This window comes from Manacus candei, unplaced genomic scaffold, assembly GCF_025592945.1.
Source record: "Manacus candei isolate 608988 ecotype Guabito, Panama unplaced genomic scaffold, ASM2559294v1 h1tg000137l, whole genome shotgun sequence".
NCBI classification, from domain to species: Eukaryota; Metazoa; Chordata; class Aves; order Passeriformes; family Pipridae; genus Manacus; species Manacus candei.
In genome coordinates, this window is record NW_026138185.1 from 863,684 (window position 1) to 935,772 (window position 72,089).

The following is a 72,089-nucleotide window of genomic DNA, read 5'->3' on the forward strand; positions in this document are numbered from 1 at the left end:
GGATGCAAGCTCACAGAGGAGAATGTGATGTCATAGGAGAGCTGTGATGTCACAGGAAGGATCTGATGTCACAGGAGAACTGTGATGTCATAGGAGAGCTGTTATGTCACAGAGGAGGATGTGATGTCACAGAGGAGGATGTGATGTCACAGAGGGGCTGTTATGTCACAGGGGAGAATGTGATGTCACAGGAGATCTGTGATATTACTGAGGAGGATGCAAACTCTCAAAGGAGAATATGATGTCATAGGAGACATAGGAGACATAGGAGAATGTGATGTCACAGAGGAGGATGTGAAATCACAGAGGAGGATGTGATGTCGCAGTAAGCATATGATGTCACCGGGCGGGATGTGATGTCACAGAGGAGGATGTGATGTCATAGGGGAGCTGTGATGTCATAGGAGAACTGTGATGTCACAGAGGAGGATGTGATGTCACAGAGGAGGATGTGATGTCACAGAGGAGAATGTGATGTCACAGGAGATCTGTGATTACACAGAGGAGGATGTGACGTCACTGGTTTCTGTGATGTCAAAGGGCGGGTTGTGATGTCACAGAGGAGGACGCAAGCTCACGGTGGAGAATGTGATGGGATAGGAGACCTGTGATGTCACAGAGGAGGATGTGATGTCACAGAGGAGGATGTGATGTCACAGGTTGCTGTGATGTCACAGTGCGGGATGTGATGTCACAGAGGAGGATGCAAGCTCACAGAGGAGAATGTGATGTCATAGGAGACCTGTGATGTCACAGAGGAGGATGTGAATTCACAGAGGAGGATGTGATGTCGCCGTAAGCATATGATGTCACCGATGAGGATGCAAGCTCACAGAGGATAATGTGATGTCATAGGAGTCCTGTGATGTCACAGAGGAGGATGTGAATTCACAGAGGAGGATGTGATGTCGCAGTAAGCATGTGATGTCACCGATGAGGATGTGATGTCGTAGGGGAGCTGTGATGTCCCAGAGGAGAATGTGATGTCCCAGAGGAAGATTAAATGTCAGGGAGGAGGCTATGGTGTCACAGGGGAACTGTGATTACATAGGTGAGCTGTGATGTCACGAAGGAGGATGTGATTTCATTGGAGAGTTGCGGGGTCGCAGGGGGAATGTGATGTCTCCGCGGAGGATGTGATGCCATGGGAGAGGTGTTATGTCACAGAGGAGGATGTGATGTCACAGGAAACATGCAATGTCCCAGAGGAGAATGTGATGTCCCAGAGGAAGATTAAATGTCAGAGAGGAGGCTATGATGTCATAGGGGAACTGTGATTACATAGGTGAGCTGTGATGTCACGAAGGAGGATGTGATGTCATAGGAGAGACGCGATGTCTCATGGAGGATGTGATGTCACAGAGGAGGATGTGATGTCACAGAGGATGATTTGATGTCATAAGAGACATGCGATTTCACAGAGGGGAAATGATGTCACAGAGGAGGATATGATGTCAAAGGGAACTGTGAAGTCACAGTTGAGGATGTGATGTCGCAGAGGAGGATGTGATGTCGCAGTAAGCATGTGATGTCACAGAGGAGGATGTGATGTCACAGAAGAGGATGTGATGTCACAGGAGAACTGTTATGTCACAGTGGAGGATGTGATGTCACAGAGGAGGATGTGATGTCACAGAGGAGGATGTGATGTCACAGGAGAGCTGTGATGTCACAGAGGCGGATGTGATGTCACAGGTTACTGTGATGTCAAAGGGCGGGATGTGATGTCACAGAGGAGGATGCAGGCTCACAGAGGAGAATGTGATGTCATAGGAGACCTGTGATGTCACAGAGGAGGATGTGAATTCACAGAGGAGGATGTGAAATCACAGAGAAGGATGTGATGTCGCAGTAAGCATGTGATGTCACGGAGGAGGATGTGATGTCACAGAGGAGGATGTGATGTCACAGGAAACATGCAATGTCCCAGAGGAGAATGTGATGTCCCAGAGGAAGATTAAATGTCAGGGAGGAGGCTATGGTGTCACAGGGGAACTGTGACTACATAGGTGAGCCGTGATGTCACGAAGGAGGATGTGATTTCATTGGAGAGTTGCGGGGTCGCAGGTGGAATGTGATGTCACCGCGGAGGATGTGATGCCACGGGAGAGCTGTTATGTCACAGAGGAGGATGTGACGTCGCAGAGGTAGATGTGATGTCACAGGGGAGAATGTGATGTCACAGGAGATCTGTGATGTCACAGAAGATGATTTGATGTCATAAGAGACATGCGAAGTCACAGAGGGGATATGATGTCACAGGGGAGGATGTGATGTCCTTGGGTTCAAGTGATGTCACAGACGAGGATGTGATGCCACAGAGGAGGATGTGATGGCACAGAGGAGGATGTGATGTCACAGAGGGTCTGTTATGTCACAGGGGAGAATGTGACGTCACAGGAGATCTGTGATGACAGAGGATGATTTGATGTCAAAAGAGACCTGCGATGTCACAGAGGGGATATGATGTCATAGGGTAGGATGTGATGTCAAAGGGAACTGTGAAGTCAGAGGGGGATGTGATGTCACAGAGGAGGATGTGATGTCACAGAGGAGGATGTGATGTCCTTGGGTTCAAGTGATGTCACAGACGAGGATGTGATGCCACAGAGGAGGATGTGATGGCACAGAGGAGGATGTGATGTCACAGGAGAGCTGTGATGTCACAGAGGAGGATGTGATGTCATAAGAGACATGCGAAGTCACAGAGGGGATATGATGTCACAGAGGAGGATGTGATGTCAAAGGGAACTGTGAAATCACAGAGGAGGATGTGATGTCGCAGAGGAGGGTGTGATGTCGCAGTAAGCATGTGATGTCACAGAGGAGGATGCGATGCCATAGGAGATCTGTGATGTCATAGAAGAGCTCTGACGTCACAGGGAGGATGTGATGTCACAGAGGAGGGTGTGATGTCATAGGGGAACTGTGATGTCATAGGAGAGCTGTGATGTCATAGGAGAGCTGTGATGCATTAGGAGAGCTGTGATATCACAGAGGAGGATGTGATGTCACAGAGGAGGATGTGATGTCACAGAGGGTCTGTTATGTCACAGGGGAGAATGTGACATCACAGGAGATCTGTGATGACATAGGATGATTTGATGTCAAAAGAGACCTGCGATGTCACAGAGGGGATATGATGTCATAGGGTAGGATGTGATGTCAAAGGGAACTATGAAGTCAGAGGGGGATGTGATGTCACAGAGGAGGATGTGATGTCAGAGAGGAGGATGTGATGTCACAGAGGGGCTGTTATGTCACAGAGGAGAATGTGATGTCACAGGAGATCTGTGATATTACTGAGGAGGATGCAAGCTCACAGAGGAGAATATGATGTCATAGGAGACATAGGAGACATAGGAGAATGTGATGTCACAGAGGAGGATGTGAAATCACAGAGGAGGATGTGATGTCGCAGTAAGCATGTGATGTCACCGGGCGGGATGTGATGTCACAGAGGAGGATGTGATGTCATAGGGGAGCAGTGATGCCATAGGAGAACTGTGATGTCACAGAGGAGGATGTGATGTCACAGAGGAGGATGTGATGTCACAGGAGAGCTGTGATGTCAGAGGGGAGGATGTGATGTCATAGAGGGGCTGTTATGTCACAGAGGAGAATGTGATGTCACAGGAGATCTGTGATTACACAGAGGAGGATGTGACGTCACTGGTTTCTGTGATGTCACAGGGCGGGATGTGATTTCACAGAGGAGGATGCAAGCTCACGGTGGAGAATGTGATGGGATAGGAGACCTGTGATGTCACAGAGGAGGATGTGAAATCACAGAGGAGGATGTGATGTCACAGAGGAGTATGTGATGTCACAGTTCGCTGTGATGCCACAGGGACGATGTGATGTCACAGAGGAGGATGCAAGCTCACAGAGGAGAATGTGATGTCATAGGAGAGCTGTGATGGCACAGGAAGGATGTGATGTCACAGGAGAACTGTGATGTCATAGGAGAGCTGTTATGTCACAGAGGAGGATGTGATGTCACAGAGGAGGATGTGATGTCACAGAGGGGCTGTTATGTCACAGGGGAGAATGTGATGTCACAGGAGATCTGTGATATTACTGAGGAGGATGCAAGCTCACAGAGAAGACTATAATGTCATAGGAGACCTAGGAGACATAGGAGCATGTGATGTCACAGAGGAGGATGTGCAATCACAGAGGAGGATGTGATGTCGCAGTAAGCATGTGATGTCACCGGGCGGGATGTGATGTCACAGGGGAGGATGTGATGTCATAGGGGAGCTGTGATGTCACAGGAGAACTGTGATGTCATAGGAGAGTTGTTATGTCACAGGGGAGAATGTGATGTCACAGGAGATCTGTGATGTCACAGAGGATGATTTGATGTCATAAGAGACATGCGATGTCACAGAGGGGGATATGATGGCATCGAGTAGGATGTGATGTCACAGGGAACTGTGAAGTCACAGAGGAGGTTGTGATATTATAGGAGATTTGTGATGTCATAGAAGCGCTCTGACGTCACTGGGAGGATGTGATGTCACAGAGGAGGATGTGATGTCACAGGAGAGCTGTGATGTCAGAGGGGAGGATGTGATGTCATAGAGGGGCTGTTATGTCACAGAGGAGAATGTGATGTCACAGGAGATCTGTGATTACACAGAGGAGGATGTGACGTCACTGGTTTCTGTAATGTCACAGGGCGGGATGTGATGTCACAGAGGAGGATGCAAGCTCACAGAGGATAATGTGATGTCATAGGAGACCTGTGATGTCACAGGAAGGATGTGATGTCACAGGAGAACTGTGATGTCATAGGAGAGCTGTTATGTCACAGAGGAGGATGTGATGTAACAGAGGAGGATGTGATGTCACAGAGGGGCTGTTATGTCACAGGGGAGAATGTGATGTCACAGGAGATCTGTGATATTACTGAGGAGGATGCAAGCTCACAGAGAAGAATATGATGTCATAGGAGACATAGGAGACATAGGAGAATGTGATGTCACAGAGGAGGATGTGAAATCACAGAGGAGGATGTGATGTCGCAGTAAGCATGTGATGTCACCGGGCGGGATGTGATGTCACAGAGGAGGATGTGATGTCATAGGGGAGCAGTGATGTCATAGGAGAACTGTGATGTCACAGAGGAGGATGTGATGTCACAGAGGAGGATGTGATGTCACAGAGGTGGATGTGATGTCACGGAGGGACTGTGATGGCACAGGGGAGAATGTGATGTCACAGGAGATCTGTGATGTCACAGAGGATGATTTGATGTCGTAAGAGACATGCGATGTCACAGAGGGGGATATGATGGCATCGAGTAGGATGTGATGTCAAAGGGAACTGTGAAGCCAGAGAGGGGGATGTGATGTCACAGAGGAGGATGTGATGTCACAGAGGAGGATGTGATCTCGCAGGAGAGCTATGTCCCAGGGGAGGATGTGATGTCACAGAGGAGCTGTTATGTCACAAGGGAGAATGTGATGTCACAGGAGATCTGTGATGTCACAGAGGAGGATGTGTTGTCACAGGGAGGGTGTGATGTCACAGAGGAGGATATGATGTCACAGAGGAGGATGTGATGTCAAAGGGAACTGTGAAGTCACAGAGGAGGATGTGATGTCACAGAAGAGGATGTGATGTCATAGGGGAGCTGTGATTTCATAGAAGAGCGGTGATGTCACAGAGGAGGATGTGATGTCGCAGAGCAGGATGTGATGGCACAGGAGAGTTGTTATGACACAGAGGAGGATGTGATGTCACAGAGGTGGATGTGATGTCACAGAGGGACTGTGATGTCACAGGGGAGAATGTGATGTCACAGGAGATCTGTGATGTCTCAGAGGATGATTTGATGTCATAAGAGACATGCGATGTCACAGAGGGGATATGATGTCACAGAGGAGGATTTGATGTCAAAGGGAACTGTGAAGTCACGGAGTAGGATGTGATGTCGCAGAGGAGGATGTGATGTCACAGGGAACTGTGAAGTCACAGGGGAGGGTGTGATATTATAGGAGATTTGTGATGTCATAGAAGCGCTCTGACGTCACTGGGAGGATGTGATGTCACAGAGGAGGATGTGATGTCACAGGAGAGCTGTGATGTCAGAGGGGAGGATGTGATGTCATAGAGGGGCTGTTATGTCACAGAGGAGAATGTGATGTCACAGGAGATCTGTGATTACACAGAGGAGGATGTGACGTCACTGGTTTCTGTGATATCACAGGGCGGGATGTGATGTCACAGACGCGGATGCAAGCTCACGGTGGAGAATGTGATGGGATAGGAGACCTGTGATGTCACAGAGGTGGATGTGAAATCACAGAGAAGGGTGTGATGTCGCAGTAAGCATGTGATGTCACAGAGGAGGATGTGATGTCACAGAGGAGGATGTGATGTCACAGAGGAGGATGTGATGTCACAGGTTGCTGTGATATCACTGGGATGGATGTGATGTCACAGAGGAGGATGCAAACTCACAGAGGAGAATGTGATGTCATAGGAGACCTGTGATGTCACAGAGGAGGATGTGTTCTCACAGAGGAGGATGTGATGTCACAGAGGAGGATGTGATCTCATAGGGGAGCTGTGGTGTCATAGGAGAGCTGTGTTGTCACAAAGGAGGCTGAGATGTCACAAAGGAGGATGTGATGTCATAGGAGACATATGATGTCACAGAGGGGGATGTGATATCACAGATGTGGGTCTGCTTTCACAGGAAGCATGTGATGCCACAGGAAGAATGTGTTGTCACAGAGGAGGCTGTGATGTCACAGAGGAGGATGTGATGTCACAGGAGATCTGTGATGTCAGAGAGGAGGATGTGCTGTCACAGGAAACATGCAATGTCCCAGAGGAGAATGTGATGTCCCAGAAAGAAGATTAAATGTCAGAGGGGAGGCTATGATGTCACAGGGGAGCTGTGATTTCATAGGTAAACTGTGATGTCACGAAGGAGGAGGTTATGTCATTGGAGAGACGCTGGGTCGCAGGGGGAATGTGATGTCACCGCGGAGGATGTGATGCCACGGGAGAGCTGTTATGTCACAAAAGAGGATGTGATGTCACAGAGGTAGATGTGATGTCACAGGGGAGAATGTGATGTCACAGGAGATCTGTGATGTCACAGAGGATGATTTGATGTCATAAGAGACATGTGAAGTCAAAGAGGGGATATGATGTCACAGAGGAGGGTGTGATGTCAAAGGGAACTGTGAAGTCACAGAGGAGGATGCGATGTCGCAGAGGAGGGTGTGATGTTATAGGAGATCTGTGATGTCATAGAAGAGCTCGGACGTCACAGGGAGGATGTGATGTCACAGAGGAGGATGTGATGTCACAGGAGAACTGTGATATCATAGGAGAGCTGTTATGTCACAGAGGAGGATGTGATGTCACAGAGGAGGATGTGATGTCACTGGAGATCTGTGATGACAGAGGATGATTTGATGTCATAAGTTACTTGCGATGTCACAGAGGGTATATGATATCATAGGGTAGGATGTGATGTCAAAGGGAACTATGAAGTCAGAGGGGGATGTGATGTCACAGAGGAGGATGTGATGTCACAGGGGAGGATGTGATGTCCTAGGGTTCAAGTGATGTCACAGAGGAGGGTGTGATGCCACAGAGGATGATGTGATGTCACAGAGGAGGATGTGATGCCCCAGAGGAGGATGTGATGTCACAGAGGAGGATGTGATGTCACAGAGGGGCTGTTATGTCATAGGGGAGCTGTGATGTCATAGGAGACCTGTGATGTCACAGAGGAGGATGTGATGTCACAGAGGAGGATGTGCTGTCACAGAGGAGGATGTGATGTCACAGGGGAGCTGTGATGTCATAGAAGAGCGGTGATGTCACAGAGGAGGATGTGATGTCGCAGAGGAGGATGTGATGGCACAGGAGAGTTGTTATGTCACAGAGGAGGATGTTATGTCACAGAGGTGGATGTGATGTCACAGAGGGACTGTGATGTCACAGGGGAGAATGTGATGTCACAGGGGAGAATGTGATGTCTCAGAGGATGATTTGATGTCCTAAGAGACATGCGATGTCACAGAGGGGCTATGATGTCACAGAGGAGGATTTGGTGTCAAAGAGAACTGTGAAGTCACGGAGGAGGATGTGATGTCGCAGAGGAGGATGTGATGTCACAGGGAACTGTGAAGTCATAGAGGAGGGTGTGATATTATAGGAGGTTTGTGATGTCATAGAAGCGCTCTGACGTCACTGGGAGGATGTGATGTCACAGAGGAGGGTGTGATGTCACAGGAGAGCTGTGATGTCAGAGGGGAGGATGTGATGTCATAGAGGGGCTGTTATGTCACAGAGGAGAATGTGATGTCACAGGAGATCTGTGATTACACAGAGGAGGATGTGACGTCACTGGTTTCTGTGATGTCACAGGGCGGGATGTGATTTCACAGAGGAGGATGCAAGCTCACGGTGGAGAATGTGATGGGATAGGAGACCTGTGATGTCACAGAGGAGGATGTGAAATCACAGAGAAGGATGTGATGTCGCAGTAAGCATGTGATGTCACAGAGGAGGATGTGATGTCACAGAGGAGTATGTGATGTCACAGTTCGCTGTGATGCCACAGGGACGATGTGATGTCACAGAGGAGGATGCAAGCTCACAGAGGAGAATATGATGTCATAGGAGAACTGTGATGTCACAGGAAGGATGTGATGTCACAGGAGAACTGTGATGTCATAGGAGAGCTGTTATGTCACAGAGGAGGATGTGATGTCACAGAGGAGGATGTGATGTCACATAGGGGCTGTTATGTCACAGGGGAGAATGTGATGTCACAGGAGATCTGTGATATTACTGAGGAGGATGCAAGCTCACAGAGAATACTATAATGTCATAGGAGACCTAGGAGACATAGGAGAATGTGATGTCACAGAGGAGGATGTGAAATCACAGAGGAGGATGTGATGTCGCAGTAAGCATGTGATGTCACCGGGCGGGATGTGATGTCACAGGGGAGGATGTGATGTCATAGGGGAGTTGTGATGTCATAGGAGAACTGTGATGTCACAGAGGAGGATGTGATGTCATAGAGGGACTGTTATGTCATAGGGGAGCTGTGATGTCATAGGAGACCTGTGATGTCACAGAGGAGGATGTGATGTCACAGAGGAGGATGTGCTGTCACAGAGGAGGATGTGATGTCACAGGGGAGCTGTGATGTCATAGAAGAGCGGTGATGTCACAGAGGAGGATGTGATGTCGCAGAGGAGGATGTGATGGCACAGGAGAGTTGTTATGTCACAGAGGAGGATGTGATGTCACAGAGGTGGATGTGATGTCACAGAGGGACTGTGATGTCACAGGGGAGAATGTGATGTCACAGGGGAGAATGTGATGTCTCAGAGGATGATTTGATGTCATAAGAGACATGCGATGTCACAGAGGGGCTATGATGTCACAGAGGAGGATTTGATGTCTAAGGGAACTGTGAAGTCACAGAGGAGGATGTGATGTCGCAGAGGAGGATGTGATGTCACAGGGAACTGTGAAGTCATAGAGGAGGGTGTGATATTATAGGAGGTTTGTGATGTCATAGAAGCGCTCTGACGTCACTGGGAGGATGTGATGTCACAGAGGAGGATGTGATGTCACAGGAGAGCTGTGATGTCAGAGGGGAGGATGTGATGTCATAGAGGGGCTGTTATGTCACAGAGGAGAATGTGATGTCACAGGAGATCTGTGATTACACAGAGGAGGATGTGACGTCACTGGTTTCTGTGATGTCAAAGAGCGGGATGTGATTTCACAGAGGAGGATGCAAGCTCACGGTGGAGAATGTGATGGAATAGGAGACCTGTGATGTCACAGAGGAGGATGTGAAATCACAGAGAAGGATGTGATGTCGCAGTAAGCATGTGATGTCACAGAGGAGGATGTGATGTCACAGAGGAGGATGTGATGTCACAGAGGAGTATGTGATGTCACAGTTCGCTGTGATGCCACAGGGACGATGTGATGTCACAGAGGAGGATGCAAGCTCACAGAGGAGAATGTGATGTCATAGGAGAACTGTGATGTCACAGGAAGGATGTGATGTCACAGGAGAACTGTGATGTCATAGGAGAGCTGTTATGTCACAGAGGAGGATTTGATGTCACAGAGGAGGATGTGATGTCACAGAGGGGCTGTTATGTCACAGGGGAGAATGTGATGTCACAGGAGATCTGTGATATTACTGAGGAGGATGCAAGCTCACAGAGAATACTATAATGTCATAGGAGACCTAGGAGACATAGGAGAATGTGATGTCACAGAGGAGGATGTGAAATCACAGAGGAGGATGTGATGTCGCAGTAAGCATGTGATGTCACCGGGCGGGATGTGATGTCACAGGGGAGGATGTGATGTCATAGGGGAGTAGTGATGTCATAGGAGAACTGTGATGTCACAGAGGAGGATGTGATGTCACAGAGGAGGATGTGATGTCACAGAGGTGGATGTGATGTCACGGAGGGACTGTGATGACACAGGGGAGAATGTGATGTCACAGGAGATCTGTGATGTCACAGAGGATGATTTGATGTCATAAGAGACATGCGATGTCACAGAGGGGGATATGATGGCATCGAGTAGGATGTGATGTCACAGGGAACTGTGAAGTCACAGAGGAGGGTGTGATATTATAGGAGATTTGTGATGTCATAGAAGCGCTCTGACGTCACTGGGAGGATGTGATGTCACAGAGGAGGATGTGATGTCACAGAGGAGGATGTGATGTCACAGAGGGGCTGTTATGTCACAGAGGAGAATGTGATGTCACAGGAGATCTGTGATATTACTGAGGAGGATGCAAGCTCACAGAGGAGAATATGATGTCATAGGAGACATAGGAGACATAGGAGAATGTGATGTCACAGATGAGGATGTGAAATCACAGAGGAGGATGTGATGTCGCAGTAAGCATGTGATGTCACCGGGCGGGATGTGATGTCACAGAGGAGGATGTGATGTCATAGGGGAGCAGTGATGTCATAGGAGAACTGTGATGTCACAGAGGAGGATGTGATGTCACAGAGGAGGATGTGATGTCACAGAGGTGGATGTGATGTCACGGAGGGACTGTGATGACACAGGGGAGAATGTGATGTCACAGGAGATCTGTGATGTCACAGAGGATGATTTGATGTCATAAGAGACATGCGATGTCACAGAGGGGGATATGATGGCATCGAGTAGGATGTGATGTCAAAGGGAACTGTGAAGCCAGAGAGGGGGATGTGATGTCACAGAGGAGGATGTGATGTCACAGAGGAGGATGTGATCTCGCAGGAGAGCTATGTCCCAGGGGAGGATGTGATGTCACAGAGGAGCTGTTATGTCACAAGGGAGAATGTGATGTCACAGGAGATCTGTGATGTCACAGAGGAGGATGTGTTGTCACAGGGAGGATGTGATGTCACAGAGGAGGATATGATGTCACAGAGGAGGATGTGATGTCAAAGGGAACTGTGAAGTCACAGAGGAGGATGTGATGTCGCAGAAGAGGATGTGATGTCATAGGGTAGCTGTGATGTCATAGAAGAGCGGTGATGTCACAGAGGAGGATGTGATGTCGCAGAGCAGGATGTGATGGCACAGGAGAGTTGTTATGACACAGAGGAGGATGTGATGTCACAGAGGTGGATGTGATGTCACAGAGGGACTGTGATGTCACAGGGGAGAATGTGATGTCACAGGGGATCTGTGATGTCTCAGAGGATGATTTGATGTCGTAAGAGACATTCCATGTCACAGAGGGGATATGATGTCACAGAGGAGGATTTGATGTCAAAGGGAACTGTGAAGTCACGGAGGAGGATGTGATGTCGCAGAGGAGGATGTGATGTCACAGGGAACTGTGAAGTCACAGAGGAGGGTGTGATATTATAGGAGATTTGTGATGTCATAGAAGCGCTCTGACGTCAATGGGAGGATGTGATGTCACAGAGGAGGATGTGATGTCACAGGAGAGCTGTGATGTCAGAGGGGAGGATGTGATGTCATAGAGGGGCTGTTATGTCACAGAGGAGAATGTGATGTCACAGGAGATCTGTGATTACACAGAGGAGGATGTGACGTCACTGGTTTCTGTGATATCACAGGGCGGGATGTGATGTCACAGAGGAGGATGTGATGTCATAGGGGAGCTGTGATGTCATAGGAGACCTGTGATGTCACGGAGGAGGATGTGATGTCACAGAGGGGGATGTGATGTCACAGGAGACCTGTTATGTCACTGAGGAGGATGTGATGTCAATGAGGTGGTTGTGATGTCACAGAGGAACTGTCATGACACAGGGGAGAATGTGATGTCACAGGAGATCTGTGATGTCCCAGAGGATGGTTTGATGTTATAAGAGACATGCGATGTCACAGAGGGGATATGATATCAGGGCGTAGGATGCGATGTCAAAGGGAACTGTGAAGCCACAGAGGGGGATGTGATGTCACAGGGGAGGATGTGATATCACAGAGGAGGATGTGATGTCACAGTAAGCATGTGATATCACCGGGCGGGATGTGATGTCACAGAGGAGGATGTGATGTCACAGGGGAGCTGTGATGTCCCAGGGGAGGATGTGATGTCACAGAGGAGCTGTTATGTCACAGAGGAGAATGTGATGTCACAGGAGATCTGTGATGTTAGAGAGGAGGATGTGATGTCACAGAGGAGGATATGATGTCGCAGAGGAGGATGTGAAGTCACAGGAAGCATGTGATGTCACAGGGAGGATGTGATGTCGCAGGAGAACTGTGATGTCATAGGAGAGCGGTGATGTCACAGAGGGGATGTGATGTCACAGAGGTGGATGTGGATGCGATGTCACAGAGGTGGATGTGATGTCATAGAAGACGTGCGATGTCACAGAGGGGATGTGATTACACAGCGGAGGATGCGATGTCACAGGGAGGATATGGTGTAATAGGAGACATGTGATGACACAGAGCAGGATGTGACATCACTGGGAGTTTTGATGTCACAGGGGAGGATGTGATGTTACAGAGGACGATGTGATGTCACATGGGAGCTGTGAAGTAACGGGAAATATGTGATACCACAGATGAGGATATGATGTCTCATGTCGCTGTGAAGTCACAGGGCGGGATGAGATGTCACAGAGGAGGATGCAAGCTCACAGAGGAGAATCTGATGTCATCGGAGACCTGTGAATGTCACAGAGGAGGATGTGATATCACAGAGGAGGATGTGATGTCGCAGTAAGCATGTGATATCACCGGGCGGGATGTGATGTCCCAGAAGAGGATGTGATGTCATAGGGGAGCTGTGATTTCACAGGAGAGCTGGGATGTCACAGAGGAGGATGTGATGTCACAGAGGAGGATGTGATGTCACAGAGGAGGATGTGATGTCCTAGGAGACCTGTGATGTCACAGAGGAGGATGTGATGTCACAGTAAGCATGTGATATCACCGGGCGGGATGTGATGTCACAGAGGAGGATGTGATGTCACAGGGGAGCTGTGATGTCCTAGAAGAGCGGTGATGTCAGAGAGGAGGATGTGATTTCGCAGAGGAGGATGTGATGGCACAGGAGAGTTGTTATGTCACAGAGGAGGATGTGATGTCACAGAGGTGGATGTGATGTCACAGAGGGACTGTGATGTCACAGGGGAGAATGTGATGTCACAGGGGAGAATGTGATGTCTCAGAGGATGATTTGATGTCATAAGAGACATGCGATGTCACAGAGGGGCTATGATGTCACAGAGGAGGATTTGATGTCAAAGGGAACTGTGAAGTCACGGAGGAGGATGTGATGTCGCAGAGGAGGATGTGATGTCACAGGGAACTGTGAAGTCATAGAGGAGGGTGTGATATTATAGGAGGTTTGTGATGTCATAGAAGCGCTCTGACGTCACTGGGAGGATGAGATGTCACAGAGGAGGATGTGATGTCACAGGAGAGCTGTGATGTCAGATGGGAGGATGTGATGTCATAGAGGGGCTGTTATGTCACAGAGGAGAATGTGATGTCACAGGAGATCTGTGATTACACAGAAGAGGATGTGACGTCACTGGTTTCTGTGATGTCACAGGGCGGGATGTGATGTCACAGAGGAGGATGCAAGCTCACGGTGGAGAATGTGATGGGATAGGAGACCTGTGATGTCACAGAGGAGGATGTGAAATCACAGAGAAGGATGTGATGTCACAGTAGGCATGTGATGTCCCAGAGGAGGATGTGATGTCACAGAGGAGGATGTGATCTCACAGAGGAGTATGTGATGTCACAGTTCGCTGTGATGCCACAGGGAGGATGTGATGTCACAGAGGAGGATGCAAGCTCACAGAGGAGAATGTGATGTCATAGGAGAGCTGTGATGTCACAGGAAGGATGTGATGTCACAGGAGAACTGTGATGTCATAGGAGAGCTGTTATGTCACAGAGGAGGATGTGATGTCACAGAGGAGGATGTGATGTCACAGAGGGGCTGTTATGTCACAGGGGAGAATGTGATGTCACAGGAGATCTGTGATATTACTGAGGAGGATGCAAGCTCACAGAGGAGAATATGATGTCATAGGAGACATAGGAGACATAGGAGAATGTGATGTCACAGAGGAGGATGTGAAATCACAGAGGAGGATGTGATGTCGCAGTAAGCATGTGATGTCACCGGGCGGGATGTGATGTCACAGAGGAGGATGTGATGTCATAGGGGAGCTGTGATGTCCTAGGAGAACTGTGATGTCACAGAGGAGGATGTGATGTCACAGAGGAGGATGTGATGTCACAGAGGTGGATGTGATGTCACGGAGGGACTGTGATGACACAGGGGAGAATGTGATGTCACAGGAGATCTGTGATGTCACAGAGGATGATTTGATGTCATAAGAGACATGCGATGTCACAGAGGGGGATATGATGGCATCGAGTAGGATGTGATGTCAAAGGGAACTGTGAAGCCAGAGAGGGGGATGTGATGTCACAGAGGAGGATGTGATGTCACAGAGGAGGATGTGATCTCGCAGGAGAGCTATGTCCCAGGGGAGGATGTGATGTCACAGAGGAGCTGTTATGTCACAAGGGAGAATGTGATGTCACAGGAGATCTGTGATGTCACAGAGGAGGATGTGATGTCACAGGGAGGATGTGATGTCACAGAGGAGGGTATGATGTCACAGAGGAGGATGTGATGTCAAAGGGAACTGTGAAGTCACAGAGGAGGATGTGATGTCGCAGAGGAGGATGTGATGTCACAGGGAACTGTGATGTCACAGAGGAGGGTGTGATATTATAGGAGATTTGTGATGTCATAGAAGCGCTCTGACGTCACTGGGAGGATGTCATGTCACAGGAGAGCTGTGATGTCAGAGGGGAGGATGTGATGTCGTAGAGAGGCTGTTATGTCACAGAGGAGAATGTGATGTCACAGGAGATCTGTGATTACACAGAGGAGGATGTGACGTCACTGATTTCTGTGATGTCACAGGGCGGGATGTGATGTCACAGAGGAGGATGCAAGCTCACGGTGGAGAATGTGATGGGATAGGAGACCTGTGATGTCACAGAGGAGGATGTGATGTCACAGAGGAGGATGTGATGTCACAGGTTGCTGTAATGTCACAGGGTGGGATGTGATGTCACAGAGGAGGATGCAAACTCACAGAGGAGAATGTGATGTCATAGGAGACCTGTGATGTCACAGAGGAGGATGTGAATTCACAGAGGAGGATGTGATGTCGCAGTAAGCATGTGATGTCACCGATGAGGATGTGATGTCGTAGGGGAGCTGTGATGTCACAGAGGAGGATGTGATGTCACAGGAAACATGCAATGTCCCAGAGGAGAATGTGATGTCCCAGAGGAAGATTAAATGTCAGAGAGGAGGCTATGATGTCACAGGGGAACTGTGATTACATAGGTGAGCTGTGATGTCACGAAGGAGGATGTGATTTCATTGGAGAGTTGCGGGGTCGCAGGGGGAATGTGATGTCTCCGCGGAGGATGTGATGCCATGGGAGAGGTGTTATGTCACAGAGGAGGATGTGATGTCACAGGAAACATGCAATGTCCCAGAGGAGAATGTGATGTCCCAGAGGAAGATTAAATGTCAGAGAGGAGGCTATGATGTCATAGGGGAACTGTGATTACATAGGTGAGCTGTGATGTCACGAAGGAGGATGTGATGTCATAGGAGAGACGCGATGTCTCATGGAGGATGTGATGTCACAGAGGAGGATGTGATGTCACAGAGGATGATTTGATGTCATAAGAGACATGCGATTTCACAGAGGGGAAATGATGTCACAGAGGAGGATATGATGTCAAAGGGAACTGTGAAGTCACAGTTGAGGATGTGATGTCGCAGAGGAGGATGTGATGTCGCAGTAAGCATGTGATGTCACAGAGGAGGATGTGATGTCACAGAGGAGGATGTGATGTCACAGAGGAGGATGTGATGTCACAGGTTGCTATGATATCACTGGGATGGATGTGATGTCACAGAGGAGGATGCAAGCTCACAGAGGAGAATGTGATGTCATAGGAGACCTGTGATGTCACAGAGGAGGATGTGTTCTCACAGAGGAGGATGTGATGTCACAGAGGAGGATGTGATCTCATAGGGGAGCTGTGGTGTCATAGGAGAGCTGTGTTGTCACAAAGGAGGCTGAGATGTCACAAAGGAGGATGTGATGTCATAGGAGACATATGATGTCACAGAGGGGGATGTGATATCACAGATGTGGGTCTGCTTTCACAGGAAGCATGTGATGCCACAGGAAGAATGTGTTGTCACAGAGGAGGCTGTGATGTCACAGAGGAGGATGTGATGTCACAGGAGATCTGTGATGTCAGAGAGGAGGATGTGCTGTCACAGGAAACATGCAATGTCCCAGAGGAGAATGTGATGTCCCAGAAAGAAGATTAAATGTCAGAGAGGAGGCTATGATGTCACAGGGGAGCTGTGATTTCATAGGTAAACTGTGATGTCACGAAGGAGGAGGTTATGTCATTGGAGAGACGCTGGGTCGCAGGGGGAATGTGATGTCACCGCGGAGGATGTGATGCCACGGGAGAGCTGTTATGTCACAGAAGAGGATGTGATGTCACAGAGGTAGATGTGATGTCACAGGGGAGAATGTGATGTCACAGGAGATCTGTGATGTCACAGAGGATGATTTGATGTCATAAGAGACATGTGAAGTCAAAGAGGGGATATGATGTCACAGAGGAGGATGTGATATCAAAGGGAGCTGTGAATTCACAGAGGAGGATGTGATGTCGCAGAGGAGGGTGTGATGTTATAGGAGATCTGTGATGTCATAGAAGAGCTCGGACGTCACAGGGAGGATGTGATGTCACAGAGGAGGATGTGATGTCACAGGAGAACTGTGATATCATAGGAGAGCTGTTATGTCACAGAGGAGGATGTGATGTCACAGAGGAGGATGTGATGTCACTGGAGATCTGTGATGACAGAGGATGATTTGATGTCATAAGTGACTTGCGATGTCACAGAGGGTATATGATATCATAGGGTAGGATGTGATGTCACAGGGAACTGTGAAGTCAGAGGGGGATGTGATGTCACAGAGGAGGATGTGATGTCACAGAAGAGGATGTGATGTCCTAGGGTTCAAGTGATGTCACAGAGGAGGATGTGATGTCACAGAGGAGGATGTGATGCCACAGAGGAGGATGTGATGTCACAGAGGAGGATGTGATGTCACAGAGGGGCTGTTATGTCATAGGGGAGCTGTGATGTCATAGGAGACCTGTGATGTCACAGAGGAGGATGTGATGTCACAGAGGAGGATGTGATGTCACAGAGGAGGATGTGATGTCACAGGGGAGCTGTGATGTCATAGAAGAGCGGAGATGTCACAGAGGAGGATGTGATGTCGCAGAGGAAGATGTGATGGCACAGGAGAGTTGTTATGTCACAGAGGAGGATGTGATGTCACAGAGGTGGATGTGATGTCACAGAGGGACTGTGATGTCACAGGGGAGAATGTGATGTCACAGGGGAGAATGTGATGTCTCAGAGGATGATTTGATGTCATAAGAGACATGCGATGTCACAGAGGGGCTATGATGTCACAGAGGAGGATTTGATGTCTAAGGGAACTGTGAAGTCACAGAGGAGGATGTGATGTCGCAGAGGAGGATGTGATGTCACAGGGAACTGTGAAGTCATAGAGGAGGGTGTGATATTATAGGAGGTTTGTGATGTCATAGAAGCGCTCTGACGTCACTGGGAGGATGAGATGTCACAGAGGAGGATGTGATGTCACAGGAGAGCTGTGATGTCAGAGGGGAGGATGTGATGTCATAGAGGGGCTGTTATGTCACAGAGGAGAATGTGATGTCACAGGAGATCTGTGATTACACAGAGGAGGATGTGACGTCACTGGTTTCTGTGATGTCACAGGGCGGGATGTGATTTCACAGAGGAGGATGCAAGCTCACGGTGGAGAATGTGATGGGATAGGAGACCTGTGATGTCACAGAGGAGGATGTGAAATCACAGAGAAGGATGTAATGGCGCAGTAAGCATGTGACGTCACAGAGGAGGATGTGATGTCACAGAGGAGGATGTGATGTCACAGAGGAGTATGTGATGTCACAGTTCGCTGTGATGCCACAGGGAGGATGTGATGTCACAGAGGAGGATGCAAGCTCACAGAGGAGAATGTGATGTCATAGGAGAGCTGTGATGTCACAGGAAGGATCTGATGTCACAGGAGAACTGTGATGTCATAGGAGAGCTGTTATGTCACAGAGGAGGATGTGATGTCACAGAGGAGGATGTGATGTCACAGAGGGGCTGTTATGTCACAGGGGAGAATGTGATGTCAGAGGAGATCTGTGATATTACTGAGGAGGATGCAAGCTCTCAGAGGAGAATATGATGTCATAGGAGACATAGGAGACATAGGAGAATGTGATGTCACAGAGGAGGATGTGAAATCACAGAGGAGGATGTGATGTCGCAGTAAGCATATGATGTCACCGGGCGGGATGTGATGTCACAGAGGAGGATGTGATGTCATAGGGGAGCTGTGATGTCATAGGAGAACTGTGATGTCACAGAGGAGGATGTGATGTCACAGAGGAGGATGTGATGTCACAGAGGAGAATGTGATGTCACAGGAGATCTGTGATTACACAGAGGAGGATGTGACGTCAGTGGTTTCTGTGATGTCAAAGGGCGGGGTGTGATGTCACAGAGGAGGACGCAAGCTCACGGTGGAGAATGTGATGGGATAGGAGACCTGTGATGTCACAGAGGAGGATGTGATGTCACAGAGGAGGATGTGATGTCACAGGTTGCTGTGATGTCACAGTGCGGGATGTGATGTCACAGAGGAGGATGCAAGCTCACAGAGGAGAATGTGATGTCATAGGAGACCTGTGATGTCACAGAGGAGGATGTGAATTCACAGAGGAGGATGTGATGTCGCCGTAAGCATGTGATGTCACCGATGAGGATGCAAGCTCACAGAGGATAATGTGATGTCATAGGAGTCCTGTGATGTCACAGAGGAGGATGTGAATTCACAGAGGAGGATGTGATGTCGCAGTAAGCATGTGATGTCACCGATGAGGATGTGATGTCGTAGGGGAGCTGTGATGTCACAGAGGAGGATGTGATGTCACAGGAAACATGCAATATCCCAGAGGAGAATGTGATGTCCCAGAGGAAGATTAAATGTCAGAGAGGAGGCTATGATGTCACAGGGGAACTGTGATTACATAGGTGAGCTGTGATGTCACGAAGGAGGATGTGATTTCATTGGAGAGTTGCGGGGTCGCAGGGGGAATGTGATGTCTCCGCGGAGGATGTGATGCCATGGGAGAGGTGTTATGTCACAGAGGAGGATGTGATGTCACAGGAAACATGCAATGTCCCAGAGGAGAATGTGATGTCCCAGAGGAAGATTAAATGTCAGAGAGGAGGCTATGATGTCATAGGGGAACTGTGATTACATAGGTGAGCTGTGATGTCACGAAGGAGGATGTGATGTCATAGGAGAGACGCGATGTCTCATGGAGGATGTGATGTCACAGAGGAGGATGTGATGTCACAGAGGATGATTTGATGTCATAAGAGACATGCGATTTCACAGAGGGGAAATGATGTCACAGAGGAGGATATGATGTCAAAGGGAACTGTGAAGTCACAGTTGAGGATGTGATGTCGCAGAGGAGGATGTGATGTCGCAGTAAGCATGTGATGTCACAGAGGAGGATGTGATGTCACAGAAGAGGATGTGATGTCACAGGAGAACTGTTATGTCACAGTGGAGGATGTGATGTCACAGAGGAGGATGTGATGTCACAGAGGAGGATGTGATGTCACAGGAGAGCTGTGATGTCACAGAGGCGGATGTGATGTCACAGGTTACTGTGATGTCAAAGGGCGGGATGTGATGTCACAGAGGAGGATGCAGGCTCACAGAGGAGAATGTGATGTCATAGGAGACCTGTGATGTCACAGAGGAGGATGTGAATTCACAGAGGAGGATGTGAAATCACAGAGAAGGATGTGATGTCGCAGTAAGCATGTGATGTCACGGAGGAGGATGTGATGTCACAGAGGAGGATGTGATGTCACAGGAAACATGCAATGTCCCAGAGGAGAATGTGATGTCCCAGAGGAAGATTAAATGTCAGGGAGGAGGCTATGGTGTCACAGGGGAACTGTGATTACATAGGTGAGCCGTGATGTCACGAAGGAGGATGTGATTTCATTGGAGAGTTGCGGGGTCGCAGGTGGAATGTGATGTCACCGCGGAGGATGTGATGCCACGGGAGAGCTGTTATGTCACAGAGGAGGATGTGACGTCGCAGAGGTAGATGTGATGTCACAGGGGAGAATGTGATGTCACAGGAGATCTGTGATGTCACAGAAGATGATTTGATGTCATAAGAGACATGCGAAGTCACAGAGGGGATATGATGTCACAGGGGAGGATGTGATGTCCTTGGGTTCAAGTGATGTCACAGACGAGGATGTGATGCCACAGAGGAGGATGTGATGTCACAGAGGAGGATGTGATGTCATAGGAGAGCTGTGATGTCACAGAGGAGGATGTGATGTCATAAGAGACATGCGAAGTCACAGAGGGGATATGATGTCACAGAGGAGGATGTGATGTCAAAGGGAACTGTGAAATCACAGAGGAGGATGTGATGTCGCAGAGGAGGGTGTGATGTCGCAGTAAGCATGTGATGTCACAGAGGAGGATGCGATGCCATAGGAGATCTGTGATGTCATAGAAGAGCTCTGACGTCACAGGGAGGATGTGACGTCACAGAGGAGGGTGTGATGTCATAGGGGAACTGTGATGTCATAGGAGAGCTGTGATGTCATAGGAGAGCTGTGATGTCATAGGAGAACTGTGATATCACAGAGGAGGATGTGATGTCACAGAGGAGGATGTGATGTCACAGAGGGTCTGTTATGTCACAGGGGAGAATGTGACGTCACAGGAGATCTGTGATGACAGAGGATGATTTGATGTCAAAAGAGACCTGCGATGTCACAGAGGGGATATGATGTCATAGGGTAGGATGTGATGTCAAAGGGAACTGTGAAGTCAGAGGGGGATGTGATGTCACAGAGGAGGATGTGATGTCACAGAGGAGGATGTGATGTCCTTGGGTTCAAGTGATGTCACAGACGAGGATGTGATGCCACAGAGGAGGATGTGATGGCACAGAGGAGGATGTGATGTCACAGGAGAGCTGTGATGTCACAGAGGAGGATGTGATGTCATAAGAGACATGCGAAGTCACAGAGGGGATATGATGTCACAGAGGAGGATGTGATGTCAAAGGGAACTGTGAAATCACAGAGGAGGATGTGATGTCGCAGAGGAGGGTGTGATGTCGCAGTAAGCATGTGATGTCACAGAGGAGGATGCGATGCCATAGGAGATCTGTGATGTCATAGAAGAGCTCTGACGTCACAGGGAGGATGTGATGTCACAGAGGAGGGTGTGATGTCATAGGGGAACTGTGATGTCATAGGAGAGCTGTGATGTCATAGGAGAGCTGTGATGCATTAGGAGAGCTGTGATATCACAGAGGAGGATGTGATGTCACAGAGGAGGATGTGATGTCACAGAGGGTCTGTTATGTCACAGGGGAGAATGTGACATCACAGGAGATCTGTGATGACATAGGATGATTTGATGTCAAAAGAGACCTGCGATGTCACAGAGGCGATATGATGTCATAGGGTAGGATGTGATGTCAAAGGGAACTATGAAGTCAGAGGGAGATGTGATGTCACAGAGGAGGATGTGATGTCACAGAGGAGGATGTGATGTCACAGAGGGGCTGTTATGTCACAGAGGAGAATGTGATGTCACAGGAGATCTGTGATATTACAGAGGAGGATGCAAGCTCACAGAGGAGAATATGATGTCATAGGAGACATAGGAGACATAGGAGAATGTGATGTCACAGAGGAGGATGTGAAATCACAGAGGAGGATGTGATGTCGCAGTAAGCATGTGATGTCACCGGGCGGGATGTGATGTCACAGAGGAGGATGTGATGTCATAGGGGAGCAGTGATGCCATAGGAGAACTGTGATGTCACAGAGGAGGATGTGATGTCACAGAGGAGGATGTGATGTCACAGGAGAGCTGTGATGTCAGAGGGGAGGATGTGATGTCATAGAGGGGCTGTTATGTCACAGAGGAGAATGTGATGTCACAGGAGATCTGTGATTACACAGAGGAGGATATGACGTCACTGGTTTCTGTGATGTCACAGGGCGGGATGTGATTTCACAGAGGAGGATGCAAGCTCACGGTGGAGAATGTGATGGGATAGGAGACCTGTGATGTCACAGAGGAGGATGTGAAATCACAGAGGAGGATGTGATGTCACAGAGGAGTATGTGATGTCACAGTTCGCTGTGATGCCACAGGGAGGATGTGATGTCACAGAGGAGGATGCAAGCTCACAGAGGAGAATGTGATGTCATAGGAGAGCTGTGATGGCACAGGAAGGATGTGATGTCACAGGAGAACTGTGATGTCATAGGAGAGTTGTTATGTCACAGGGGAGAATGTGATGTCACAGGAGATCTGTGATGTCACAGAGGATGATTTGATGTCATAAGAGACATGCGATGTCACAGAGGGGGATATGATGGCATCGAGTAGGATGTGATGTCACAGGGAACTGTGAAGTCACAGAGGAGGGTGTGATATTATAGGAGATTTGTGATGTCATAGAAGCGCTCTGACGTCACTGAGAGGATGTGATGTCACAGAGGAGGATGTGATGTCACAGGAGAGCTGTGATGTCAGAGGGGAGGATGTGATGTCATAGAGGGGCTGTTATGTCACAGAGGAGAATGTGATGTCACAGGAGATCTGTGATTACACAGAGGAGGATGTGACGTCACTGGTTTCTGTAATGTCACAGGGCGGGATGTGATGTCACAGAGGAGGATGCAAGCTCACAGAGGATAATGTGATGTCATAGGAGACCTGTGATGTCACAGGAAGGATGTGATGTCACAGGAGAACTGTGATGTCATAGGAGAGCTGTTATGTCACAGAGGAGGATGTGATGTAACAGAGGAGGATGTGATGTCACAGAGGGGCTGTTATGTCACAGGGGAGAATGTGATGTCACAGGAGATCTGTGATATTACTGAGGAGGATGCAAGCTCACAGAGAAGAATATGATGTCATAGGAGACATAGGAGACATAGGAGAATGTGATGTCACAGAGGAGGATGTGAAATCACAGAGGAGGATGTGATGTCGCAGTAAGCATGTGATGTCACCGGGCGGGATGTGATGTCACAGAGGAGGATGTGATGTCATAGGGGAGCAGTGATGTCATAGGAGAACTGTGATGTCACAGAGGAGGATGTGATGTCACAGAGGAGGATGTGATGTCACAGAGGTGGATGTGATGTCACGGAGGTACTGTGATGACACAGGGGAGAATGTGATGTCACAGGAGATCTGTGATGTCACAGAGGATGATTTGATGTCATAAGAGACATGCGATGTCACAGAGGGGGATATGATGGCATCGAGTAGGATGTGATGTCAAAGGGAACTGTGAAGCCACAGAGGGGGATGTGATGTCACAGAGGAGGATGTGATGTCACAGAGGAGGATGTGATCTCGCTGGAGAGCTATGTCCCAGGGGAGGATGTGATGTCACAGAGGAGCTGTTATGTCACAAGGGAGAATGTGATGTCACAGGAGATCTGTGATGTCACAGAGGAGGATGTGATGTCACAGGGAGGATGTGATGTCACAGAGGAGGATATGATGTCACAGAGGAGGATGTGATGTCAAAGGGAACTGTGAAGTCACAGAGGAGGATGTGATGTCGCAGAGGAGGATGTGATGTCACAGGGAACTGTGATGTCACAGAGGAGGGTGTGATATTATAGGAGATTTGTGATGTCATAGAAGCGCTCTGACGTCACTGGGAGGATGTCATGTCACAGGAGAGCTGTGATGTCAGAGGGGAGGATGTGATGTCTTAGAGGGGCTGTTATGTCACAGAAGAGAATGTGATGTCACAGGAGATCTGTGATTACACAGAGGAGGATGTGACGTCACTGATTTCTGTGATGTCACAGGGCGGGATGTGATGTCACAGAGGAGGATGCAAGCTCACGGTGGAGAATGTGATGGGATAGGAGACCTGTGATGTCACAGAGGAGGATGTGATGTCACAGAGGAGGATGTGATGTCACAGGTTGCTGTAATGTCACAGGGTGGGATGTGATGTCACAGAGGAGGATGCAAACTCACAGAGGAGAATGTGATGTCATAGGAGACCTGTGATGTCACAGAGGAGGATGTGAATTCACAGAGGAGGATGTGATGTCGCAGTAAGCATGTGATGTCACCGATGAGGATGTGATGTCGTAGGGGAGCTGTGATGTCACAGAGGAGGATGTGATGTCACAGGAAACATGCAATGTCCCAGAGGAGAATGTGATGTCCCAGAGGAAGATTAAATGTCAGAGAGGAGGCTATGATGTCACAGGGGAACTGTGATTACATAGGTGAGCTGTGATGTCACGAAGGAGGATGTGATGTCATAGGAGAGACGCGATGTCTCATGGAGGATGTCACAGAGGAGGATGTGATGTCACAGGAGAGCTGTGATGTCAGAGGGGAGGATGTGATGTCATAGAGGGGCTGTTATGTCACAGAGGAGAATGTGATGTCACAGGAGATCTGTGATTACACAGAGGAGGATGTGACTTCACTGGTTTCTGTGATGTCACAGGGCGGGATGTGATGTCACAGAGGAGGATGCAAGCTCACGGTGGAGAATGTGATGGGATAGGAGACCTGTGATGTCACAGAGGAGGATGTGAAATCACAGAGAAGGATGTGATGTCGCAGGAAGCATGTGATGTCACAGAGGAGGATGTGATGTCACAGAGGAGGATGTGATGTCACAGAGGAGTATGTGATGTCACAGTTCGCTGTGATGCCACAGGGAGGATGTGATGTCACAGAGGAGGATGCAAGCTCACAGAGGAGAATGTGATGTCATAGGAGAGCTGTGATGGCACAGGAAGGATGTGATGTCACAGAGGGTCTGTTATGTCACAGGGGAGAATGTGACGTCACAGGAGATCTGTGATGACAGAGGATGATTTGATGTCAAAAGAGACCTGCGATGTCACAGAGGGGACATGATGTCATAGGGTAGGATGTGATGTCAAAGGGAACAGTGAAGTCAGAGGGGTATGTGATGTCACAGAGGAGGATGTGATGTCACTGAGGAGGATGTGATGTCCTAGGGTTCAAGTGATGTCACAGAGGAGGATGTGATGCCACAGAGGAGGATGTGATGTCACAGAGGAGGATGTGACGTCACAGGAGTGCTGTGATGTCACAGAGGAGGATGTGATGTCACAGAGGGGCTGTTATGTCATAGGGGAGCTGTGATGTCACAGAGGAGGATGTGCTGTCACAGAGGAGGATGTGATGTCACAGGGGAACTGTGATGTCATAGAAGAGCGGTGATGTCACAGAGGAGGATGTGATGTCGCAGAGGAGTATCTGATGTCAAAGGGAACTGTGAAGTCACAGAGGAGGATGTGATGTTGCAGAGGAGGATGTGATGTCACAGGGAACTGTGAAGTCACAGAGGAGGGTGTGATATTATAGGAGGTTTGTGATGTCATAGAAGTGCTCTGACGTCACTGGGAGGATGTGATGTCACAGAGGAGGATGTGATGTCACAGGAGAGCTGTGATGTCAGAGGGGAGGATGTGATGTCATAGAGGGGCTGTTATGTCACAGAGGAGAATGTGATGTCACAGGAGATCTGTGATTACACAGAGGAGGATGTGACGTCACTGGTTTCTGTAATGTCACAGGGCGGGATGTGATGTCACAGAGGCGGATGCAAGCTCACAGAGGAGAATGTGATGTCATAGGAGAGCTGTGATGGCACAGGAAGGATGTGATGTCACAGGAGAACTGTGATGTCATAGGAGAGCTGTTATGTCACAGAGGAGGATGTGATGTAACAGAGGAGGATGTGATGTCACAGAGGGGCTGTTATGTCACAGGGGAGAATGTGATGTCACAGGAGATCTGTGATATTACTGAGGAGGATGCAAGCTCACAGAGAAGAATATGATGTCATAGGAGACATAGGAGACATAGGAGAATGTGATGTCACAGAGGAGGATGTGAAATCACAGAGGAGGATGTGATGTCGCAGTAAGCATGTGATGTCACCGGGCGGGATGTGATGTCACAGAGGAGGATGTGATGTCATAGGGGAGCAGTGATGTCATAGGAGAACTGTGATGTCACAGAGGAGGATGTGATGTCACAGAGGAGGATGTGATGTCACAGAGGTGGATGTGATGTCACGGAGGGACTGTGATGACACAGGGGAGAATGTGATGTCACAGGAGATCTGTGATGTCACAGAGGATGATTTGATGTCGTAAGAGACATGCGATGTCACAGAGGGGGATATGATGGCATCGAGTAGGATGTGATGTCAAAGGGAACTGTGAAGCCAGAGAGGGGGATGTGATGTCACAGAGGAGGATGTGATGTCACAGAGGAGGATGTGATCTCGCAGGAGAGCTATGTCCCAGGGGAGGATGTGATGTCACAGAGAAGCTGTTATGTCACAAGGGAGAATGTGATGTCACAGGAGATCTGTGATGTCACAGAGGAGGATGTGTTGTCACAGGGAGGGTGTGATGTCACAGAGGAGGATATGATGTCACAGAGGAGGATGTGATGTCAAAGGGAACTGTGAAGTCACAGAGGAGGATGTGATGTCGCAGAAGAGGATGTGATGTCATAGGGGAGCTGTGATGTCATAGAAGAGCGGTGATGTCACAGAGGTGGATGTGATGTCACAGAGGGACTGTGATGTCACAGGGGAGAATGTGATGTCACAGGAGATCTGTGATGTCTCAGAGGATGATTTGATGTCATAAGAGACATTCCATGTCACAGAGGGGATATGATGTCACAGAGGAGGATTTGATGTCAAAGGGAACTGTGAAGTCACGGAGGAGGATGTGATGTTGCAGAGGAGGATGTGATGTCACAGGGAACTGTGAAGTCACAGAGGAGGGTGTGATATTATAGGAGATTTGTGATGTCATAGAAGCGCTCTGACGTCACTGGGAGGATGTGATGTCACAGAGGAGGATGTGATGTCACAGGAGAGCTGTGATGTCAGAGGGGAGGATGTGATGTCATAGAGGGGCTGTTATGTCACAGAGGAGAATGTGATGTCACAGGAGATCTGTGATTACACAGAGGAGGATGTGACGTCACTGGTTTCTGTGATATCACAGGGCGGGATGTGATGTCACAGAGGAGGATGCAAGCTCACGGTGGAGAATGTGATGGGATAGGAGACCTGTGATGTCACAGAGGTGGATGTGAAATCACAGAGAAGGATGTGATGTCGCAGTAAGCATGTGATGTCACAGAGGAGGATGTGATGTCACAGAGGAGGATGTGATGTCACAGAGGAGGATGTGATGTCACAGGTTGCTATGATATCACTGGGATGGATGTGATGTCACAGAGGAGGATGCAAGCTCACAGAGGAGAATGTGATGTCATAGGAGACCTGTGATGTCACAGAGGAGGATGTGTTCTCACAGAGGAGGATGTGATGTCACAGAGGAGGATGTGATCTCATAGGGGAGCTGTGGTGTCATAGGAGAGCTGTGTTGTCACAAAGGAGGCTGAGATGTCACAAAGGAGGATGTGATGTCATAGGAGACATATGATGTCACAGAGGGGGATGTGATATCACAGATGTGGGTCTGCTTTCACAGGAAGCATGTGATGCCACAGGAAGAATGTGTTGTCACAGAGGAGGCTGTGATGTCACAGAGGAGGATGTGATGTCACAGGAGATCTGTGATGTCAGAGAGGAGGATGTGCTGTCACAGGAAACATGCAATGTCCCAGAGGAGAATGTGATGTCCCAGAAAGAAGATTAAATGTCAGAGAGGAGGCTATGATGTCACAGGGGAGCTGTGATTTCATAGGTAAACTGTGATGTCACGAAGGAGGAGGTTATGTCATTGGAGAGACGCTGGGTCGCAGGGGGAATGTGATGTCACCGCGGAGGATGTGATGCCACGGGAGAGCTGTTATGTCACAGAAGAGGATGTGATGTCACAGAGGTAGATGTGATGTCACAGGGGAGAATGTGATGTCACAGGAGATCTGTGATGTCACAGAGGATGATTTGATGTCATAAGAGACATGTGAAGTCAAAGAGGGGATATGATGTCACAGAGGAGGATGTGATATCAAAGGGAGCTGTGAATTCACAGAGGAGGATGTGATGTCGCAGAGGAGGGTGTGATGTTATAGGAGATCTGTGATGTCATAGAAGAGCTCGGACGTCACAGGGAGGATGTGATGTCACAGAGGAGGATGTGATGTCACAGGAGAACTGTGATATCATAGGAGAGCTGTTATGTCACAGAGGAGGATGTGATGTCACAGAGGAGGATGTGATGTCACTGGAGATCTGTGATGACAGAGGATGATTTGATGTCATAAGTGACTTGCGATGTCACAGAGGGTATATGATATCATAGGGTAGGATGTGATGTCACAGGGAACTGTGAAGTCAGAGGGGGATGTGATGTCACAGAGGAGGATGTGATGTCACAGAAGAGGATGTGATGTCCTAGGGTTCAAGTGATGTCACAGAGGAGGATGTGATGTCACAGAGGAGGATGTGATGCCACAGAGGAGGATGTGATGTCACAGAGGAGGATGTGATGTCACAGAGGGGCTGTTATGTCATAGGGGAGCTGTGATGTCATAGGAGACCTGTGATGTCACAGAGGAGGATGTGATGTCACAGAGGAGGATGTGATGTCACAGAGGAGGATGTGATGTCACAGGGGAGCTGTGATGTCATAGAAGAGCGGAGATGTCACAGAGGAGGATGTGATGTCGCAGAGGAAGATGTGATGGCACAGGAGAGTTGTTATGTCACAGAGGAGGATGTGATGTCACAGAGGTGGATGTGATGTCACAGAGGGACTGTGATGTCACAGGGGAGAATGTGATGTCACAGGGGAGAATGTGATGTCTCAGAGGATGATTTGATGTCATAAGAGACATGCGATGTCACAGAGGGGCTATGATGTCACAGAGGAGGATTTGATGTCTAAGGGAACTGTGAAGTCACAGAGGAGGATGTGATGTCGCAGAGGAGGATGTGATGTCACAGGGAACTGTGAAGTCATAGAGGAGGGTGTGATATTATAGGAGGTTTGTGATGTCATAGAAGCGCTCTGACGTCACTGGGAGGATGAGATGTCACAGAGGAGGATGTGATGTCACAGGAGAGCTGTGATGTCAGAGGGGAGGATGTGATGTCATAGAGGGGCTGTTATGTCACAGAGGAGAATGTGATGTCACAGGAGATCTGTGATTACACAGAGGAGGATGTGACGTCACTGGTTTCTGTGATGTCACAGGGCGGGATGTGATTTCACAGAGGAGGATGCAAGCTCACGGTGGAGAATGTGATGGGATAGGAGACCTGTGATGTCACAGAGGAGGATGTGAAATCACAGAGAAGGATGTAATGGCGCAGTAAGCATGTGACGTCACAGAGGAGGATGTGATGTCACAGAGGAGGATGTGATGTCACAGAGGAGTATGTGATGTCACAGTTCGCTGTGATGCCACAGGGAGGATGTGATGTCACAGAGGAGGATGCAAGCTCACAGAGGAGAATGTGATGTCATAGGAGAGCTGTGATGTCACAGGAAGGATCTGATGTCACAGGAGAACTGTGATGTCATAGGAGAGCTGTTATGTCACAGAGGAGGATGTGATGTCACAGAGGAGGATGTGATGTCACAGAGGGGCTGTTATGTCACAGGGGAGAATGTGATGTCAGAGGAGATCTGTGATATTACTGAGGAGGATGCAAGCTCTCAGAGGAGAATATGATGTCATAGGAGACATAGGAGACATAGGAGAATGTGATGTCACAGAGGAGGATGTGAAATCACAGAGGAGGATGTGATGTCGCAGTAAGCATATGATGTCACCGGGCGGGATGTGATGTCACAGAGGAGGATGTGATGTCATAGGGGAGCTGTGATGTCATAGGAGAACTGTGATGTCACAGAGGAGGATGTGATGTCACAGAGGAGGATGTGATGTCACAGAGGAGAATGTGATGTCACAGGAGATCTGTGATTACACAGAGGAGGATGTGACGTCAGTGGTTTCTGTGATGTCAAAGGGCGGGGTGTGATGTCACAGAGGAGGACGCAAGCTCACGGTGGAGAATGTGATGGGATAGGAGACCTGTGATGTCACAGAGGAGGATGTGATGTCACAGAGGAGGATGTGATGTCACAGGTTGCTGTGATGTCACAGTGCGGGATGTGATGTCACAGAGGAGGATGCAAGCTCACAGAGGAGAATGTGATGTCATAGGAGACCTGTGATGTCACAGAGGAGGATGTGAATTCACAGAGGAGGATGTGATGTCGCCGTAAGCATGTGATGTCACCGATGAGGATGCAAGCTCACAGAGGATAATGTGATGTCATAGGAGTCCTGTGATGTCACAGAGGAGGATGTGAATTCACAGAGGAGGATGTGATGTCGCAGTAAGCATGTGATGTCACCGATGAGGATGTGATGTCGTAGGGGAGCTGTGATGTCACAGAGGAGGATGTGATGTCACAGGAAACATGCAATATCCCAGAGGAGAATGTGATGTCCCAGAGGAAGATTAAATGTCAGAGAGGAGGCTATGATGTCACAGGGGAACTGTGATTACATAGGTGAGCTGTGATGTCACGAAGGAGGATGTGATTTCATTGGAGAGTTGCGGGGTCGCAGGGGGAATGTGATGTCTCCGCGGAGGATGTGATGCCATGGGAGAGGTGTTATGTCACAGAGGAGGATGTGATGTCACAGGAAACATGCAATGTCCCAGAGGAGAATGTGATGTCCCAGAGGAAGATTAAATGTCAGAGAGGAGGCTATGATGTCATAGGGGAACTGTGATTACATAGGTGAGCTGTGATGTCACGAAGGAGGATGTGATGTCATAGGAGAGACGCGATGTCTCATGGAGGATGTGATGTCACAGAGGAGGATGTGATGTCACAGAGGATGATTTGATGTCATAAGAGACATGCGATTTCACAGAGGGGAAATGATGTCACAGAGGAGGATATGATGTCAAAGGGAACTGTGAAGTCACAGTTGAGGATGTGATGTCGCAGAGGAGGATGTGATGTCGCAGTAAGCATGTGATGTCACAGAGGAGGATGTGATGTCACAGAAGAGGATGTGATGTCACAGGAGAACTGTTATGTCACAGTGGAGGATGTGATGTCACAGAGGAGGATGTGATGTCACAGAGGAGGATGTGATGTCACAGGAGAGCTGTGATGTCACAGAGGCGGATGTGATGTCACAGGTTACTGTGATGTCAAAGGGCGGGATGTGATGTCACAGAGGAGGATGCAGGCTCACAGAGGAGAATGTGATGTCATAGGAGACCTGTGATGTCACAGAGGAGGATGTGAATTCACAGAGGAGGATGTGAAATCACAGAGAAGGATGTGATGTCGCAGTAAGCATGTGATGTCACGGAGGAGGATGTGATGTCACAGAGGAGGATGTGATGTCACAGGAAACATGCAATGTCCCAGAGGAGAATGTGATGTCCCAGAGGAAGATTAAATGTCAGGGAGGAGGCTATGGTGTCACAGGGGAACTGTGATTACATAGGTGAGCCGTGATGTCACGAAGGAGGATGTGATTTCATTGGAGAGTTGCGGGGTCGCAGGTGGAATGTGATGTCACCGCGGAGGATGTGATGCCACGGGAGAGCTGTTATGTCACAGAGGAGGATGTGACGTCGCAGAGGTAGATGTGATGTCACAGGGGAGAATGTGATGTCACAGGAGATCTGTGATGTCACAGAAGATGATTTGATGTCATAAGAGACATGCGAAGTCACAGAGGGGATATGATGTCACAGGGGAGGATGTGATGTCCTTGGGTTCAAGTGATGTCACAGACGAGGATGTGATGCCACAGAGGAGGATGTGATGTCACAGAGGAGGATGTGATGTCATAGGAGAGCTGTGATGTCACAGAGGAGGATGTGATGTCATAAGAGACATGCGAAGTCACAGAGGGGATATGATGTCACAGAGGAGGATGTGATGTCAAAGGGAACTGTGAAATCACAGAGGAGGATGTGATGTCGCAGAGGAGGGTGTGATGTCGCAGTAAGCATGTGATGTCACAGAGGAGGATGCGATGCCATAGGAGATCTGTGATGTCATAGAAGAGCTCTGACGTCACAGGGAGGATGTGACGTCACAGAGGAGGGTGTGATGTCATAGGGGAACTGTGATGTCATAGGAGAGCTGTGATGTCATAGGAGAGCTGTGATGTCATAGGAGAACTGTGATATCACAGAGGAGGATGTGATGTCACAGAGGAGGATGTGATGTCACAGAGGGTCTGTTATGTCACAGGGGAGAATGTGACGTCACAGGAGATCTGTGATGACAGAGGATGATTTGATGTCAAAAGAGACCTGCGATGTCACAGAGGGGATATGATGTCATAGGGTAGGATGTGATGTCAAAGGGAACTGTGAAGTCAGAGGGGGATGTGATGTCACAGAGGAGGATGTGATGTCACAGAGGAGGATGTGATGTCCTTGGGTTCAAGTGATGTCACAGACGAGGATGTGATGCCACAGAGGAGGATGTGATGGCACAGAGGAGGATGTGATGTCACAGGAGAGCTGTGATGTCACAGAGGAGGATGTGATGTCATAAGAGACATGCGAAGTCACAGAGGGGATATGATGTCACAGAGGAGGATGTGATGTCAAAGGGAACTGTGAAATCACAGAGGAGGATGTGATGTCGCAGAGGAGGGTGTGATGTCGCAGTAAGCATGTGATGTCACAGAGGAGGATGCGATGCCATAGGAGATCTGTGATGTCATAGAAGAGCTCTGACGTCACAGGGAGGATGTGATGTCACAGAGGAGGGTGTGATGTCATAGGGGAACTGTGATGTCATAGGAGAGCTGTGATGTCATAGGAGAGCTGTGATGCATTAGGAGAGCTGTGATATCACAGAGGAGGATGTGATGTCACAGAGGAGGATGTGATGTCACAGAGGGTCTGTTATGTCACAGGGGAGAATGTGACATCACAGGAGATCTGTGATGACATAGGATGATTTAATGTCAAAAGAGACCTGCGATGTCACAGAGGGGATATGATGTCATAGGGTAGGATGTGATGTCAAAGGGAACTATGAAGTCAGAGGGGGATGTGATGTCACAGAGGAGGATGTGATGTCACAGAGGAGGATGTGATGTCACAGAGGGGCTGTTATGTCACAGAGGAGAATGTGATGTCACAGGAGATCTGTGATATTACAGAGGAGGATGCAAGCTCACAGAGGAGAATATGATGTCATATGAGACATAGGAGACATAGGAGAATGTGATGTCACAGAGGAGGATGTGAAATCACAGAGGAGGATGTGATGTCGCAGTAAGCATGTGATGTCACCGGGCGGGATGTGATGTCACAGAGGAGGATGTGATGTCATAGGGGAGCAGTGATGCCATAGGAGAACTGTGATGTCACAGAGGAGGATGTGATGTCACAGAGGAGGATGTGATGTCACAGGAGAGCTGTGATGTCAGAGGGGAGGATGTGATGTCATAGAGGGGCTGTTATGTCACAGAGGAGAATGTGATGTCACAGGAGATCTGTGATTACACAGAGGAGGATATGACGTCACTGGTTTCTGTGATGTCACAGGGCGGGATGTGATTTCACAGAGGAGGATGCAAGCTCACGGTGGAGAATGTGATGGGATAGGAGACCTGTGATGTCACAGAGGAGGATGTGAAATCACAGAGGAGGATGTGATGTCACAGAGGAGTATGTGATGTCACAGTTCGCTGTGATGCCACAGGGAGGATGTGATGTCACAGAGGAGGATGCAAGCTCACAGAGGAGAATGTGATGTCATAGGAGAGCTGTGATGGCACAGGAAGGATGTGATGTCACAGGAGAACTGTGATGTCATAGGAGAGTTGTTATGTCACAGGGGAGAATGTGATGTCACAGGAGATCTGTGATGTCACAGAGGATGATTTGATGTCATAAGAGACATGCGATGTCACAGAGGGGGATATGATGGCATCGAGTAGGATGTGATGTCACAGGGAACTGTGAAGTCACAGAGGAGGGTGTGATATTATAGGAGATTTGTGATGTCATAGAAGCGCTCTGACGTCACTGAGAGGATGTGATGTCACAGAGGAGGATGTGATGTCACAGGAGAGCTGTGATGTCAGAGGGGAGGATGTGATGTCATAGAGGGGCTGTTATGTCACAGAGGAGAATGTGATGTCACAGGAGATCTGTGATTACACAGAGGAGGATGTGACGTCACTGGTTTCTGTAATGTCACAGGGCGGGATGTGATGTCACAGAGGAGGATGCAAGCTCACAGAGGATAATGTGATGTCATAGGAGACCTGTGATGTCACAGGAAGGATGTGATGTCACAGGAGAACTGTGATGTCATAGGAGAGCTGTTATGTCACAGAGGAGGATGTGATGTAACAGAGGAGGATGTGATGTCACAGAGGGGCTGTTATGTCACAGGGGAGAATGTGATGTCACAGGAGATCTGTGATATTACTGAGGAGGATGCAAGCTCACAGAGAAGAATATGATGTCATAGGAGACATAGGAGACATAGGAGAATGTGATGTCACAGAGGAGGATGTGAAATCACAGAGGAGGATGTGATGTCGCAGTAAGCATGTGATGTCACCGGGCGGGATGTGATGTCACAGAGGAGGATGTGATGTCATAGGGGAGCAGTGATGTCATAGGAGAACTGTGATGTCACAGAGGAGGATGTGATGTCACAGAGGAGGATGTGATGTCACAGAGGTGGATGTGATGTCACGGAGGGACTGTGATGACACAGGGGAGAATGTGATGTCACAGGAGATCTGTGATGTCACAGAGGATGATTTGATGTCATAAGAGACATGCGATGTCACAGAGGGGGATATGATGGCATCGAGTAGGATGTGATGTCAGAGGGAACTGTGAAGCCACAGAGGGGGATGTGATGTCACAGAGGAGGATGTGATGTCACAGAGGGACTGTTATGTCATAGGGGAGCTGTGATGTCATAGGAGACCTGTGATGTCACAGAGGAGGATGTGATGTCACAGAGGAGGATGTGATGCCAGAGAGGAGGATGTGATGTCACAGAGGAGGATGTGATGTCACAGAGGGGCTGTTATGTCATAGGGGAGCTGTGATGCCATAGGAGACCTGTGATGTCACAGAGGAGGATGTGATGTCACAGAGGAGGATGTGATGTCACAGAGGAGGATGTGATGTCACAGGGGAGCTGTGATGTCATAGAAGAGCGGAGATGTCACAGAGGAGGATGTGATGTCGCAGAGGAAGATGTGATGGCACAGGAGAGTTGTTATGTCACAGAGGAGGATGTGATGTCACAGAGGTGGATGTGATGTCACAGAGGGACTGTGATGTCACAGGGGAGAATGTGATGTCACAGGGGAGAATGTGATGTCTCAGAGGATGATTTGATGTCATAAGAGACATGCGATGTCACAGAGGGGCTATGATGTCACAGAGGAGGATTTGATGTCTAAGGGAACTGTGAAGTCACAGAGGAGGATGTGATGTCGCAGAGGAGGATGTGATGTCACAGGGAACTGTGAAGTCATAGAGGAGGGTGTGATATTATAGGAGGTTTGTGATGTCATAGAAGCGCTCTGACGTCACTGGGAGGATGAGATGTCACAGAGGAGGATGTGATGTCACAGGAGAGCTGTGATGTCAGAGGGGAGGATGTGATGTCATAGAGGGGCTGTTATGTCACAGAGGAGAATGTGATGTCACAGGAGATCTGTGATTACACAGAGGAGGATGTGACGTCACTGGTTTCTGTGATGTCACAGGGCGGGATGTGATTTCACAGAGGAGGATGCAAGCTCACGGTGGAGAATGTGATGGGATAGGAGACCTGTGATGTCACAGAGGAGGATGTGAAATCACAGAGAAGGATGTAATGGCGCAGTAAGCATGTGACGTCACAGAGGAGGATGTGATGTCACAGAGGAGGATGTGATGTCACAGAGGAGTATGTGATGTCACAGTTCGCTGTGATGCCACAGGGAGGATGTGATGTCACAGAGGAGGATGCAAGCTCACAGAGGAGAATGTGATGTCATAGGAGAGCTGTGATGTCACAGGAAGGATCTGATGTCACAGGAGAACTGTGATGTCATAGGAGAGCTGTTATGTCACAGAGGAGGATGTGATGTCACAGAGGAGGATGTGATGTCACAGAGGGGCTGTTATGTCACAGGGGAGAATGTGATGTCAGAGGAGATCTGTGATATTACTGAGGAGGATGCAAGCTCTCAGAGGAGAATATGATGTCATAGGAGACATAGGAGACATAGGAGAATGTGATGTCACAGAGGAGGATGTGAAATCACAGAGGAGGATGTGATGTCGCAGTAAGCATATGATGTCACCGGGCGGGATGTGATGTCACAGAGGAGGATGTGATGTCATAGGGGAGCTGTGATGTCATAGGAGAACTGTGATGTCACAGAGGAGGATGTGATGTCACAGAGGAGGATGTGATGTCACAGAGGAGAATGTGATGTCACAGGAGATCTGTGATTACACAGAGGAGGATGTGACGTCAGTGGTTTCTGTGATGTCAAAGGGCGGGGTGTGATGTCACAGAGGAGGACGCAAGCTCACGGTGGAGAATGTGATGGGATAGGAGACCTGTGATGTCACAGAGGAGGATGTGATGTCACAGAGGAGGATGTGATGTCACAGGTTGCTGTGATGTCACAGTGCGGGATGTGATGTCACAGAGGAGGATGCAAGCTCACAGAGGAGAATGTGATGTCATAGGAGACCTGTGATGTCACAGAGGAGGATGTGATGTCACAGAGGAGGATGTGATGTCGCCGTAAGCATGTGATGTCACCGATGAGGATGCAAGCTCACAGAGGATAATGTGATGTCATAGGAGTCCTGTGATGTCACAGAGGAGGATGTGAATTCACAGAGGAGGATGTGATGTCGCAGTAAGCATGTGATGTCACCGATGAGGATGTGATGTCGTAGGGGAGCTGTGATGTCACAGAGGAGGATGTGATGTCACAGGAAACATGCAATGTCCCAGAGGAGAATGTGATGTCCCAGAGGAAGATTAAATGTCAGAGAGGAGGCTATGATGTCACAGGGGAACTGTGATTACATAGGTGAGCTGTGATGTCACGAAGGAGGATGTGATTTCATTGGAGAGTTGCGGGGTCGCAGGGGGAATGTGATGTCTCCGCGGAGGATGTGATGCCATGGGAGAGGTGTTATGTCACAGAGGAGGATGTGATGTCACAGGAAACATGCAATGTCCCAGAGGAGAATGTGATGTCCCAGAGGAAGATTAAATGTCAGAGAGGAGGCTATGATGTCATAGGGGAACTGTGATTACATAGGTGAGCTGTGATGTCACGAAGGAGGATGTGATGTCATAGGAGAGACGCGATGTCTCATGGAGGATGTGATGTCACAGAGGAGGATGTGATGTCACAGAGGATGATTTGATGTCATAAGAGACATGCGATTTCACAGAGGGGAAATGATGTCACAGAGGAGGATATGATGTCAAAGGGAACTGTGAAGTCACAGTTGAGGATGTGATGTCGCAGAGGAGGATGTGATGTCGCAGTAAGCATGTGATGTCACAGAGGAGGATGTGATGTCACAGAAGAGGATGTGATGTCACAGGAGAACTGTTATGTCACAGTGGAGGATGTGATGTCACAGAGGAGGATGTGATGTCACAGAGGAGGATGTGATGTCACAGGAGAGCTGTGATGTCACAGAGGCGGATGTGATGTCACAGGTTACTGTGATGTCAAAGGGCGGGATGTGATGTCACAGAGGAGGATGCAGGCTCACAGAGGAGAATGTGATGTCATAGGAGACCTGTGATGTCACAGAGGAGGATGTGAATTCACAGAGGAGGATGTGAAATCACAGAGAAGGATGTGATGTCGCAGTAAGCATGTGATGTCACGGAGGAGGATGTGATGTCACAGAGGAGGATGTGATGTCACAGGAAACATGCAATGTCCCAGAGGAGAATGTGATGTCCCAGAGGAAGATTAAATGTCAGGGAGGAGGCTATGGTGTCACAGGGGAACTGTGATTACATAGGTGAGCCGTGATGTCACGAAGGAGGATGTGATTTCATTGGAGAGTTGCGGGGTCGCAGGTGGAATGTGATGTCACCGCGGAGGATGTGATGCCACGGGAGAGCTGTTATGTCACAGAGGAGGATGTGACGTCGCAGAGGTAGATGTGATGTCACAGGGGAGAATGTGATGTCACAGGAGATCTGTGATGTCACAGAAGATGATTTGATGTCATAAGAGACATGCGAAGTCACAGAGGGGATATGATGTCACAGGGGAGGATGTGATGTCCTTGGGTTCAAGTGATGTCACAGACGAGGATGTGATGCCACAGAGGAGGATGTGATGTCACAGAGGAGGATGTGATGTCATAGGAGAGCTGTGATGTCACAGAGGAGGATGTGATGTCATAAGAGACATGCGAAGTCACAGAGGGGATATGATGTCACAGAGGAGGATGTGATGTCAAAGGGAACTGTGAAATCACAGAGGAGGATGTGATGTCGCAGAGGAGGGTGTGATGTCGCAGTAAGCATGTGATGTCACAGAGGAGGATGCGATGCCATAGGAGATCTGTGATGTCATAGAAGAGCTCTGACGTCACAGGGAGGATGTGACGTCACAGAGGAGGGTGTGATGTCATAGGGGAACTGTGATGTCATAGGAGAGCTGTGATGTCATAGGAGAGCTGTGATGTCATAGGAGAACTGTGATATCACAGAGGAGGATGTGATGTCACAGAGGAGGATGTGATGTCACAGAGGGTCTGTTATGTCACAGGGGAGAATGTGACGTCACAGGAGATCTGTGATGACAGAGGATGATTTGATGTCAAAAGAGACCTGCGATGTCACAGAGGGGATATGATGTCATAGGGTAGGATGTGATGTCAAAGGGAACTGTGAAGTCAGAGGGGGATGTGATGTCACAGAGGAGGATGTGATGTCACAGAGGAGGATGTGATGTCCTTGGGTTCAAGTGATGTCACAGACGAGGATGTGATGCCACAGAGGAGGATGTGATGGCACAGAGGAGGATGTGATGTCACAGGAGAGCTGTGATGTCACAGAGGAGGATGTGATGTCATAAGAGACATGCGAAGTCACAGAGGGGATATGATGTCACAGAGGAGGATGTGATGTCAAAGGGAACTGTGAAATCACAGAGGAGGATGTGATGTCGCAGAGGAGGGTGTGATGTCGCAGTAAGCATGTGATGTCACAGAGGAGGATGCGATGCCATAGGAGATCTGTGATGTCATAGAAGAGCTCTGACGTCACAGGGAGGATGTGATGTCACAGAGGAGGGTGTGATGTCATAGGGGAACTGTGATGTCATAGGAGAGCTGTGATGTCATAGGAGAGCTGTGATGCATTAGGAGAGCTGTGATATCACAGAGGAGGATGTGATGTCACAGAGGAGGATGTGATGTCACAGAGGGTCTGTTATGTCACAGGGGAGAATGTGACATCACAGGAGATCTGTGATGACATAGGATGATTTGATGTCAAAAGAGACCTGCGATGTCACAGAGGGGATATGATGTCATAGGGTAGGATGTGATGTCAAAGGGAACTATGAAGTCAGAGGGGGATGTGATGTCACAGAGGAGGATGTGATGTCACAGAGGAGGATGTGATGTCACAGAGGGGCTGTTATGTCACAGAGGAGAATGTGATGTCACAGGAGATCTGTGATATTACTGAGGAGGATGCAAGCTCACAGAGGAGAATATGATGTCATAGGAGACATAGGAGACATAGGAGAATGTGATGTCACAGAGGAGGATGTGAAATCACAGAGGAGGATGTGATGTCGCAGTAAGCATGTGATGTCACCGGGCGGGATGTGATGTCACAGAGGAGGATGTGATGTCATAGGGGAGCAGTGATGCCATAGGAGAACTGTGATGTCACAGAGGAGGATGTGATGTCACAGAGGAGGATGTGATGTCACAGGAGAGCTGTGATGTCAGAGGGGAGGATGTGATGTCATAGAGGGGCTGTTATGTCACAGAGGAGAATGTGATGTCACAGGAGATCTGTGATTACACAGAGGAGGATGTGACGTCACTGGTTTCTGTGATGTCACAGGGCGGGATGTGATTTCACAGAGGAGGATGCAAGCTCACGGTGGAGAATGTGATGGGATAGGAGACCTGTGATGTCACAGAGGAGGATGTGAAATCACAGAGGAGGATGTGATGTCACAGAGGAGTATGTGATGTCACAGTTCGCTGTGATGCCACAGGGAGGATGTGATGTCACAGAGGAGGATGCAAGCTCACAGAGGAGAATGTGATGTCATAGGAGAGCTGTGATGGCACAGGAAGGATGTGATGTCACAGGAGAACTGTGATGTCATAGGAGAGCTGTTATGTCACAGAGGAGGATGTGATGTCACAGAGGAGGATGTGATGTCACAGAGGGGCTGTTATGTCACAGGGGAGAATGTGATGTCACAGGAGATCTGTGATATTACTGAGGAGGATGCAAGCTCACAGAGAAGACTATAATGTCATAGGAGACCTAGGAGACATAGGAGAATGTGATGTCACAGAGGAGGATGTGCAATCACAGAGGAGGATGTGATGTCGCAGTAAGCATGTGATGTCACCGGGCGGGATGTGATGTCACAGGGGAGGATGTGATGTCATAGGGGAGCTGTGATGTCACAGGAGAATTGTGATGTCATAGGAGATTTGTTATGTCACAGGGGAGAATGTGATGTCACAGGAGATCTGTGATGTCACAGAGGATGATTTGATGTCATAAGAGACATGCGATGTCACAGAGGGGGATATGATGGCATCGAGTAGGATGTGATGTCACAGGGAACTGTGAAGTCACAGAGGAGGGTGTGATATTATAGGAGATTTGTGATGTCATAGAAGCGCTCTGACGTCACTGGGAGGATGTGATGTCACAGAGGAGGATGTGATGTCACAGGAGAGCTGTGATGTCAGAGGGGAGGATGTGATGTCATAGAGGGGCTGTTATGTCACAGAGGAGAATGTGATGTCACAGGAGATCTGTGATTACACAGAGGAGGATGTGACGTCACTGGTTTCTGTAATGTCACAGGGCGGGATGTGATGTCACAGAGGAGGATGCAAGCTCACAGAGGAGAATGTAATGTCATAGGAGACCTGTGATGTCACAGAAAGGATGTGATGTCACAGGAGAACTGTGATGTCATAGGAGAGCTGTTATGTCACAGAGGAGGATGTGATGTCACAGAGGAGGATGTGATGTCACAGAGGGGCTGTTATGTCACAGGGGAGAATGTGATGTCACAGGAGATCTGTGATATTACTGAGGAGGATGCAAGCTCACAGAGGAGAATATGATGTCATAGGAGACATAGGAGACATAGGAGAATGTGATGTCACAGAGGAGGATGTGAAATCACAGAGGAGGATGTGATGTCGCAGTAAGCATGTGATGTCACCGGGCGGGATGTGATGTCACAGAGGAGGATGTGATGTCATAGGGGAGTTGTGATGTCATAGGAGACCTGTGATGTCACAGAGGAGGATGTGATGTCACAGAGGAGGATGTGATGTCACAGAGGTTGATGTGATGTCACGGAGGGACTGTGATGACACAGGGGAGAATGTGATGTCACAGGAGATCTGTGATGTCACAGAGGATGATTTGATGTCATAAGAGACATGCGATGTCACAGAGGGGGATATGATGGCATCGTGTAGGATGTGATGTCAAAGGGAACTGTGAAGCCACAGAGGGGGATGTGATGTCACAGAGGAGGATGTGATGTCACAGAGGAGGATGTGATCTCGCTGGAGAGCTATGTCCCAGGGGAGGATGTGATGTCACAGAGGAGCTGTTATGTCACAAGGGAGAATGTGATGTCACAGGAGATCTGTGATGTCACAGAGGAGGATGTGATGTCACAGGGAGGATGTGATGTCACAGAGGAGGATATGATGTCACAGAGGAGGATGTGATCTCAAAGGGAACTGTGAAGTCACAGAGGAGGATGTGATGTCGCAGAGGAGGATGTGATGTCACAGGGAACTGTGATGTCACAGAGGAGGGTGTGATATTATAGGAGATTTGTGATATCATAGAAGCGCTCTGACGTCACTGGGAGGATGTGATGTCACAGGAGAGCTGTGATGTCACAGAGGAGGATGTGATGTCATAGGAGACATGCGAAGTCACAGAGGGGATATGATGTCACAGAGGAGGATGTGATGTCAAAGGGAACTGTGAAATCACAGAGGAGGATGTGATGTCGCAGAGGAGGGTGTGATGTCGCAGTAAGCATGTGATGTCACAGAGGAGGATGCGATGCCATAGGAGATCTGTGATGTCATAGAAGAGCTCTGACGTCACAGGGAGGATGTGATGTCACAGAGGAGGGTGTGATGTCATAGGGGAACTGTTATGTCATAGGAGAGCTGTGATGTCATAGGAGAGCTGTGATGCATTAGGAGAGCTGTGATATCACAGAGGAGGATGTGATGTCACAGAGGAGGATGTGATGTCACAGAGGGTCTGTTATGTCACAGGGGAGAATGTGACATCACAGGAGATCTGTGATGACATAGGATGATTTGATGTCAAAAGAGACCTGCGATGTCACAGAGGGGATATGATGTCATAGGGTAGGATGTGATGTCAAAGGGAACTGTGAAGTCAGAGGGGGATGTGATGTCACAGAGGAGGATGTGATGTCACAGAGGAGGATGTGATGTCACAGAGGGGCTGTTATGTCACAGAGGAGAATGTGATGTCACAGGAGATCTGTGATATTACTGAGGAGGATGCAAGCTCACAGAGGAGAATATGATGTCATAGGAGACATAGGAGACATAGGAGAATGTGATGTCACAGAGGAGGATGTGAAATCACAGAGGAGGATGTGATGTCGCAGTAAGCATGTGATGTCACCGGGCGGGATGTGATGTCACAGAGGAGGATGTGATGTCATAGGGGAGCAGTGATGCCATAGGAGAACTGTGATGTCACAGAGGAGGATGTGATGTCACAGAGGAGGATGTGATGTCACAGGAGAGCTGTGATGTCAGAGGGGAGGATGTGATGTCATAGAGGGGCTGTTATGTCACAGAGGAGAATGTGATGTCACAGGAGATCTGTGATTACACAGAGGAGGATGTGACGTCACAGTTCGCTGTGATGCCACAGGGAGGATGTGATTTCACAGAGGAGGATGCAAGCTCACGGTGGAGAATGTGATGGGATAGGGACCTGTGATGTCACAGAGGAGGATGTGAAATCACAGAGGAGGATGTGATGTCACAGAGGAGTATGTGATGTCACAGTTCGCTGTGATGCCACAGGGAGGATGTGATGTCACAGAGGAGGATGCAAGCTCACAGAGGAGAATGTGATGTCATAGGAGAGCTGTGATGGCACAGGAAGGATGTGATGTCACAGGAGAACTGTGATGTCATAGGAGAGCTGTTATGTCACAGAGGAGGATGTGATGTCACAGAGGAGGATGTGATGTCACAGAGGGGCTGTTATGTCACAGGGGAGAATGTGATGTCACAGGAGATCTGTGATATTACTGAGGAGGATGCAAGCTCACAGAGAAGACTATAATGTCATAGGAGACCTAGGAGACATAGGAGAATGTGATGTCACAGAGGAGGATGTGCAATCACAGAGGAGGATGTGATGTCGCAGTAAGCATGTGATGTCACCGGGCGGGATGTGATGTCACAGGGGAGGATGTGATGTCATAGGGGAGCTGTGATGTCACAGGAGAACTGTGATGTCATAGGAGAGTTGTTATGTCACAGGGGAGAATGTGATGTCACAGGAGATCTGTGATGTCACAGAGGATGATTTGATGTCATAAGAGACATGCGATGTCACAGAGGGGGATATGATGGCATCGAGTAGGATGTGATGTCACAGGGAACTGTGAAGTCACAGAGGAGGGTGTGATATTATAGGAGATTTGTGATGTCATAGAAGCGCTCTGACGTCACTGGGAGGATGTGATGTCACAGAGGAGGATGTGATGTCACAGGAGAGCTGTGATGTCAGAGGGGAGGATGTGATGTCATAGAGGGGCTGTTATGTCACAGAGGAGAATGTGATGTCACAGGAGATCTGTGATTACACAGAGGAGGATGTGACGTCACTGGTTTCTGTAATGTCACAGGGCGGGATGTGATGTCACAGAGGAGGATGCAAGCTCACAGAGGAGAATGTGATGTCATAGGAGACCTGTGATGTCACAGAAAGGATGTGATGTCACAGGAGAACTGTGATGTCATAGGAGAGCTGTTATGTCACAGAGGAGGATGTGATGTCACAGAGGAGGATGTGATGTCACAGAGGGGCTGTTATGTCACAGGGGAGAATGTGATGTCACAGGAGATCTGTGATATTACTGAGGAGGATGCAAGCTCACAGAGAAGAATATGATGTCATAGGAGACATAGGAGACATAGGAGAATGTGATGTCACAGAGGAGGATGTGAAATCACAGAGGAGGATGTGATGTCGCAGTAAGCATGTGATGTCACCGGGCGGGATGTGATGTCACAGAGGAGGATGTGATGTCATAGGGGAGCAGTGATGTCATAGGAGAACTGTGATGTCACAGAGGAGGATGTGATGTCACAGAGGAGGATGTGATGTCACAGAGGTGGATGTGATGTCACGGAGGGACTGTGATGACACAGGGGAGAATGTGATGTCACAGGAGATCTGTGATGTCACAGAGGATGATTTGATGTCGTAAGAGACATGCGATGTCACAGAGGGGGATATGATGGCATCGAGTAGGATGTGATGTCAAAGGGAACTGTGAAGCCAGAGAGGGGGATGTGATGTCACAGAGGAGGATGTGATGTCACAGAGGAGGATGTGATCTCGCAGAAGAGCTATGTCCCAGGGGAGGATGTGATGTCACAGAGAAGCTGTTATGTCACAAGGGAGAATGTGATGTCACAGGAGATCTGTGATGTCACAGAGGAGGATGTGTTGTCACAGGGAGGGTGTGATGTCACAGAGGAGGATATGATGTCACAGAGGAGGATGTGATGTCAAAGGGAACTGTGAAGTCACAGAGGAGGATGTGATGTCGCAGAAGAGGATGTGATGTCATAGGGGAGCTGTGATGTCATAGAAGAGCGGTGATGTCACAGAGGTGGATGTGATGTCACAGAGGGACTGTGATGTCACAGGGGAGAATGTGATGTCACAGGAGATCTGTGATGTCACAGAGGAGGATGTGATGTCACAGGGAGGATGTGATGTCACAGAGGAGGATATGATGTCACAGAGGAGGATGTGATCTCAAAGGGAACTGTGAAGTCACAGAGGAGGATGTGATGTCGCAGAGGAGGATGTGATGTCACAGGGAACTGTGATGTCACAGAGGAGGGTGTGATATTATAGGAGATTTGTGATGTCATAGAAGCGCTCTGACGTCACTGGGAGGATGTGATGTCACAGGAGAGCTGTGATGTCAGAGGGGAGGATGTGATGTCTTAGAGGGGCTGTTATGTCACAGAGGAGAATGTGATGTCGCAGGAGATCTGTGATTACACAGAGGAGGATGTGACGTCACTGATTTCTGTGATGTCACAGGGCGGGATGTGATGTCACAGAGGAGGATGCAAGCTCACGGTGGAGAATGTGATGGGATAGGAGACCTGTGATGTCACAGAGGAGGATGTGATGTCACAGAGGAGGATGTGATGTCACAGGTTGCTGTAATGTCACAGGGTGGGATGTGATGTCACAGAGGAGGATGCAAACTCTCAGAGGAGAATGTGATGTCATAGGAGACCTGTGATGTCACAGAGGAGGATGTGAATTCACAGAGGAGGATGTGATGTCGCAGTAAGCATGTGATGTCACCGATGAGGATGTGATGTCGTAGGGGAGCTGTGATGTCACAGAGGAGGATGTGATGTCACAGGAAACATGCAATGTCCCAGAGGAGAATGTGATGTCCCAGAGGAAGATTAAATGTCAGAGAGGAGGCTATGATGTCACAGGGGAACTGTGATTACATAGGTGAGCTGTGATGTCACGAAGGAGGATGTGATGTCATAGGAGAGACGCGATGTCTCATGGAGGATGTCACAGAGGAGGATGTGATGTCACAGGAGAGCTGTGATGTCAGAGGGGAGGATGTGATGTCATAGAGGGGCTGTTATGTCACAGAGGAGAATGTGATGTCACAGGAGATCTGTGATTACACAGAGGAGGATGTGACTTCACTGGTTTCTGTGATGTCACAGGGCGGGATGTGATGTCACAGAGGAGGATGCAAGCTCACGGTGGAGAATGTGATGGGATAGGAGACCTGTGATGTCACAGAGGAGGATGTGAAATCACAGAGAAGGATGTGATGTCGCAGGAAGCATGTGATGTCACAGAGGAGGATGTGATGTCACAGAGGAGGATGTGATGTCACAGAGGAGTATGTGATGTCACAGTTCGCTGTGATGCCACAGGGAGGATGTGATGTCACAGAGGAGGATGCAAGCTCACAGAGGAGAATGTGATGTCATAGGAGAGCTGTGATGGCACAGCAAGGATGTGATGTCACAGAGGGTCTGTTATGTCACAGGGGAGAATGTGACATCACAGGAGATCTGTGATGACAGAGGATGATTTGATGTCAAAAGAGACCTGCGATGTCACAGAGGGGACATGATGTCATAGGGTAGGATGTGATGTCAAAGGGAACAGTGAAGTCAGAGGGGTATGTGATGTCACAGAGGAGGATGTGATGTCACTGAGGAGGATGTGATGTCCTAGGGTTCAAGTGTTGTCACAGAGGAGGATGTGATGCCACAGAGGAGGATGTGATGCCACAGAGGAGGATGTGACGTCACAGGAGTGCTGTGATGTCACAGAGGAGGATGTGATGTCACAGAGGGGCTGTTATGTCATAGGGGAGCTGTGATGTCATAGGAGACCTGTGATGTCACAGAGGAGGATGTGATGTCACAGAGGAGGATGTGCTGTCACAGAGGAGGATGTGATGTCACAGGGGAGCTGTGATGTCATAGAAGAGCGGTGATGTCACAGAGGAGGATGTGATGTCGCAGAGGAGTATCTGATGTCAAAGGGAACTGTGAAGTCACAGAGGAGGATGTGATGTTGCAGAGGAGGATGTGATGTCACAGGGAACTGTGAAGTCACAGAGGAGGGTGTGATATTATAGGAGGTTTGTGATGTCATAGAAGCGCTCTGACGTCACTGGGAGGATGTGATGTCACAGAGGAGGATGTGATGTCACAGGAGAGCTGTGATGTCAGAGGGGAGGATGTGATGTCATAGAGGGGCTGTTATGTCACAGAGGAGAATGTGATGTCACAGGAGATCTGTGATTACACAGAGGAGGATGTGACGTCACTGGTTTCTGTAATGTCACAGGGCGGGATGTGATGTCACAGAGGCGGATGCAAGCTCACAGAGGAGAATGTGATGTCATAGGAGAGCTGTGATGGCACAGGAAGGATGTGATGTCACAGGAGAACTGTGATGTCATAGGAGAGCTGTTATGTCACAGAGGAGGATGTGATGTAACAGAGGAGGATGTGATGTCACAGAGGGGCTGTTATGTCACAGGGGAGAATGTGATGTCACAGGAGATCTGTGATATTACTGAGGAGGATGCAAGCTCACAGAGAAGAATATGATGTCATAGGAGACATAGGAGACATAGGAGAATGTGATGTCACAGAGGAGGATGTGAAATCACAGAGGAGGATGTGATGTCGCAGTAAGCATGTGATGTCACCGGGCGGGATGTGATGTCACAGAGGAGGATGTGATGTCATAGGGGAGCAGTGATGTCATAGGAGAACTGTGATGTCACAGAGGAGGATGTGATGTCACAGAGGAGGATGTGATGTCACAGAGGTGGATGTGATGTCACGGAGGGACTGTGATGACACAGGGGAGAATGTGATGTCACAGGAGATCTGTGATGTCTCAGAGGATGATTTGATGTCATAAGAGACATTCCATGTCACAGAGGGGATATGATGTCACAGAGGAGGATTTGATGTCAAAGGGAACTGTGAAGTCACGGAGGAGGATGTGATGTTGCAGAGGAGGATGTGATGTCACAGGGAACTGTGAAGTCACAGGGGAGGGTGTGATATTATAGGAGATTTGTGATGTCATAGAAGCGCTCTGACGTCACTGGGAGGATGAGATGTCACAGAGGAGGATGTGATGTCACAGGAGAGCTGTGATGTCAGAGGGGAGGATGTGATGTCATAGAGGGGCTGTTATGTCACAGAGGAGAATGTGATGTCACAGGAGATCTGTGATTACACAGAGGAGGATGTGACGTCACTGGTTTCTGTGATATCACAGGGCGGGATGTGATGCCACAGAGGAGGATGCAAGCTCACGGTGGAGAATGTGATGGGATAGGAGACCTGTGATGTCACAGAGGTGGATGTGAAATCACAGAGAAGGGTGTGATGTCGCAGTAAGCATGTGATGTCACAGAGGAGGATGTGATGTCACAGAGGAGGATGTGATGTCACAGAGGAGGATGTGATGTCACAGGTTGCTGTGATATCACTGGGATGGATGTGATGTCACAGAGGAGGATGCAAGCTCACAGAGGAGAATGTGATGTCATAGGAGACCTGTGATGTCACAGAGGAGGATGTGTTCTCACAGAGGAGGATGTGATGTCACAGAGGAGGATGTGATCTCATAGGGGAGCTGTGGTGTCATAGGAGAGCTGTGTTGTCACAAAGGAGGCTGAGATGTCACAAAGGAGGATGTGATGTCATAGGAGACATATGATGTCACAGAGGGGGATGTGATATCACAGATGTGGGTCTGCTTTCACAGGAAGCATGTGATGCCACAGGAAGAATGTGTTGTCACAGAGGAGGCTGTGATGTCACAGAGGAGGATGTGATGTCACAGGAGATCTGTGATGTCAGAGAGGAGGATGTGCTGTCACAGGAAACATGCAATGTCCCAGAGGAGAATGTGATGTCCCAGAAAGAAGATTAAATGTCAGAGAGGAGGCTATGATGTCACAGGGGAGCTGTGATTTCATAGGTAAACTGTGATTTCACGAAGGAGGAGGTTATGTCATTGGAGAGACGCTGGGTCGCAGGGGGAATGTGATGTCACCGCGGAGGATGTGATGCCACGGGAGAGCTGTTATGTCACGGAAGAGGATGTGATGTCACAGAGGTAGATGTGATGTCACAGGGGAGAATGTGATGTCACAGGAGATCTGTGATGTCACAGAGGATGATTTGATGTCATAAGAGACATGTGAAGTCAAAGAGGGGATATGATGTCACAGAGGAGGATGTGATATCAAAGGGAGCTGTGAATTCACAGAGGAGGATGTGATGTCGCAGAGGAGGGTGTGATGTTATAGGAGATCTGTGATGTCATAGAAGAGCTCGGACGTCACAGGGAGGATGTGATGTCACAGAGGAGGATGTGATGTCACAGGAGAACTGTGATATCATAGGAGAGCTGTTATGTCACAGAGGAGGATGTGATGTCACAGAGGAGGATGTGATGTCACTGGAGATCTGTGATGACAGAGGATGATTTGATGTCATAAGTGACTTGCGATGTCACAGAGGGTATATGATATCATAGGGTAGGATGTGATGTCACAGGGAACTGTGAAGTCAGAGGGGGATGTGATGTCACAGAGGAGGATGTGATGTCACAGAAGAGGATGTGATGTCCTAGGGTTCAAGTGATGTCACAGAGGAGGATGTGATGCCACAGAGGAGGATGTGATGTCACAGAGGAGGATGTGATGTCACAGAGGAGGATGTGATGTCACAGAGGAGTATGTGATGTCACAGTTCGCTGTGATGCCACAGGGAGGATGTGATGTCACAGAGGAGGATGCAAGCTCACAGAGGAGAATGTGATGTCATAGGAGAGCTGTGATGGCACAGGAAGGATGTGATGTCACAGAGGGTCTGTTATGTCACAGGGGAGAATGTGACATCACAGGAGATCTGTGATGACAGAGGATGATTTGATGTCAAAAGAGACCTGCGATGTCACAGAGGGGACATGATGTCATAGGGTAGGATGTGATGTCAAAGGGAACAGTGAAGTCAGAGGGGTATGTGATGTCACAGAGGAGGATGTGATGTCACTGAGGAGGTTGTGATGTCCTAGGGTTCAAGTGATGTCACAGAGGAGGATGTGATGCCACAGAGGAGGATGTGATGTCACAGAGGAGGATGTGACGTCACAGGAGTGCTGTGATGTCACAGAGGAGGATGTGATGTCACAGAGGGGCTGTTATGTCATAGGGGAGCTGTGATGTCATAGGAGACCTGTGATGTCACAGAGGAGGATGTGATGTCACAGAGGAGGATGTGCTGTCACAGAGGAGGATGTGATGTCACAGGGGAACTGTGATGTCATAGAAGAGCGGTGATGTCACAGAGGAGGATGTGATGTCGCAGAGGAGTATCTGATGTCAAAGGGAACTGTGAAGTCACAGAGGAGGATGTGATGTTGCAGAGGAGGATGTGATGTCACAGGGAACTGTGAAGTCACAGAGGAGGGTGTGATATTATAGGAGGTTTGTGATGTCATAGAAGCGCTCTGACGTCACTGGGAGGATGTGATGTCACAGAGGAGGATGTGATGTCACAGGAGAGCTGTGATGTCAGAGGGGAGGATGTGATGTCATAGAGGGGCTGTTATGTCACAGAGGAGAATGTGATGTCACAGGAGATCTGTGATTACACAGAGGAGGATGTGACGTCACTGGTTTCTGTAATGTCACAGGGCGGGATGTGATGTCACAGAGGCGGATGCAAGCTCACAGAGGAGAATGTGATGTCATAGGAGAGCTGTGATGGCACAGGAAGGATGTGATGTCACAGGAGAACTGTGATGTCATAGGAGAGCTGTTATGTCACAGAGGAGGATGTGATGTAACAGAGGAGGATGTGATGTCACAGAGGGGCTGTTATGTCACAGGGGAGAATGTGATGTCACAGGAGATCTGTGATATTACTGAGGAGGATGCAAGCTCACAGAGAAGAATATGATGTCATAGGAGACATAGGAGACATAGGAGAATGTGATGTCACAGAGGAGGATGTGAAATCACAGAGGAGGATGTGATGTCGCAGTAAGCATGTGATGTCACCGGGCGGGATGTGATGTCACAGAGGAGGATGTGATGTCATAGGGGAACAGTGATGTCATAGGAGAACTGTGATGTCACAGAGGAGGATGTGATGTCACAGAGGTGGATGTGATGTCACAGAGGTGGATGTGATGTCACGGAGGGACTGTGATGACACAGGGGAGAATGTGATGTCACAGGAGATCTGTGATGTCACAGAGGATGATTTGATGTCGTAAGAGACATGCGATGTCACAGAGGGGGATATGATGGCATCGAGTAGGATGTGATGTCAAAGGGAACTGTGAAGCCAGAGAGGGGGATGTGATGTCACAGAGGAGGATGTGATGTCACAGAGGAGGATGTGATCTCGCAGGAGAGCTATGTCCCAGGGGAGGATGTGATGTCACAGAGAAGCTGTTATGTCACAAGGGAGAATGTGATGTCACAGGAGATCTGTGATGTCACAGAGGAGGATGTGTTGTCACAGGGAGGGTGTGATGTCACAGAGGAGGATATGATGTCACAGAGGAGGATGTGATGTCAAAGGGAACTGTGAAGTCACAGAGGAGGATGTGATGTCGCAGAAGAGGATGTGATGTCATAGGGGAGCTGTGATGTCATAGAAGAGCGGTGATGTCACAGAGGTGGATGTGATGTCACAGAGGGACTGTGATGTCACAGGGGAGAATGTGATGTCACAGGAGATCTGTGATGTCTCAGAGGATGATTTGATGTCATAAGAGACATTCCATGTCACAGAGGGGATATGATGTCACAGAGGAGGATTTGATGTCAAAGGGAACTGTGAAGTCACGGAGGAGGATGTGATGTTGCAGAGGAGGATGTGATGTCACAGGGAACTGTGAAGTCACAGAGGAGGGTGTGATATTATAGGAGATTTGTGATGTCATAGAAGCGCTCTGACGTCACTGGGAGGATGTGATGTCACAGAGGAGGATGTGATGTCACAGGAGAGCTGTGATGTCAGAGGGGAGGATGTGATGTCATAGAGGGGCTGTTATGTCACAGAGGAGAATGTGATGTCACAGGAGATCTGTGATTACACAGAGGAGGATGTGACGTCACTGGTTTCTGTGATATCACAGGGCGGGATGTGATGTCACAGAGGAGGATGCAAGCTCACGGTGGAGAATGTGATGGGATAGGAGACCTGTGATGTCACAGAGGTGGATGTGAAATCACAGAGAAGGGTGTGATGTCGCAGTAAGCATGTGATGTCACAGAGGAGGATGTGATGTCACAGAGGAGGATGTGATGTCACAGAGGAGGATGTGATGTCACAGGTTGCTGTGATATCACTGGGATGGATGTGATGTCACAGAGGAGGATGCAAGCTCACAGAGGAGAATGTGATGTCATAGGAGACCTGTGATGTCACAGAGGAGGATGTGTTCTCACAGAGGAGGATGTGATGTCACAGAGGAGAATGTGATCTCATAGGGGAGCTGTGGTGTCATAGGAGAGCTGTGTTGTCACAAAGGAGGCTGAGATGTCACAAAGGAGGATGTGATGTCATAGGAGACATATGATGTCACAGAGGGGGATGTGATATCACAGATGTGGGTCTGCTTTCACAGGAAGCATGTGATGCCACAGGAAGAATGTGTTGTCACAGAGGAGGCTGTGATGTCACAGAGGAGGATGTGATGTCACAGGAGATCTGTGATGTCAGAGAGGAGGATGTGCTGTCACAGGAAACATGCAATGTCCCAGAGGAGAATGTGATGTCCCAGAAAGAAGATTAAATGTCAGAGAGGAGGCTATGATGTCACAGGGGAGCTGTGATTTCATAGGTAAACTGTGATTTCACGAAGGAGGAGGTTATGTCATTGGAGAGACGCTGGGTCGCAGGGGGAATGTGATGTCACCGCGGAGGATGTGATGCCACGGGAGAGCTGTTATGTCACAGAAGAGGATGTGATGTCACAGAGGTAGATGTGATGTCACAGGGGAGAATGTGATGTCACAGGAGATCTGTGATGTCACAGAGGATGATTTGATGTCATAAGAGACATGTGAAGTCAAAGAGGGGATATGATGTCACAGAGGAGGATGTGATATCAAAGGGAGCTGTGAATTCACAGAGGAGGATGTGATGTCGCAGAGGAGGGTGTGATGTTATAGGAGATCTGTGATGTCATAGAAGAGCTCGGACGTCACAGGGAGGATGTGATGTCACAGAGGAGGATGTGAGGTCACAGGAGAACTGTGATATCATAGGAGAGCTGTTATGTCACAGAGGAGGATGTGATGTCACAGAGGAGGATGTGATGTCACTGGAGATCTGTGATGACAGAGGATGATTTGATGTCATAAGTGACTTGCGATGTCACAGAGGGTATATGATATCATAGGGTAGGATGTGATGTCACAGGGAACTGTGAAGTCAGAGGGGGATGTGATGTCACAGAGGAGGATGTGATGTCACAGAAGAGGATGTGATGTCCTAGGGTTCAAGTGATGTCACAGAGGAGGATGTGATGCCACAGAGGAGGATGTGATGTCACAGAGGAGGATGTGATGCCACAGAGGAGGATGTGATGTCACAGAGGAGGATGTGATGTCACAGAGGGGCTGTTATGTCATAGGGGAGCTGTGATGTCATAGGAGACCTGTGATGTCACAGAGGAGGATGTGATGTCACAGAGGAGGATGTGATGCCACAGAGGAGGATGTGATGTCACAGAGGAGGATGTGATGTCACAGAGGGGCTGTTATGTCATAGGGGAGCTGTGATGCCATAGGAGACCTGTGATGTCACAGAGGAGGATGTGATGTCACAGAGGAGGATGTGATGTCACAGAGGAGGATGTGATGTCACAGGGGAGCTGTGATGTCATAGAAGAGCGGAGATGTCACAGAGGAGGATGTGATGTTGCAGAGGAAGATGTGATGGCACAGGAGAGTTGTTATGTCACAGAGGAGGATGTGATGTCACAGAGGTGGATGTGATGTCACAGAGGGACTGTGATGTCACAGGTGAGAATGTGATGTCACAGGGGTGAATGTGATGTCTCAGAGGATGATTTGATGTCATAAGAGACATGCGATGTCACAGAGGGGCTATGATGTCACAGAGGAGGATTTGATGTCTAAGGGAACTGTGAAGTCACAGAGGAGGATGTGATGTCGCAGAGGAGGATGTGATGTCACAGGGAACTGTGAAGTCATAGAGGAGGGTGTGATATTATAGGAGGTTTGTGATGTCATAGAAGCGCTCTGACGTCACTGGGAGGATGAGATGTCACAGAGGAGGATGTGATGTCACAGGAGAGCTGTGATGTCAGAGGGGAGGATGTGATGTCATAGAGGGGCTGTTATGTCACAGAGGAGAATGTGATGTCACAGGAGATCTGTGATTACACAGAGGAGGATGTGACGTCACTGGTTTCTGTGATGTCACAGGGCGGGATGTGATTTCACAGAGGAGGATGCAAGCTCACGGTGGAGAATGTGATGGGATAGGAGACCTGTGATGTCACAGAGGAGGATGTGAAATCACAGAGAAGGATGTAATGGCGCAGTAAGCATGTGACGTCACAGAGGAGGATGTGATGTCACAGAGGAGGATGTGATGTCACAGAGGAGTATGTGATGTCACAGTTCGCTGTGATGCCACAGGGAGGATGTGATGTCACAGAGGAGGATGCAAGCTCACAGAGGAGAATGTGATGTCATAGGAGAGCTGTGATGGCACAGGAAGGATGTGATGTCACAGGAGAACTGTGATGTCATAGGAGAGCTGTTATGTCACAGAGGAGGATGTGATGTCACAGAGGAGGATGTGATGTCACAGAGGGGCTGTTATGTCACAGGGGAGAATGTGATGTCACAGGAGATCTGTGATATTACTGAGGAGGATGCAAGCTCACAGAGAAGACTATAATGTCATAGGAGACCTAGGAGACATAGGAGAATGTGATGTCACAGAGGAGGATGTGCAATCACAGAGGAGGATGTGATGTCGCAGTAAGCATGTGATGTCACCGGGCGGGATGTGATGTCACAGGGGAGGATGTGATGTCATAGGGGAGCTGTGATGTCACAGGAGAACTGTGATGTCATAGGAGAGTTGTTATGTCACAGGGGAGAATGTGATGTCACAGGAGATCTGTGATGTCACAGAGGATGATTTGATGTCATAAGAGACATGCGATGTCACAGAGGGGGATATGATGGCATCGAGTAGGATGTGATGTCACAGGGAACTGTGAAGTCACAGAGGAGGGTGTGATATTATAGGAGATTTGTGATGTCATAGAAGCGCTCTGACGTCACTGGGAGGATGTGATGTCACAGAGGAGGATGTGATGTCACAGGAGAGCTGTGATGTCAGAGGGGAGGATGTGATGTCATAGAGGGGCTGTTATGTCACAGAGGAGAATGTGATGTCACAGGAGATCTGTGATTACACAGAGGAGGATGTGACGTCACTGGTTTCTGTAATGTCACAGGGCGGGATGTGATGTCACAGAGGAGGATGCAAGCTCACAGAGGATAATGTGATGTCATAGGAGACCTGTGATGTCACAGGAAGGATGTGATGTCACAGGAGAACTGTGATGTCATAGGAGAGCTGTTATGTCACAGAGGAGGATGTGATGTAACAGAGGAGGATGTGATGTCACAGAGGGGCTGTTATGTCACAGGGGAGAATGTGATGTCACAGGAGATCTGTGATATTACTGAGGAGGATGCAAGCTCACAGAGAAGAATATGATGTCATAGGAGACATAGGAGACATAGGAGAATGTGATGTCACAGAGGAGGATGTGAAATCACAGAGGAGGATGTGATGTCGCAGTAAGCATGTGATGTCACCGGGCGGGATGTGATGTCACAGAGGAGGATGTGATGTCATAGGGGAGCTGTGATGTCATAGGAGAACTGTGATGTCACAGAGGAGGATGTGATGTCACAGAGGAGGATGTGATGTCACAGAGGTGGATGTGATGTCACGGAGGGACTGTGATGACACAGGGGAGAATGTGATGTCACAGGAGATCTGTGATGTCACAGAGGATGATTTGATGTCATAAGAGACATGCGATGTCACAGAGGGGGATATGATGGCATCGAGTAGGATGTGATGTCACAGGGAACTGTGAAGCCACAGAGGGGGATGTGATGTCACAGAGGAGGATGTGATGTCACAGAGGGGCTGTGATGTAATAGGGGAGCTGTGATGTCATAGGAGACCTGTGATGTCACAGAGGAGGATGTGATGTCACAGAGGAGGATGTGATGCCACAGAGGAGGATGTGATGTCACAGAGGAGGATGTGATGTCACAGAGGGGCTGTTATGTCATAGGGGAGCTGTGATGCCATAGGAGACCTGTGATGTCACAGAGGAGGATGTGATGTCACAGAGGAGGATGTGATGTCACAGAGGAGGATGTGATGTCACGGAGGGACTGTGATGTCACAGGGGAGAATGTGATGTCACAGGGGAGAATGTGATGTCTCAGAGGATGATTTGATGTCATAAGAGACATGCGATGTCACAGAGGGGCTATGATGTCACAGAGGAGGATTTGATGTCTAAGGGAACTGTGAAGTCACAGAGGAGGATGTGATGTCGCAGAGGAGGATGTGATGTCACAGGGAACTGTGAAGTCATAGAGGAGGGTGTGATATTATAGGAGGTTTGTGATGTCATAGAAGCGCTCTGACGTCACTGGGAGGATGAGATGTCACAGAGGAGGATGTGATGTCACAGGAGAGCTGTGATGTCAGAGGGGAGGATGTGATGTCATAGAGGGGCTGTTATGTCACAGAGGAGAATGTGATGTCACAGGAGATCTGTGATTACACAGAGGAGGATGTGACGTCACTGGTTTCTGTGATGTCACAGGGCGGGATGTGATTTCACAGAGGAGGATGCAAGCTCACGGTGGAGAATGTGATGGGATAGGAGACCTGTGATGTCACAGAGGAGGATGTGAAATCACAGAGAAGGATGTAATGGCGCAGTAAGCATGTGACGTCACAGAGGAGGATGTGATGTCACAGAGGAGGATGTGATGTCACAGAGGAGTATGTGATGTCACAGTTCGCTGTGATGCCACAGGGAGGATGTGATGTCACAGAGGAGGATGCAAGCTCACAGAGGAGAATGTGATGTCATAGGAGAGCTGTGATGTCACAGGAAGGATCTGATGTCACAGGAGAACTGTGATGTCATAGGAGAGCTGTTATGTCACAGAGGAGGATGTGATGTCACAGAGGAGGATGTGATGTCACAGAGGGGCTGTTATGTCACAGGGGAGAATGTGATGTCAGAGGAGATCTGTGATATTACTGAGGAGGATGCAAGCTCTCAGAGGAGAATATGATGTCATAGGAGACATAGGAGACATAGGAGAATGTGATGTCACAGAGGAGGATGTGAAATCACAGAGGAGGATGTGATGTCGCAGTAAGCATATGATGTCACCGGGCGGGATGTGATGTCACAGAGGAGGATGTGATGTCATAGGGGAGCTGTGATGTCATAGGAGAACTGTGATGTCACAGAGGAGGATGTGATGTCACAGAGGAGGATGTGATGTCACAGAGGAGAATGTGATGTCACAGGAGATCTGTGATTACACAGAGGAGGATGTGACGTCAGTGGTTTCTGTGATGTCAAAGGACGGGGTGTGATGTCACAGAGGAGGACGCAAGCTCACGGTGGAGAATGTGATGGGATAGGAGACCTGTGATGTCACAGAGGAGGATGTGATGTCACAGAGGAGGATGTGATGTCACAGGTTGCTGTGATGTCACAGGGCGGGATGTGATGTCACAGAGGAGGATGCAAGCTCACAGAGGAGAATGTGATGTCATAGGAGACCTGTGATGTCACAGAGGAGGATGTGAATTCACAGAGGAGGATGTGATGTCGCCGTAAGCATGTGATGTCACCGATGAGGATGCAAGCTCACAGAGGATAATGTGATGTCATAGGAGTCCTGTGATGTCACAGAGGAGGATGTGAATTCACAGAGGAGGATGTGATGTCGCAGTAAGCATGTGATGTCACCGATGAGGATGTGATGTCGTAGGGGAGCTGTGATGTCACAGAGGAGGATGTGATGTCACAGGAAACATGCAATGTCCCAGAGGAGAATGTGATGTCCCAGAGGAAGATTAAATGTCAGAGAGGAGGCTATGATGTCACAGGGGAACTGTGATTACATAGGTGAGCTGTGATGTCACGAAGGAGGATGTGATTTCATTGGAGAGTTGCGGGGTCGCAGGGGGAATGTGATGTCTCCGCGGAGGATGTGATGCCATGGGAGAGGTGTTATGTCACAGAGGAGGATGTGATGTCACAGGAAACATGCAATGTCCCAGAGGAGAATGTGATGTCCCAGAGGAAGATTAAATGTCAGAGAGGAGGCTATGATGTCATAGGGGAACTGTGATTACATAGGTGAGCTGTGATGTCACGAAGGAGGATGTGATGTCATAGGAGAGACGCGATGTCTCATGGAGGATGTGATGTCACAGAGGAGGATGTGATGTCACAGAGGATGATTTGATGTCATAAGAGACATGCGATTTCACAGAGGGGAAATGATGTCACAGAGGAGGATATGATGTCAAAGGGAACTGTGAAGTCACAGTTGAGGATGTGATGTCGCAGAGGAGGATGTGATGTCGCAGTAAGCATGTGATGTCACAGAGGAGGATGTGATGTCACAGAAGAGGATGTGATGTCACAGGAGAACTGTTATGTCACAGTGGAGGATGTGATGTCACAGAGGAGGATGTGATGTCACAGAGGAGGATGTGATGTCACAGGAGAGCTGTGATGTCACAGAGGCGGATGTGATGTCACAGGTTACTGTGATGTCAAAGGGCGGGATGTGATGTCACAGAGGAGGATGCAGGCTCACAGAGGAGAATGTGATGTCATAGGAGACCTGTGATGTCACAGAGGAGGATGTGAATTCACAGAGGAGGATGTGAAATCACAGAGAAGGATGTGATGTCGCAGTAAGCATGTGATGTCACGGAGGAGGATGTGATGTCACAGAGGAGGATGTGATGTCACAGGAAACATGCAATGTCCCGGAGGAGAATGTGATGTCCCAGAGGAAGATTAAATGTCAGGGAGGAGGCTATGGTGTCACAGGGGAACTGTGATTACATAGGTGAGCCGTGATGTCACGAAGGAGGATGTGATTTCATTGGAGAGTTGCGGGGTCGCAGGTGGAATGTGATGTCACCGCGGAGGATGTGATGCCACGGGAGAGCTGTTATGTCACAGAGGAGGATGTGACGTCGCAGAGGTAGATGTGATGTCACAGGGGAGAATGTGATGTCACAGGAGATCTGTGATGTCACAGAAGATGATTTGATGTCATAAGAGACATGCGAAGTCACAGAGGGGATATGATGTCACAGGGGAGGATGTGATGTCCTTGGGTTCAAGTGATGTCACAGACGAGGATGTGATGCCACAGAGGAGGATGTGATGTCACAGAGGAGGATGTGATGTCATAGGAGAGCTGTGATGTCACAGAGGAGGATGTGATGTCGCAGAGGAGGATGTGATGTCACAGGGAACTGTGAAGTCATAGAGGAGGGTGTGATATTATAGGAGGTTTGTGATGTCATAGAAGCGCTCTGACGTCACTGGGAGGATGAGATGTCACAGAGGAGGATGTGATGTCACAGGAGAGCTGTGATGTCAGAGGGGAGGATGTGATGTCATAGAGGGGCTGTTATGTCACAGAGGAGAATGTGATGTCACAGGAGATCTGTGATTACACAGAGGAGGATGTGACGTCACTGGTTTCTGTGATGTCACAGGGCGGGATGTGATTTCACAGAGGAGGATGCAAGCTCACGGTGGAGAATGTGATGGGATAGGAGACCTGTGATGTCACAGAGGAGGATGTGAAATCACAGAGAAGGATGTAATGGCGCAGTAAGCATGTGACGTCACAGAGGAGGATGTGATGTCACAGAGGAGGATGTGATGTCACAGAGGAGTATGTGATGTCACAGTTCGCTGTGATGCCACAGGGAGGATGTGATGTCACAGAGGAGGATGCAAGCTCACAGAGGAGAATGTGATGTCATAGGAGAGCTGTTATGTCACAGAGGAGGATATGATGTCACAGAGGAGGATGTGATGTCACAGAGGGGCTGTTATGTCACAGGGGAGAATGTGATGTCAGAGGAGATCTGTGATATTACTGAGGAGGATGCAAACTCTCAGAGGAGAATATGATGTCATAGGAGACATAGGAGACATAGGAGAATGTGATGTCACAGAGGAGGATGTGAAATCACAGAGGAGGATGTGATGTCGCAGTAAGCATATGATGTCACCGGGTCGGATGTGATGTCACAGAGGAGGATGTGATGTCATAGGGGAGCTGTGATGTCATAGGAGAACTGTGATGTCACAGAGGAGGATGTGATGTCACAGAGGAGGATGTGATGTCACAGAGGAGAATGTGATGTCACAGGAGATCTGTGATTACACAGAGGAGGATGTGACGTCACTGGTTTCTGTGATGTCAAAGGGCGGGGTGTGATGTCACAGAGGAGGACGCAAGCTCACGGTGGAGAATGTGATGGGATAGGAGACCTGTGATGTCACAGAGGAGGATGTGATGTCACAGAGGAGGATGTGATGTCACAGGTTGCTGTGATGTCACAGTGCGGGATGTGATGTCACAGAGGAGGATGCCAGCTCACAGAGGAGAATGTGATGTCATAGGAGACCTGTGATGTCACAGAGGAGGATGTGAATTCACAGAGGAGGATGTGATGTCACCGTAAGCATGTGATGTCACCGATGAGGATGCAAGCTCACAGAGGATAATGTGATGTCATAGGAGTCCTGTGATGTCACAGAGGAGGATGTGAATTCACAGAGGAGGATGTGATGTCGCAGTAAGCATGTGATGTCACCGATGAGGATGTGATGTCGTAGGGGAGCTGTGATGTCCCAGAGGAGAATGTGATGTCCCAGAGGAAGATTAAATGTCAGAGAGGAGGCTATGATGTCACAGGGGAACTGTGATTACATAGGTGAGCTGTGATGTCACGAAGGAGGATGTGATTTCATTGGAGAGTTGCGGGGTCGCAGGGGGAATGTGATGTCTCCGCGGAGGATGTGATGCCATGGGAGAGGTGTTATGTCACAGAGGAGGATGTGATGTCACAGGAAACATGCAATGTCCCAGAGGAGAATGTGATGTCCCAGAGGAAGATTAAATGTCAGAGAGGAGGCTATGATGTCATAGGGGAACTGTGATTACATAGGTGAGCTGTGATGTCACGAAGGAGGATGTGATGTCATAGGAGAGACGCGATGTCTCATGGAGGATGTGATGTCACAGAGGAGGATGTGATGTCACAGAGGATGATTTGATGTCATAAGAGACATGCGATTTCACAGAGGGGAAATGATGTCACAGAGGAGGATATGATGTCAAAGGGAACTGTGAAGTCACAGTTGAGGATGTGATGTCGCAGAGGAGGATGTGATGTCGCAGTAAGCATGTGATGTCACAGAGGAGGATGTGATGTCACAGAAGAGGATGTGATGTCACAGGAGAACTGTTATGTCACAGTGGAGGATGTGATGTCACAGAGGAGGATGTGATGTCACAGAGGAGGATGTGATGTCACAGGAGAGCTGTGATGTCACAGAGGCGGATGTGATGTCACAGGTTACTGTGATGTCAAAGGGCGGGATGTGATGTCACAGAGGAGGATGCAGGCTCACAGAGGAGAATGTGATGTCATAGGAGACCTGTGATGTCACAGAGGAGGATGTGAATTCACAGAGGAGGATGTGAAATCACAGAGAAGGATGTGATGTCGCAGTAAGCATGTGATGTCACGGAGGAGGATGTGATGTCACAGAGGAGGATGTGATGTCACAGGAAACATGCAATGTCCCAGAGGAGAATGTGATGTCCCAGAGGAAGATTAAATGTCAGGGAGGAGGCTATGGTGTCACAGGGGAACTGTGATTACATAGGTGAGCCGTGATGTCACGAAGGAGGATGTGATTTCATTGGAGAGTTGCGGGGTCGCAGGTGGAATGTGATGTCACCGCGGAGGATGTGATGCCACGGGAGAGCTGTTATGTCACAGAGGAGGATGTGACGTCGCAGAGGTAGATGTGATGTCACAGGGGAGAATGTGATGTCACAGGAGATCTGTGATGTCACAGAAGATGATTTGATGTCATAAGAGACATGCGAAGTCACAGAGGGGATATGATGTCACAGGGGAGGATGTGATGTCCTTGGGTTCAAGTGATGTCACAGACGAGGATGTGATGCCACAGAGGAGGATGTGATGTCACAGAGGAGGATGTGATGTCATAGGAGAGCTGTGATGTCACAGAGGAGGATGTGATGTCATAAGAGACATGCGAAGTCACAGAGGGGATATGATGTCACAGAGGAGGATGTGATGTCAAAGGGAACTGTGAAATCACAGAGGAGGATGTGATGTCGCAGAGGAGGGTGTGATGTCGCAGTAAGCATGTGATGTCACAGAGGAGGATGCGTACCATAGGAGATCTGTGATGTCATAGAAGAGCTCTGACGTCACAGGGAGGATGTGACGTCACAGAGGAGGGTGTGATGTCATAGGGGAACTGTGATGTCATAGGAGAGCTGTGATGTCATAGGAGAGCTGTGATGCATTAGGAGAGCTGTGATATCACAGAGGAGGATGTGATGTCACAGAGGAGGATGTGATGTCACAGAGGGTCTGTTATGTCACAGGGGAGAATGTGACATCACAGGAGATCTGTGATGACATAGGATGATTTGATGTCAAAAGAGACCTGCGATGTCACAGAGGGGATATGATGTCATTGGGTAGGATGTGATGTCAAAGGGAACTATGAAGTCAGAGGGGGATGTGATGTCACAGAGGAGGATGTGATGTCACAGAGGAGGATGTGATGTCACAGAGGGGCTGTTATGTCACAGAGGAGAATGTGATGTCACAGGAGATCTGTGATATTACTGAGGAGGATGCAAGCTCACAGGGCGGGATGTGATTTCACAGAGGAGGATGCAAGCTCACGGTGGAGAATGTGATGTCACAGGGCGGGATGTGATTTCACAGAGGAGGATGCAAGCTCACGGTGGAGAATGTGATGGGATAGGAGACCTGTGATGTCACAGAGGAGGATGTGAAATCACAGAGGAGGATATGATGTCACAGAGGAGTATGTGATGTCACAGTTCGCTGTGATGCCACAGGGAGGATGTGATGTCACAGAGGAGGATGCAAGTTCACAGAGAAGACTATAATGTCATAGGAGACCTAGGAGACATAGGAGAATGTGATGTCACAGAGGAGGATGTGCAATCACAGAGGAGGATGTGATGTCGCAGTAAGCATGTGATGTCACCGGGCGGGATGTGATGTCACAGGGGAGGATGTGATGTCATAGGGGAGCTGTGATGTCACAGGAGAACTGTGATGTCATAGGAGAGTTGTTATGTCACAGGGGAGAATGTGATGTCACAGGAGATCTGTGATGTCACAGAGGATGATTTGATGTCATAAGAGACATGCGATGTCACAGAGGGGGATATGATGGCATCGAGTAGGATGTGATGTCACAGGGAACTGTGAAGTCACAGAGGAGGGTGTGATATTATAGGAGATTTGTGATGTCATAGAAGCGCTCTGACGTCACTGGGAGGATGTGATGTCACAGAGGAGGATGTGATGTCACAGGAGAGCTGTGATGTCAGAGGGGAGGATGTGATGTCATAGAGGGGCTGTTATGTCACAGAGGAGAATGTGATGTCACAGGAGATCTGTGATTACACAGAGGAGGATGTGACGTCACTGGTTTCTGTAATGTCACAGGGCGGGATGTGATGTCACAGAGGAGGATGCAAGCTCACAGAGGATAATGTGATGTCATAGGAGACCTGTGATGTCACAGGAAGGATGTGATGTCACAGGAGAACTGTGATGTCATAGGAGAGCTGTTATGTCACAGAGGAGGATGTGATGTAACAGAGGAGGATGTGATGTCACAGAGGGGCTGTTATGTCACAGGGGAGAATGTGATGTCACAGGAGATCTGTGATATTACTGAGGAGGATGCAAGCTCACAGAGAAGAATATGATGTCATAGGAGACATAGGAGACATAGGAGAATGTGATGTCAAAGAGGAGGATGTGAAATCACAGAGGAGGATGTGATGTCGCAGTAAGCATGTAATGTCACCGGGCGGGATGTGATGTCACAGAGGAGGATGTGATGTCATAGGGGAGCAGTGATGTCATAGGAGAACTGTGATGTCACAGAGGAGGATGTGATGTCACAGAGGAGGATGTGATGTCACAGAGGTGGATGTGATGTTACGGAGGGACTGTGATGACACAGGGGAGAATGTGATGTCACAGGAGATCTGTGATGTCACAGAGGATGATTTGATGTCATAAGAGACATGCGATGTCACAGAGGGGGATATGATGGCATCGAGTAGGATGTGATGTCACAGGGAACTGTGAAGCCACAGAGGGGGATGTGATGTCACAGAGGAGGATGTGATGTCACAGAGGGGCTGTTATGTCATAGGGGAGCTGTGATGTCATAGGAGACCTGTGATGTCACAGAGGAGGATGTGATGTCACAGAGGAGGATGTGATGCCACAGAGGAGGATGTGATGTCACAGAGGAGGATGTGATGTCACAGAGGGGCTGTTATGTCATAGGGGAGCTGTGATGCCATAGGAAACCTGTGATGTCACAGAGGAGGATGTGATGTCACAGAGGAGGATGTGATGTCACAGAGGAGGATGTGATGTCACAGGGGAGCTGTGATGTCATAGAAGAGCGGAGATGTCACAGAGGAGGATGTGATGTCGCAGAGGAAGATGTGATGGCACAGGAGAGTTGTTATGTCACAGAGGAGGATGTGATGTCACAGAGGTGGATGTGATGTCACAGAGGGACTGTGATGTCACAGGGGAGAATGTGATGTCACAGGGGAGAATGTGATGTCTCAGAGGATGATTTGATGTCATAAGAGACATGCGATGTCACAGAGGGGCTATGATGTCACAGAGGAGGATTTGATGTCTAAGGGAACTGTGAAGTCACAGAGGAGGATGTGATGTCGCAGAGGAGGATGTGATGTCACAGGGAACTGTGAAGTCATAGAGGAGGGTGTGATATTATAGGAGGTTTGTGATGTCATAGAAGCGCTCTGACGTCACTGGGAGGATGAGATGTCACAGAGGAGGATGTGATGTCACAGGAGAGCTGTGATGTCAGAGGGGAGGATGTGATGTCATAGAGGGGCTGTTATGTCACAGAGGAGAATGTGATGTCACAGGAGATCTGTGATTACACAGAGGAGGATGTGACGTCACTGGTTTCTGTGATGTCACAGGGCGGGATGTGATTTCACAGAGGAGGATGCAAGCTCACGGTGGAGAATGTGATGGGATAGGAGACCTGTGATGTCACAGAGGAGGATGTGAAATCACAGAGGAGGATGTGATGTCACAGAGGAGTATGTGATGTCACAGTTCGCTGTGATGCCACAGAGGAGGATGTGATGTCGCAGTAAGCATGTGATGTCACCGGGCGGGATGTGATGTCACAGAGGAGGATGTGATGTCATAGGGGAGCAGTGATGCCATAGGAGAACTGTGATGTCACAGAGGAGGATGTGATGTCACAGAGGAGGATGTGATGTCACAGGAGAGCTGTGATGTCAGAGGGGAGGATGTGATGTCATAGAGGGGCTGTTATGTCACAGAGGAGAATGTGATGTCACAGGAGATCTGTGATTACACAGAGGAGGATGTGACGTCACTGGTTTCTGTGATGTCACAGGGCGGGATGTGATTTCACAGAGGAGGATGCAAGCTCACGGTGGAGAATGTGATGGGATAGGAGACCTGTGATGTCACAGAGGAGGATGTGAAATCACAGAGGAGGATGTGATGTCACAGAGGAGTATGTGATGTCACAGTTCGCTGTGATGCCACAGGGAGGATGTGATGTCACAGAGGAGGATGCAAGCTCACAGAGGAGAATGTGATGTCATAGGAGAGCTGTGATGGCACAGGAAGGATGTGATGTCACAGGAGAACTGTGATGTCATAGGAGAGCTGTTATGTCACAGAGGAGGATGTGATGTCACAGAGGAGGATGTGATGTCACAGAGGGGCTGTTATGTCACAGGGGAGAATGTGATGTCACAGGAGATCTGTGATATTACTGAGGAGGATGCAAGCTCACAGAGAAGACTATAATGTCATAGGAGACCTAGGAGACATAGGAGAATGTGATGTCACAGAGGAGGATGTGCAATCACAGAGGAGGATGTGATGTCGCAGTAAGCATGTGATGTCACCGGGCGGGATGTGATGTCACAGGGGAGGATGTGATGTCATAGGGGAGCTGTGATGTCACAGGAGAACTGTGATGTCATAGGAGAGTTGTTATGTCACAGGGGAGAATGTGATGTCACAGGAGATCTGTGATGTCACAGAGGATGATTTGATGTCATAAGAGACATGCGATGTCACAGAGGGGGATATGATGGCATCGAGTAGGATGTGATGTCACAGGGAACTGTGAAGTCACAGAGGAGGGTGTGATATTATAGGAGATTTGTGATGTCATAGAAGCGCTCTGACGTCACTGGGAGGATGTGATGTCACAGAGGAGGATGTGATGTCACAGGAGAGCTGTGATGTCAGAGGGGAGGATGTGATGTCATAGAGGGGCTGTTATGTCAAAGAGGAGAATGTGATGTCACAGGAGATCTGTGATTACACAGAGGAGGATGTGACGTCACTGGTTTCTGTAATGTCACAGGGCGGGATGTGATGTCACAGAGGAGGATGCAAGCTCACAGAGGAGAATGTGATGTCATAGGAGACCTGTGATGTCACAGGAAGGATGTGATGTCACAGGAGAACTGTGATGTCATAGGAGAGCTGTTATGTCACAGAGGAGGATGTGATGTCACAGAGGAGGATGTGATGTCACAGAGGGGCTGTTATGTCACAGGGGAGAATGTGATGTCACAGGAGATCTGTGATATTACTGAGGAGGATGCAAGCTCACAGAGGAGAATATGATGTCATAGGAGACATAGGAGACATAGGAGAATGTGATGTCACAGAGGAGGATGTGAAATCACAGAGGAGGATGTGATGTCGCAGTAAGCATGTGATGTCACCGGGCGGGATGTGATGTCACAGAGGAGGATGTGATGTCATAGGGGAGTTGTGATGTCATAGGAGACCTGTGATGTCACAGAGGAGGATGTGATGTCACAGAGGAGGATGTGATGTCACAGAGGTTGATGTGATGTCACGGAGGGACTGTGATGACACAGGGGAGAATGTGATGTCACAGGAGATCTGTGATGTCACAGAGGATGATTTGATGTCATAAGAGACATGCGATGTCACAGAGGGGGATATGATGGCATCGTGTAGGATGTGATGTCAAAGGGAACTGTGAAGCCACAGAGGGGGATGTGATGTCACAGAGGAGGATGTGATGTCACAGAGGAGGATGTGATGTCACAGAGGAGGATGCGATGTCACAGGAGAGCTGTGATGTCACAGAGGCGGATGTGATGTCACAGGTTACTGTGATGTCAAAGGGCGGGATGTGATGTCACAGAGGAGGATGCAGGCTCACAGAGGAGAATGTGATGTCATAGGAGACCTGTGATGTCACAGAGGAGGATGTGAATTCACAGAGGAGGATGTGAAATCACAGAGAAGGATGTGATGTCGCAGTAAGCATGTGATGTCACGGAGGAGGATGTGATGTCACAGAGGAGGATGTGATGTCACAGGAAACATGCAATGTCCCAGAGGAGAATGTGATGTCCCAGAGGAAGATTAAATGTCAGGGAGGAGGCTATGGTGTCACAGGGGAACTGTGATTACATAGGTGAGCCGTGATGTCACGAAGGAGGATGTGATTTCATTGGAGAGTTGCGGGGTCGCAGGTGGAATGTGATGTCACCGCGGAGGATGTGATGCCACGGGAGAGCTGTTATGTCACAGAGGAGGATGTGACGTCGCAGAGGTAGATGTGATGTCACAGGGGAGAATGTGATGTCACAGGAGATCTGTGATGTCACAGAAGATGATTTGATGTCATAAGAGACATGCGAAGTCACAGAGGGGATATGATGTCACAGGGGAGGATGTGATGTCCTTGGGTTCAAGTGATGTCACAGACGAGGATGTGATGCCACAGAGGAGGATGTGATGTCACAGAGGAGGATGTGATGTCATAGGAGAGCTGTGATGTCACAGAGGAGGATGTGATGTCATAAGAGACATGCGAAGTCACAGAGGGGATATGATGTCACAGAGGAGGATGTGATGTCAAAGGGAACTGTGAAATCACAGAGGAGGATGTGATGTCGCAGAGGAGGGTGTGATGTCGCAGTAAGCATGTGATGTCACAGAGGAGGATGCGTACCATAGGAGATCTGTGATGTCATAGAAGAGCTCTGACGTCACAGGGAGGATGTGACGTCACAGAGGAGGGTGTGATGTCATAGGGGAACTGTGATGTCATAGGAGAGCTGTGATGTCATAGGAGAGCTGTGATGCATTAGGAGAGCTGTGATATCACAGAGGAGGATGTGATGTCACAGAGGAGGATGTGATGTCACAGAGGGTCTGTTATGTCACAGGGGAGAATGTGACATCACAGGAGATCTGTGATGACATAGGATGATTTGATGTCAAAAGAGACCTGCGATGTCACAGAGGGGATATGATGTCATTGGGTAGGATGTGATGTCAAAGGGAACTATGAAGTCAGAGGGGGATGTGATGTCACAGAGGAGGATGTGATGTCACAGAGGAGGATGTGATGTCACAGAGGGGCTGTTATGTCACAGAGGAGAATGTGATGTCACAGGAGATCTGTGATATTACTGAGGAGGATGCAAGCTCACAGGGCGGGATGTGATTTCACAGAGGAGGATGCAAGCTCACGGTGGAGAATGTGATGTCACAGGGCGGGATGTGATTTCACAGAGGAGGATGCAAGCTCACGGTGGAGAATGTGATGGGATAGGAGACCTGTGATGTCACAGAGGAGGATGTGAAATCACAGAGGAGGATATGATGTCACAGAGGAGTATGTGATGTCACAGTTCGCTGTGATGCCACAGGGAGGATGTGATGTCACAGAGGAGGATGCAAGCTCACAGAGAAGACTATAATGTCATAGGAGACCTAGGAGACATAGGAGAATGTGATGTCACAGAGGAGGATGTGCAATCACAGAGGAGGATGTGATGTCGCAGTAAGCATGTGATGTCACCGGGCGGGATGTGATGTCACAGGGGAGGATGTGATGTCATAGGGGAGCTGTGATGTCACAGGAGAACTGTGATGTCATAGGAGAGTTGTTATGTCACAGGGGAGAATGTGATGTCACAGGAGATCTGTGATGTCACAGAGGATGATTTGATGTCATAAGAGACATGCGATGTCACAGAGGGGGATATGATGGCATCGAGTAGGATGTGATGTCACAGGGAACTGTGAAGTCACAGAGGAGGGTGTGATATTATAGGAGATTTGTGATGTCATAGAAGCGCTCTGACGTCACTGGGAGGATGTGATGTCACAGAGGAGGATGTGATGTCACAGGAGAGCTGTGATGTCAGAGGGGAGGATGTGATGTCATAGAGGGGCTGTTATGTCACAGAGGAGAATGTGATGTCACAGGAGATCTGTGATTACACAGAGGAGGATGTGACGTCACTGGTTTCTGTAATGTCACAGGGCGGGATGTGATGTCACAGAGGAGGATGCAAGCTCACAGAGGATAATGTGATGTCATAGGAGACCTGTGATGTCACAGGAAGGATGTGATGTCACAGGAGAACTGTGATGTCATAGGAGAGCTGTTATGTCACAGAGGAGGATGTGATGTAACAGAGGAGGATGTGATGTCACAGAGGGGCTGTTATGTCACAGGGGAGAATGTGATGTCACAGGAGATCTGTGATATTACTGAGGAGGATGCAAGCTCACAGAGAAGAATATGATGTCATAGGAGACATAGGAGACATAGGAGAATGTGATGTCAAAGAGGAGGATGTGAAATCACAGAGGAGGATGTGATGTCGCAGTAAGCATGTAATGTCACCGGGCGGGATGTGATGTCACAGAGGAGGATGTGATGTCATAGGGGAGCAGTGATGTCATAGGAGAACTGTGATGTCACAGAGGAGGATGTGATGTCACAGAGGAGGATGTGATGTCACAGAGGTGGATGTGATGTTACGGAGGGACTGTGATGACACAGGGGAGAATGTGATGTCACAGGAGATCTGTGATGTCACAGAGGATGATTTGATGTCATAAGAGACATGCGATGTCACAGAGGGGGATATGATGGCATCGAGTAGGATGTGATGTCACAGGGAACTGTGAAGCCACAGAGGGGGATGTGATGTCACAGAGGAGGATGTGATGTCACAGAGGGGCTGTTATGTCATAGGGGAGCTGTGATGTCATAGGAGACCTGTGATGTCACAGAGGAGGATGTGATGTCACAGAGGAGGATGTGATGCCACAGAGGAGGATATGATGTCACAGAGGAGGATGTGATGTCACAGAGGGGCTGTTATGTCATAGGGGAGCTGTGATGCCATAGGAAACCTGTGATGTCACAGAGGAGGATGTGATGTCACAGAGGAGGATGTGATGTCACAGAGGAGGATGTGATGTCACAGGGGAGCTGTGATGTCATAGAAGAGCGGAGATGTCACAGAGGAGGATGTGATGTCGCAGAGGAAGATGTGATGGCACAGGAGAGTTGTTATGTCACAGAGGAGGATGTGATGTCACAGAGGTGGATGTGATGTCACAGAGGGACTGTGATGTCACAGGGGAGAATGTGATGTCACAGGGGAGAATGTGATGTCTCAGAGGATGATTTGATGTCATAAGAGACATGCGAAGTCACAGAGGGGATATGATGTCACAGGGGAGGATGTGATGTCCTTGGGTTCAAGTGATGTCACAGACGAGGATGTGATGCCACAGAGGAGGATGTGATGTCACAGAGGAGGATGTGATGTCATAGGAGAGCTGTGATGTCACAGAGGAGG